This window comes from Sphaerodactylus townsendi, linkage group LG06 (assembly GCF_021028975.2).
Source record: "Sphaerodactylus townsendi isolate TG3544 linkage group LG06, MPM_Stown_v2.3, whole genome shotgun sequence".
NCBI lineage: Eukaryota > Metazoa > Chordata > Lepidosauria > Squamata > Sphaerodactylidae > Sphaerodactylus > Sphaerodactylus townsendi.
The window spans coordinates 49,630,382-49,702,470 of record NC_059430.1 but is presented as its reverse complement, the minus strand read 5'-3'; the positions used below and the strand labels follow the sequence as shown (position 1 = coordinate 49,702,470).

At 42.5% G+C, this 72,089-nt stretch overlaps 1 long non-coding RNA gene across 1 annotated transcript; it reads right to left on the bottom strand.

The window, feature by feature from the left end:
- Window positions 1-40,972: 40,972 nt before the first annotated feature.
- On the bottom strand, window positions 40,973-66,438 carry LOC125434197. Its single transcript, XR_007244747.1, has 3 exons — window positions 66,316-66,438; window positions 45,963-46,051; window positions 40,973-41,335 (listed from the first exon to the last, which is right to left on the bottom strand). It is a non-coding gene; the product is annotated as an uncharacterized LOC125434197 (long non-coding RNA).
- Between the last annotated feature and the right edge of the window lie 5,651 nt (window positions 66,439-72,089).

Sequence of the window (72,089 nt, the reverse complement as noted above, 5' to 3'; positions counted from 1 at the left end):
AAAGAAAGAAAGAAAGAAAGAAAGAAAGAAAGAAAGAAAGACACTGTGCCATAAAAAAAGAAAAGGTTGAAAAATCTGGAACATGTCACAGTGAATTTTCCCCAGATTCACATTTGGAATATATCTGCTGATGCCATATCAACAGGACTTACTGTACTAATAGCTAGGGTTAATAGCAGGGGGGTGGGGGGCAGTTGTGGCAAAACAGAGAAAAAAATTTTAAGCCCTTTTATATCTTCATACACCCCTTCCAATCATACAACCTCCCTGTGCAGCACTGATGCACAATTCATCCAATGAACTAAAAAAAAAAGGGCGGGGGGAAAATAATGTAAAGGTAGCCGTGAATTATTTTGAAGGGGTGAGTGTGCACATACACCATGGTTAAAGAAGGGGGAGGTTGAAAATGCTTTCCAATTTTTTGTGTGATTTGTGTAGAAAGGGCCAATGTTTTACAATAATATACAAGTATAGCAATATTCCATCAGTAATTTTTTTAAAGCCTAGTTTGGTGAAAAGTGGCCACCACGGAGACAAAGGCAGGGTAAGTGACTATAAGGGTAGGAAAATCTGTATTTTCACACCAACATGGCAGCCATCCTGTCTTTACCGCAATCTTTGCCAAAAAAAATCACACCAATAGAAGTTGGAGAAAAGTCAGGAAAACCTAGGAACTGCACAAATACACCATGACATTCTGGGGAAGCAGAACAAATCGCTGTTTCCCAACACAATTGAGCCTGGGAAAGATAACCCACATGGAAACAGTGTAATGCTAAAATTCTAGCAGCACTTTTCTAGGAGTAGGATTCCCTAACTAAAATAATATATGCTTTTATCTAGACTTGCTTAGGATTACTCACAGAATTACTCATCAGGGATTCAGTCAGGGATCCTATCGTTTAGACTGGAGAACTGTGAATTTGTTTTAGTCTGTAGTGCCATGATGATCACAAAACATAAGCAGAATTCTGTTTGACTTAGTCGCTAGGTAGGATCTGGATCTCGAACCAATACTTTTAAATGTGCTTAGCTTAGATTTGTAGCTTTGTTATTTTTATCCTCATTATCCACTGCTCTTTTATGGTATATTCCTGTGCAATGTTATGAGAAGAAATTTAATTTATATTTTGTGCTATTCTTGGTTTTTGGAGCTTTCTTTTGAATCCAGCACTTTAGCCCATATTGGTTACAGCTACCAGATTAATTGTTTTTCAGAACTCACCTTGTAAGCATCTCACCTTGCAGGATTGTCTTTTTTGTTCTTAGTTCCAGGAAGGCTAGATGTTTAGTTGTTTGGTCTGTGGCTAATTGGGCAGTGAGGGGACTGGTAGTAGTGGTACTCTGAGGTGTGAGGACTCATACTTTGATGTTTCAGTTTTGACTTGCCAATCGGCCCATTAAACAGGATCTTGGCTTTAAAGTTCTTTGACATCCTGTGGTGGCGAACCTATGGCACTCCAGATGTTCATGGACTAAAATTCCCATCAGCCCCTGCCAGCATGGCCAATTGGAGTGCCATAGGTTCATCACCACTGTGACCTAGACTATAGGCCTGTACCTTCAAGGATAGTGCAACCTCATCCAGAATAAACTCCACCTTAAATCCCAGGTCAGACATTCTACCAACCAGTAGCACTTCTTTTTTGTTGGAATTAAGTTTTGGTTTATTAGTCATACCCATTTCAAAACTGCCTCCCAGGCACCATTTCAGGGTTTCCACAGCCTCCCTGGGATCAGCTGGGAGTGTGATATTGAGTGTCATCTGCATATTTATTTAAAACATTTATTAGCTGCCTTTCTCCCTTGAAGAATTTAAGGCAATTTACAATATAAATAAAACATCACCAAAAATCACTATAATAACAACCATTATAAAACCTATAAAAGTCACAGTTCAAATAATCCTATTATCTTTGAAATAAGCATTGTTCCTTTCAAACCTAGTCAGCCAACCGCTCCCCCCTCCCCATCAGATCCCTAGATATTTCTACATATGTAGCAAGTTCCCTATGTGGCAACCCTACACTGTCTCTGTGTAACCCATTTTTCCATGATCCTAAAGGGGGACAGTCACTTTACTTTTAGATACAAAAAGCAACAACCCACAAGGAATATGTGAGGAGGGGGCATTTCATTCCTCAGCGTTGCTTACTTACCTCTTCCCCCTTTCAGCCAATATCCCTCCATCCCTTCTTTTACAAACTTACCCCCACTCATTCTCACTCCTCCCCTTCACTGGCAATCTTTCCATTTAAAAAATGAACAGATTTTTTTTACTAGAAATATTGCTACCAATGGCAAAGAGGATAAATTTAGAGAGTGATTATTCCTGAAGACAATGAACATCTGCACCTCTTACAACGGGTAACTGAATACAGATTCTCTGAATTTCAGTATTGCCATTATATATACACTCTTGAGATTATAATCAGTTATACATAGCTGCAGATATTTAAATAGCACTCTTTAAAAATGACGAATTCCTTACATAATACTATTTAATGTGCTTGGAAATCCAGAAACTTTGCAAAGGAACATCACAGATTCAGTTCCCCTTCTGCATTTTCCTGGATTACCCAGTGCCTTTTCAGAGCTATTTAAAACATAATTGTTTTTCCTAAAGTACCATCTTACCTTTGCACATCTTTGCACATGTTTGCACAACAGCAAATATCTGTACCAGTGTTTCCACACTTCTGATAACCATATTCGTACATAAACTGAGGGCTGTGGCTCAGTGACAAAGCTTCCATTTGGCATCAATGCCTTTATATAGAAAAACAGAAATCTTATCTTATTCTAAAACTTTTCTAACTTAAGCAAGGGATCACGATCCAGATAAATGACCACTTTTTACTACTGAAGAGAACCAAAATACATCCAATATGTGCTCAATATACTTTTTAAAGCAAGCCTTGAAAATTAACTCTTAAATCTTGATTTAAAAAGTACTAATCTAGTATTTCTGTAACTGGTTTAATTAGCTGTCAATTTTTTTAAAAAAAAGCCTTATGCAATCAGAAATGACAAACAGATATCTTGGTATGAACTCACAAATACAGGAAAACTTCCATGTTCAGCAAGAAATCTTGTGATATAATCACATTTTTGCTACAAGGGATCTTAAAGTGGGAGAAGGTGCTGGATGACACACTTGTTTCCAGAAGCCTACTATTGGTGCAGTGCAGTCCTAAACAAAGTTATCCCATTCAGTAACGTAAGTATACATTTTTTGGGAGGGTAGGGGGGCTCAGGGATGGGGTCACACCGCCACCTGCTACTGGGAGCATGGCCACACCTCCCCAAGGCCCACCCCCTCAGCTCTGCCCCTGCCTGGCTCTGCCTCCTATTTCGCCCCCGCCCCCCACCGGCTGGGCTCCCAATTTATTTATTTATTTATTTATTATATTTATAAGCCGCCCTCCCCCGGAGGGCTCAGGGCGGCGAGTCCCTGGCGAGTCCCTGGCAGTCCCTTCTGCCCTCCCCTCCAGGGAGGCCACAAGAGACTGCTGTCACCAGCCCCAGAGCAGAGGCATATCTAGGCAAACTGGACCCGGGGACAAAACCTGAGTTTGGCACACACACACACCTAATATGGGTGGCCACCCTCCCCCACCATGACCAAACAATGATTTTTTGCACCAGCTCACAAAACACCTCCCACCCTTAGCAAAACCTACATGGCTCTCTCCCCACCAACTCTCTTTCCTAATTTTGTCCTCACACCAACCTTATGAGGTAGGTTGTTAGCCTGAGAAACAGCTCCAAGCCAGTGCAAGTGGGTATTAACCATATAAATCTCTCACAAATCACCCCCAGCAAAACATTTACCAAACAAATGTCAGCATCATCTCTCACAAAACACCTCCAGTGGAATCCACCTCCAAACAGCATCACTTTCAATGGTGGTTAAACTAGGGAGCCCAGATTCTTCTTTTAAATACACCTTGAAGGGAGAATCTGGGGTCCCCAGTTAAAACAACATTGAAAATGATGGTTTTTGGGGTGGATTCTCCCCCACCCTGAAACAGCATAACTTTTAATGTTTAAACTGGGGACCGCAGATTCTCCCTTTAAATCCATGCCAGAGCGGGTGGCTTTAAAAGAAGAATCTGGGGAATTTTGGGGGATGCCTGCTTTCATGGGTGCAATTGTTAATCTAGCAGCCCAAAACTTTCAGGGTATCTTTAGGAGACTCTCCTGATGATACCACCCAGGTTTGGTGAAGTTTGGCTCAGGGGGTTTAAAGTTATGGACTCTCAAAAGTGTAGCCCCCATCTCCTATTAGCTCCCATTGGAAACAATGGGGATGGTGGCACCCCTTTTGGGAGTCCATAACTTTGGACTCCCTGAACTGAACTGAACCAAACCTGGGTGGTAATATTAGGAGAGTCTCCCGAAAAATCCCTGAAAGTTTGATGCTGCTAGCCTAAACAATGCGCCCCCTGCAGGCCAATAACTGAAAAAACACTTACAATACAAAAACACACGAACGAGCTTAGGAGCTTTGGACATGTAATGGGGGGGTTGAACCTGGGAAACCCCCCCCCCTTACCTACATCCTTGATCCCCTTCCAAATTCATTGACTGGACCATTAGTAGAGCCATCACATAAACTTCCAAACACCACCAGGGCACCTGGATTTCCAGTTAATCCAGCAGCTTCCTAGCGTATCAGTTTCCCCGTGCAGACAATAACTCACTTGATGTTTCAAGGATTTTATTGAAGATATGAGAAAGACAGCAGAAGACAGCAGAAGACAGTTCTGGGGAAAGGGCGCCAAAACTGTTGATAATATATTGCAGCGAATCCCCATCCCCACATGTGAACTAGGGCAATAGAAAGAGTCCAGTCTGAGAGCTCGTCCCAGCCGCAGAGCTCCAAGACCAGAGTAAGAGATAAGTGGAATCTGCAAAAAGCTAAAGCTCTCCCCAACAATTTCCCCCATCCCAGCAAATGGCATCCTGACACATGTCAACTATCCCTGTAGGGGGTCAGCCATTAACCATGCCTTCATTGCATAAGAAAATGCTCAATTCATTTTTTATAAATGTGAACTATTAAACAAGCAATATTTTCCTTCTAAATTGTTTATACGTGGTTGATTAAGCTTTTTGAATTCTGAGCAAGCTAAATAGTGTAGAATTGTTTGTACCATGACAGTCATTAAAATGATCCAAACATACCAATGCATGCTTGTATTCTCCACCTACATTTTCATAATGATTGTTTTAAAAGAATTCAGATTACCAAATCTGCTTTTCACAGTTTAATGTTCCCAGGATGAAATTTTCTCTCCATAAGCTACTGTAATTTCTTCGTTGATGGTTAAGAGAAAAGATTTTCTTCCAGAACCATCTTCCACCTAGATGATCCAGGTAGCTTTCCATCTCAAAGTATTCCACTTGTCGACTCTTAAAATTTAAAAATAGAAACAATATAAATAGTTAGTAGGGTTTCCGGCATCACACATGAATCACTGGAAGGGGATCCCTTGTTACATTCCAGATCTGGCATCTGCTGTGAATAACCATCTTTACAAGTGCCAGCTGAACTCCTGAAGGACAGGACCCTGATCCAATGCCAGCTAAAACAGAAGACATAAAAGTATCACCGGAAGGGAAGGGGAACCTTAGAAGTCCATGAAACCAGCAGAATGACAAATATGCTTCTATCTGTTAAAACAATCAGCTCTATTTTATTATAGATATCAATTGGTTTCCCAGGCTCACGTATTTAACAGTCAATACTTTTTTTAAAAAAAAGTTCTTTTGCTGTGATCACTGTGATCACTGAAGTAATTTTACAAAGCCAAGATGCTCCACTCCACCACCACCACCACCACCCCGCCCCAAAAAGTGAGGATTCCAGAAGCCAGTTTATTCTTATGGGGTTGAGCCCCTCACAGAGGCTTTTCATGGAAACTTTTTAATAGTTCAGGTGTTTCAAGCTGCACTGGGGAATAAAGTCAGATCTAACACCAGTTGTTTCGATATCAGCACAGCTCTCATTTCTAATGCTATTTAATCTATTCATTAATATGGAATGAGATTTAATCCTGGATAAGGGGATTCAGTGTACCGGTAGATGGACAATTTCTTGATATTGCAAAGCCTTAGGAGGAATACAACTTGTTTGGATGGATTGTTTTCAGGAAAACAAAACTGGAAAATCTGAAAAAAAATAATCAGATCAAAAATTATTTGCTATCTAGGTATTGAATTGAACTTTAGAGTAAAACTGATCTGTAAAGCAATATATTGTCATCACACATAGTGTCATAGGATCTGTGCACAAAATTAACAATGTGAAACTCACAAGCCATTTAAACAATAGATAATATATCCCTGAAATTTCTACCACAAAAAGTTTATTTCTCTAACCAGGTTTAGTTTTTTGAAAAACAGTTGCTTTCAATGTTCTTGACTTTTTTTCATATGACTGCTTATCTCTTCATATGGTGTTTCTATGTTCAAATCCAGACTGATTTCTTTCACATGCTGCAATAAATGTGGGAATCCAAAGCCAGACAGGAAGATCTGATGTGTTGACAGCATTAAAGCTGTAACTGGAATACTGTAAATGTTAGTACTGATAGTTCCTTAATGGTTTTAAATAGTGATGACATAGTTATCAGTAAGCTTTATGGGAGTAAGCTAAAAACATTTTTTTAAATTCACTAATTATAAAAGAAAAATATTTCAGGAATAGATTTTTTTCAATATTTTCCAATTATCCATTTTTTAAAAGAGAGAGGGATGAATTCAGAAACTTGTTTTTCCTCCTCCTTCAGTTCTGTTTGTTTGTTCCAGTTTTTCTGTCTCTACCCACAAAGGTTAGCATCACCCATTAGGACATGTACTGTAATGCTTAGAATATGCAGTCCCAAAACTTGTCTACTTGTGGGAAACAATGTAGAACTGCCATGCAATCATTTAAAGTTCATCATCATTATCAAAACCTTCTTCATTTGCTTTTTCGGCTTCTTCATTCATCTTGTAGTGTCATTGACACCTTTCTGTCTTTGTCACTGTGCCCAATGCATTGACCCCTGCAACCAGATGCTGGCCATTTAGTTCCAAACCCTGTTTCTTCTTCATGCTGCGATCAGGTTGTATTACCCACATATATATATCCCATACCTCTTTCTATTCCAAATCTATTTTCCAACCTATTTATATCTTAGGAACTCTCTCTGTGTGTTTATTGCATTGAATCAAGTGCTTGTGAACCTCTTAACCCTACAATAAAAACTGTAAAATTTGCATTATATTCCTCTGTGTGGATTTTCTTCCAAGAGCTGTATACATTGATATTAAAAATTCCCTACCAAGCCTCTTGCAGTATTAATAAGCAGTCTGCTCTGCGCTAATTTTCCCCACATTATTAAAAGACTGCATCTCCATCCTGGATAACAACACCAAGGAGACTCTTTAATGTTTTTAAGGCCCTGAAGTTTCATCCTTCACCCCAGACTGTCTTTTTAAATTCCCATATTACATAAATGTCATGATATATAAAATAAAGATTCACAGGGTCATCTTCTAGGCAGCAAAAGGTTTGCCCAGCAACAAGGGCCAGGAGCCAGGAAGTCTGGGGGCAACCAGCTACAGTTGACCTTTAATGTGATTGGTTCATTCAACTGTGACTCTGGTCCAATGGGAGACTGTTGCCGGGAAAAGTACGGTACCTAGCTTGAATGTATAAAGCTGTGCATTGTATATATGCAGTATTTTCTTCTATTCTATTCTACTCTTCCAGTCTGTTGTAGTTCTAGTGTTATAGTATTGCTGAAGTGTTCTGTATAGCATTGTAGTCTTATCTAGTATAGTCTTGTGTAACCTTGCAACTGCTAAGTAAAACCATCCTATTGGAAAGAACATCTTCTGTGGACAGTTTTCTTTTCCTAAGAGTCAGGAGGCTTCAGTGAGTGCAGGAAGACTACTAGGCCTTCTTTTCTAACTAGCTTCACTTTAAGTCTGCTGATAATAAAGCACACATATATGTATGTATGCTCACACTTGTTGTTATGTATACTTAATATGTACTGGCCATTATTATGAGAAGGCTGCTCGCATCCTAAATTTCAAGGCAAAGTAGAAAAAAAGGTGTCAGTTTTCTGAAGCGATCAATATATTGAACTAAATGCACCAAAGAGTAGTCTTCAAATTTTTGGGGAATATATATTTTTTATTTCTTCCTTGACACTTTAAGTGACCAAATATACATACTTTCATATACATCTTTATCTACAAGCTATGTAGTTCTAATTTAGTCAGTCTCCTCCAGATTCAGTGATTTCAGAATTCCATTGGTTCAGTTAACTAGGAATGAAGCAAAAGCCCCATTAAATGAAATTATCATGTGGCACAAATGGGTCATTGTGATCCTATTCATGGCAATGCCATTGTGCAAGAGAAGTTGCTGAAATCTGGGACCTGTATGTATAAAATGCATAGTTATGTGTTCTGCTATTCAGCCGGCACCATGTTCATGTTCTGCACACAGAGCTCAACCAAGTAAGCCAGTGGTGGCGAACCTTTGGCACTCCAGATGTTCATGGACTACAATTCCCATCAGCCCCTGCCAGCATGGCCAATTGGAGTGCCATAGGTTCACCACCACTGTGACCTAGACAATAGGCCTGTACCTTCAAGGATAGTGCATGCTGGCAGGGGCTGATGGGAATTGTAGTCCATAACATCTGGAGTGCCAAAGGTTCGCCACCACGGAAGTAAGCAATTCATAGTCCAAAAATTTTCTCAGTATGTACTCAATGCCTTGAGGTGTGCACATGGGATAAAATTGGCCTCACTGCTTCTACTGATCCATTTCCAACAGTTTTCACACATAGTAAATTGCTTCCTGTCAATTATTTTTGGCATTATTTTATTCAAGGCTGTTAGGTGTCACAGGGGATTTCTGTATTTTTTTTTCTTTAATTGGTGTCAGGCACAGTAATTTGAGTTTCTGAATGAGGATTTTGAATAATAGAGAAGCTGTAAAGGGGAGGCCGCTGCAGTATCCAGGGTATTATTGCTGTCAATAATAGCACTTCTATTGTTAAAATTAAACTTGAATTTCTCTCATATGACTGAACTTTGGCTGATTTGGAACAAGCAATGCCAGAACACATTCCTAAATCTTTTCACTGTAAAAGCACAATGGAATATTTTTCATCTCATTGCATATTCAACTTATTTCCGGTCACTTCACCTGAGGATCAGTATACAAACCAGTCACTCAGATTTCTTTTCCAGGGAAAATACTGGAGCCGATTTTAAAGGGGTCAGTTTGCAGGCTTCTGAAGGACAGTTTGATGATCTAGAGAAGCCAGTGTGAATTTCTTCCTAATAGGTCATAATAGACCAACCTCGTTTCCTTTTTTAATAGACTGATGAACTTACGGGATCATGAGAGCACTGTCAATACTGTCTATCTTGACTTCAGTAAGCTTTTTGACAGGGTCCCACACAGACTCCAAGTTTTCTGCCCCCATGAGCCCCATGAGCCCTACTTACCTTAGCTAGTGGTGGGACCTGGCAAGGCGGGACCGGGCAGGGGCATGCGCAGCGGCCTCTTCCAGTCCTGGCCAGGTGAGGCTGGCCCAGCAGCAGCCTCTGCTGGGCCTGGCAAGGCAGGGTGTGGCAAGGGGGAGGAGGGTATGGGGGAGTTTTCTGCCCCCACATGACCCCAACGGCATCAGCCTGGGGCACCTGTCCCCACCCTGTCCTGTGGTAGCTATGCCACTGGTCCCACATGATATTCTGATAGGTAAGCTCGAGTACTGCAGACTAGACTCTAGGACTGTAGGTGGATAGGGAAATGGTTGGAGACTGCACTAAAATGTAGGGGTCAATGGCATTTCATTTGATTGGAGGAAGGTGTCACAGGGCTTATTTTTGGGTCTGGTACTTTTAAATGTTTTTATAAATGATCTGGATGAGGGGGATGAAGGACTACTTATTAAATTTACAGATCACACTTCAGAAGATAAAGATAGAATTCAGCAAGATCTGAATGCACTGGAAAAGTGAGCAGGTGTGAGCAAGATGCAATTTTATAATATTATTTTTTAAAAATTAACTAATTATATAATTACTGACATGCTATACATTTTAATGATTTTATGACTGTAGTTTTCGATTAGATCCCTTGATGAAGCCAATTGTGAAATGCATAGGGATATGGAAGAGGTAAATAAATTCTCGACCTTGCACCTTGCTCTCCTTTGTTTTTTCCTGCTGTGGGGCCAGGACCGCATCTCTGGTCCTGCACAGTTGAGTTGTTTTAAGACTAAGTTAGAAAATACCCAAGAAGCAGGTTTGAAAGAAACAGATAGGTTTACTGGACAGCATAGGTATCTCTAACAAAGTTACGCCTTAACCAAATAAAGACTTCATTTTTATAGATACAAAGAATACATATGTCATATAATCGTACCTGTAAACGTATCCCATAAGATCATTCCCCTTTCACGTGCTTTCTGAATGAATCTTAAAATCTCATTGGCTTGTCTGCCCCTATTTCTTACGTGTCACATTAAGACAGCCTCTGAATCAAATTGCTTCTCTGACTAAAACATTGTCACAAATGCTGCATGTCATCTGCTCTTCAGCTCCTGTGTTTGTCCCTCCCCTGCCCATATGCAAAGGGCTGCAATAAAACTAACTTCTGCCTTTTCTGGTTTCCAAGGATAACCAGTTTTCCTACTTTTCTAAGTTTGCTCCTGAAGAGAAATACCTCTAGGGTATACAGGTTTTACATACATTCCTTAGAATCATAAAGTTCCCCTTTTCCCATTTTAAAATGTTAAAACATGCTTTTAACAATTATATTACAATACCACTAAATAGAAATCTCTCATTATCATTAAATATAAAAACACTATTCAATTAACTAATCAAAGTCCTTCTATTCTAACCTCTGATCCCTTGTTTATTCATGTAGCTATCCCCTATAGCTAGTTCAGACAAAACAAATAATAAGTGTATGTCTTCTGTCATATATCTGAAGTGACCCTTATTGACAAGATCTGAAAGATTTTAATCTTTCCTTGCCTGCATGATCACTATGTGTCTGCTGACATGCAGTTTGACCATGCTGGCCTCTATTCAGAGCAAATCTTTGATTTTATAAATTCATTTCTCTGGTTCTTACAAACTCAATATTCCTTGATATCAAATACAATTTTTAGGCATTCGGCCCAGTCCCACATTGCCCACTAATGCAGTCTCATTTTTTCCTGGTTACCTAATCCCTGCATAAAGCTGCAGACACATTTCTGTTCACATCTTCATGGTTTATAATATTTAAGCTGCCAGTATACAGATATGTACTTGTTTTCATGCACACATGACAGTCTCCAACCAGCCATTGGGTCATTTTTGCACAAAATGCTACTTAGTAAAAAACCACTGTTTTACTTGTCTTCATACAGAAAACAAGTTCAGTTTGTACCCCTTGAGATTAAATAAGGTGTGGCAGAATCCTCTCATGACTAAAGCATAAGTTTTAGATCACAGTTCACTACATAATTTTATAACACATGCTATTTTTCAAAATCACAGGGTATGATCCCAGGATGGTTAGCAGTGACAAAATACTGTAACCTTGCTCATGAAACCAACCAATGCCTCTACAGGAGACCTCTGAAGTATTGATCAGTACTGTTTATTGAATAGGCATCAAAGCACCACACTTTGCAAAGCCTGTTCTGACGAAGCTGGCATTCACAATCCCCTTTATCCCCCATAGAGAATCCCCCTCCTGTTTTCCCAAAAATTTGTGAAAAACAGTCTTTGGAGTTAAGGCACCCCAAGGTCAGTAGCAGATAGCAAGAGAAAGCCATCTGGCTTCCTGCCCTACAAGATAATGAATGTAGCACAGTTCCCATGGGACAGGAGTACCTGGGGGAGCCTAGTTGCCTACAAAGCATGTGAAGCCATAAAGTAAAGATCAAGGAAAGAATGCACAGATGGCAGTGGATACATATAGCAGGCTGGTTACATATATCTTTCTAGAAGCAGCAATTTGTTATTTTAAGCAGTTGCATGGTTCCAGGGAAGTATCTCAATCTAGCATCCCCTGACAATAATAGATTAACAAATAGACAGAAATCCATAGTAATTTAATAATTTATATGTTGTCTGGAAGAATACCATTTTCATTTATTTTTTCAAGAGACAACAGGAAGGCAGCATTTTGGGAGAGTGTGCCACAACCTTTGTGCCACCAGCTCCAGACCATCCTGCTTTGCAAGGCTACATGTTGCCTCAGAGACAGATGAGCAAAGCCTCTGAAGATGACCTAAGTACTTTCTAAAGGTATAGAGCATGCCCCATAGCTTCCTTAAAGAAGGTGAAAGTAAAGATGGGGAACTTCAAACTCAAGGAAGTGTTTATGCAATAAGGGTTGCATTTACTACTTCATAAGAACATAAGAAAAGCCAAGGTGGATCAGACCAAGCTCCATCAAATCCAGCAGTCAGTTCTCACAGTAGATAACCAGGAAGCCCACAAGACAACTGCAGCAACATTATCACGCCTGTGTTACACAGCACCTGATATGATAGGTATGCTCCTCTGATACTGCAGAGAATGGGTATCCATTTTGACTATTAGCCGTGATAGCCCTTTTCTCCATGAACATGTCCACTCCCACCTTAAAACCTTCCAAGTTGGCAGACATCATCATATCCTGGGGCAGGGAGTTCCACAATTTAACTATATGTTGTGTGAAGAAATACTTCCTTTGGGCTGTTTTGAATTTCTCACCTTCAGCTTCAGCAGATGACCCTGCATTCTAGTATTATGGTGAAGGCAGAAAAGCTTCTCCCTGTCCATGCTTTCCATTCCATGCAAAATTTTATAGACTATCATATTTCTCCTTATTGGCTTTTTTTCTAAGCTAAACAGCCCTGTGCATTTAATACTGGGAGCTGTGTTATACTTGGCTTTACCAAAAGCCACAAGTGGACCTGCCCCATATCTGATGCACTTGGCCTTCCCAAAGAGGCTGATTTTACACCTTGGAGGAAAAAAGAAGATTTTGGATTTATCCTTTCTCTACTGTAAGGGGTCTCACAGCAGTTTATAATCTCCTTCCCTTCCTTTCCTCACAACAGACACATTGTGAGGTAGGTGGGGTTAAGAAAGTTCACAGAGAACTGTGACTAGCCCAAGGTCACCCAGCAAGCTTCATGTGGAGGAGCAGGGAAAGAAATCTAGTTCAACAGATAAAGAGCACCATTCATGTGGAGGAGTGGGGAATCAAACCTGGTTCTCTAGATTAGAGTTCACCTTTTTAACCATGTCCAAATGCATTATGTGCTGTTAATTCACTTCTGACTTATGAATTAAGGACCTCAAAAACATCCTCAAAAACCCCAAAACCATCCTCTGGCTTATAGTCTTGCTCAGGTCATGCTTGAGGACTGTGGCTTCCTTTATTGAGTCAAGCTTCCAGCAGCATAATTACCAAATAAAGCTTTTATTGGGCTGTACTTTATCAAGAGCATGAGATGTGTTTGGTGTTTCCCCAAGTCAAAATTATGTGCACTGTATTTTTTAAAAAAAAGGTCTGGGAGAAGGCTTGGCAGGAAAAGTTACTCCTTGGGTTGGGTTTTTATGTGTGCAGTGGGGTTGAGGGAATATTCAAACATTCTTGTGGCACCTCCCCTGACCGCCCGTCCCCCTGGGGCGAGTATGCTGTCCCTCCTCCCTTTACCTGGGGGTTGTCCTCCCCAGCCGAGATCTTAAATAACCTCGCCCACAGGGTGCCTCAGCACTAGGCTACCCGACACCCTTCCCGTACCTTTCCCCCCGCTCCATTGCCTCACTGAGCGAGGGTGGGCCCGCCTACTGGGCTCCCCACTCTCCCTCCCCTGTGGCACCTTCACAGGGTCAGGACGCAACAGAAGTCCCACAGCTTGCTCCCCAGCATGGCTGGCCTCTAGGACTCTCCCACTCCCTGCCCTCCTGGGCTACACTTTCCTCCTTCCCTGCCTCCACACATCTCTCTCCTCCACCCTCTTCCCCCGACAACGCCCCTGAGCTTCCTTTCCCACCCCCTTATATACCCTTCCTCCCCTCATCTCCCTGCCTCATCCCAGCTTCTGCCTCCCCAGATCAGGCTCAGCTGAAACCGGGTGAGCCCGGCGGGGCTCAGAGCCCCGCCCTCGCAGTCCCTCGGCCGGGCACAATTGTGGCGACCGATTGGCTGTTCGCCCAGCTGAAGGATTGGTAGGTCGATGTATCGACATGGCATCCGGTCTGGGTGCCGGTGAATTGCCATGTCGGGGCAGCGGCGTACCATCGGGAAGGGGAGGCGATGGATCGGCCTGGCAGCGTGCCGTCCCTTCTCCGGCCACAGCCTCAAGTGGCCCTGGAACAAGTCCGGGCGCCGCGCTGGGGCTCGTGTCCAGACAATTATAGATAGATAAAATAATGTAAAAGTGTACTTATAACAGTTCGTAGAGGTCAACATAATTTATTCTATCATTGAAAAGATTTGTTGATTATATAAATTGATTATATAGGTATATATAAGAAAACATGTATTTAATATTTAATATATTCATTTTGTGTTTGCCTCCCTTCAAAAATGTAGATCCAACTTTGTCTGCAATATCCTTTTTTTAGGTGTGGTGACTAGAACTGTACATAGTTTTCCAAGTTTGGTCTCCCATAGATTTATATAGGGGCAGTATGATAGCACTAGTTTTCTTGTATATCATTTGCTTAATTATAACCAGCATAGAATTTGCCTTTTTCACAGCGGCCGTACTATGGGTTGACATTTTCATCGAGCTATCCACTTGCATCCCAAGATCCCTTTCTTGGTCTGTCGCTGCCAGCACAGATCCCATCAATGTATATGTGAAGCTGGAGTTTTCTGTTTCAAACTATCCATTATTTAATATTGGAGTCTACAGAATTTGATTTACCATCGCACAAGCACAGCAAAAAGGCAGTAATGGAGAAAAAGAATAACATTTGCATTTTCAAGTATATCAAAATACATTTCAATTAGTTCCCCTATACTGGGATAAAAGAGATATCAGAGAGATGTGAACCATGGGACAAAAACAGTGACATATGGAAACAATTTAAGATGCAAAATATGCCTGGAGCTACATAAGTGCAGTGATTCAACACAGAAGTACTTAGATTTCACTAGAGTTCTTCATGCTCATTATCAGCAATAGGCAATACAGCAACTACACTCAAGCAAAGTACAGCAGATTTCTCTTTAGAGGCCTAGATTATGTGTGTGCCTTCTGACAAACCACATTACACCATTGTTGTATCCAGATCCTTCAGAACAAGATCTGATGTCTGCAAGAGCTGAAATAAAGCTAGAGAGATCTCAAGTAAACCATATGTCTGTAGGCTATGAACTCTATGCTGTTCTCTTCTTGGTGTAGGGGGGCAGATGACCTAGGCACCATTCACATGGGTCACAAGGGAAGCACACTCAGCATTCCGCTAGAGCATTCCACCCCTTCTTCCCCCCTGTGCCCGATCTCGACCAAACTCCCCCTACCACAGATCTTCCCCCACCTCCACTGCCAAACTCCCCCTGCTGCTGCGTCACACATACCCACACACCCACACACAACCATCCCATCAAACTTTTTCCTCCTCTGAGCAATGCTGACCAGCAACAAACTAAAGGCCAGTGTGTTGCTGTTCGGTGCCACTCAGAAAAGGAAAAGGTTTGTTGAGGGGTTTTTTGAGGGGATGGTGGCAGGAGTTTGGCTGTGGGGGGTGGGCGGAGTTCGGCAGTGGGGTACAGGAAGAGTTCAGCAGGAGCTGGAAGGGAAGGGGGAGTTTGGTGGCAGCGAGGAGAGTGGGGGGAGTTTGGTGGTGGTGAAGGGAGTGGAAAGATTTTGGCTGGGGGATGGGTGCAGTGCCCAGGGCAAGCCCTGGGTGCTGTTTTGTGGCAGTGCACCATTGTGTTCTCTTCTTCTGGTGATCCAGTAGAGATTGGCTAAAATATATGTCTGAAATTTACAGCACAACTTATTTATTATGTGTAATGAGACTCGCCATTTTAGGTTTAGCCATGGATACAAATTTGAACCCTGTTCAAATTACAGCGAGGAAAGTGATACCATGGTTTTTGGACAGTAGAAAATTGGTATACTCTTTCTTGGATGGGAATTCACTAAGGTAATTTTTATTACAGAAAGTAGTTCAGTTTATTACAAAAAGTAGTTCTGTTGGATTTTTTAAGTAACAGTGAGTCCTGTCTTGCTTGCTCCATATGAAGTCTGGTGATTAAGTATCAAAAAAATGTGAGCTATCCCTGTTATTAAATTCTGTTCTTCATTACATCTGTCCAGCACTTCATATGGCCTTCAGAGGGGTTTCCTGGATTTACATGAGGGAATAATCTGGCTATGTAACTCTATGCTATGTATTACAGAGAATCCCCAACCATTCTCATCAGTGCTATTTATATTCCCATCCTTGTTTGAGGTATTCGCTCAGTAGAGGATAAGGTCAGTACACTTTGGTGCCAACATACTGGATAATTCATGGGAGGGGGAAATACATCTCCACATGAAGCAAATGTTCAGTACTGTCTTGATACCTATGGATTCATCTTATCTATTTAAAAGGAAGAAGCAGCCTGGCTGGGCCAGGCTGAGAGGCGGCCTGCCGGGGAGCACCACTGCCCTCCTCCACTGGCTGATCATATGAGGGGCCCGGCAGGCCTGTAGCAGGCTCCCAGCTCAGCTGCTCCTTCAGCTGGCAGCAGCGGGACCAGAGCAGCCTGGTGAGGCTGGGCAGAGGGGCAACACATGGCAGGCTTCCTGGGACCACCGCCGCCCTCCTCCACCAGCTGATCACGTGAGGGTGCCCAGTGGGCCCGCAGCAGTCTCCTGGCCTGGCTGCTCCTTCAACTGGCAGGGGAGGGTGGCAGCGGGACCAGGGCAGCCTGGCAAGGCTGGGCCGAGAGGCAGCCTGTGGCAGGCTCCCAGCCCAACCTTCACCGGCTGAAGGAGCAGGTGGGTCGGAAGCCTGCTGCAACCCTCCTTCGCCGGCTAAGGTAAGTGGGGCGGGGGGGTGCCAGGCATGCAAGGGCTCTGGGTGTCATTTTCCCCTAGCACGCCTCTGGCCCACAGTTGCTATAAGCTTTATGGCTGAAAGGGGACTTGGCCCCAGATCTTCCTTGTTTCATCCGCTGTACTAGTCTTTCTGATTATACAATTTACTTATCTACAGTTGGATCATAATACATCTTTTGTCTAATTTCAATTATATCGGAAACCTTTGTCTCACGGCCTGGTGGGGCTGGGCTTCCTGTCTTGCAACATAACTTGCATTTCATTGTTTTGTTGTCAATACTTTCAGTTGCTAAGCAGCATTGCTTTTGATGACTTTCAGAAAAACCAAACAACTGAATATGTGTACGGTTTCTTAAACTCAGGTCATAAACTGCTATGCAGGCTGATCACATATGTTTATTTTATGTGTTCCACTTCCTCTGTTACTGTCCTTTCACCATAATTATGATAAACCCAGGTGCCAATGACATACTGAATCACCTGTTGTCAATATATCATTTTTCAGTTGGCTCTCCAGAAAAAAGAGAAAGAATTAACTCGTTGGTGAATGATGTTAAACAAATCTAAACTCATGATCCAGGAAATAAGGAACAATTAACATGACTTTCTATTCCCTTCCAAAAAGGCTAAAGCAGGAGTGTCCAACCTATGGCCCTCCAGATGTTCATGAACTACAATTTCCATCAGCCCCTGCCAGCATGGCCAATTGCAAAGCTTATGTAATCATAGTCCATGGACATCTGGAGGGCCATAGTTTGGACATCCCTACACTAAAGCTTCATCCAGGGAAAGTTCTTCATAGCTGAAAACAAAACTGCAATAAGGAAATGAGGGAATGTGCAATAATCACTGACTGTTGTTTTGCACACTTGGTTGTCACTGTACCTGTGCTTCAGGTCATCTGAAGACGTCCTGATATCAATGAAATTCTCTCAAAGTGGAATAAAAAATCCTGCAGTTAGTGTTTAACCTTCATTTTGCTGGAGAGACAACTGAGTATGTACTTAGGGTCACTGCTTTGGTAGAATTCATTCTTTCCATTTCTTTCATGGCCTATTAGCAAGTACTGTTGTTCACTCCTAATTGACATTCAAGATTGCGTGCATGTTCCCAGCTCTTATCTGAGTACCTAGCTTTTGAAATGTATTTGGCATTTTGCTCCCGTATGGATGCTTTGTTGAGCTCTCCCTGCCTCAACTGCAATGGTTACTTTTGAGAGGCTTCCACACAACATCATCTTGCTGTTGACCACCTGTCAAATTTTTCCTAGCTCCACAGCAGTCTTTCCCAAACCTGCTTTGGTTCTATCTTTCCAAAAAGATAACATCCAAAGCAGATTTGGGGAAAGGGTTGAGTGGACTAAGCGCTCCTTCCCAAGTGTGACTTCTTTGTAATGAAAGGACTGAAGTATCCAACTTATCCATTCACCTAGGGCAGGGGTAGGGAACCTGCGGCTCTCCAGATGTTCAGGAACTACAATTCCCATCAGCCTCTGTCAGCATGGCCAATTGGCCATGCTGGTAGGGGCTGATGGGAATTGTAGTTCCTGAACATCTGGAGAGCCGCAGGTTCCCTACCCCTGACCTAGGGGCTTGCTGAGTCCCATATGCATGAAGCTGAGACCTTTCAATTCTCCAGCTCCTCTAATTTAACTCTGGCTTGCATGTGCTTTGAGACACCATTAATTATTACCTCCACACATATTCATGTCTTGCTACCTCCTGAATTGGAGTCCCTTGAACCCCCTGTAAAAAACCCTTTAAGGCTGTAAATACCCTGAAAATGGGTGATTTTTCTCTTTTTTAAAAAAATAGGACTAAAATATCGATATATTGCTGCAGCACTGTAACAATAGGCTTAGCAGTTCATCTGAATCCACAACTTTAATTTTCTTTGAAAAGCCTCTAGCCTCTTTCCTCATGGACATATAAAGAAAAAGTCACATCTCTGAGACAGAAAGGCATAGAGACTTATTTTTATAAAAATGAAATCTGGAAATCCAAAGGACCTGCTAAGCCTACTGTTACAACACTCTAGCAATATAGCAATATTTTAATGGCATTTTTAAAGGGGGGTGTACTGTGATGCCACTGATGACCGTCACCAATGATTTCAGTGCTTCCCTTGAAAATCCTCCTTACTGAAAGCACCTGTAGAAGAAAATAGACTAGCACCACAACTGTAAATATCAGAGGGAGGGCAGACATGCAGGGGAACTGTGTTGAAACCAATTCCAGCGCTTGTGGATTGACTTCCAAAATAAATAAGATTTAAGTTGAGCATGCAAAAAAAGCCCCAACAAAACTCTCTGGGATTTTTTGCACATTTTGGACTGCTGGCTCTGCCTTTATTCCCATATGAAGCAGCAGCTGCCCTATTACCGCCATTTGTTCTGAGTTGTTCTCCAAGGAGCCTTACCACCTGTGACCTACTTTGCTTTTCAAAACTCATATTTTCCTATGATAAAATTTAAAGAAAAATTCTTGCTCCCTTTAATTGCACATGAATCAGCAAATATTTTGGTGCTACAAACTAGAGAATGTCATGACCTAAACCACTGAATTGAATGCTGGGAGAACTTTCATACTGTTGCTCAAGGCAACACCCTTTAGGGCAGGGGTAGGGAACCTGCGGCTCTCCAGATGTTCAGGAACTACAATTCCCATCAGCCCCTGCCAGCATGGCCAATTAGGGTGTAAGCAACCATCTCCCTTTTTTAGTACCCAAGTACGGTTATGAATCTGAAGTATAATAAAATTGCAGGGCTTAAGAGATTAATGACAGGAAATTCTATGTATAAAATTCAGCCATGGGATACATGAATTGAACATCACAGAGAACAAAAAGTGATTTTGCATATTCTATAGTCAACATTAACGGGGACTAAATGATGTCAGGGAACATGCAGAACAACAACCAGCAACTCACAGGGGCTGTTTCACACCAAAGATTTCTTATGTTTCAGCCACCCAACGGGGAGCCAGTGTGGTGTAGTGGTTAAGAGCAGTGGACTCTAATCTGGAGAACCAAGTTTGATTCACCACTCCTACACATGAAGTCTGCTGGGTAATCTTGGGCCAGTCGTAGTTTTCCCAGAACTCTCTCAGTTTCACCTACTTCACAAGGTGTCTGTTATGTAAAGAGCAAGGAAAGGAGTTCATAAGCCACTTTGAGACTCCTTATGGTTGAGAAAAACAGGGTATAAAACTAAATTATTTTTCTTCTTCTTGGTTTTTTCATATTTGCACATGATGTCATCCTCCATTTGTGCACAGACCATTAACAGCCCATTCCTTCTCCCCAAAATCTTTTATATTTTAAACTTTCAAAAGGACTGATGTTTCCTTGGTAACATACTATGGGTACAAGTAGTCTCTTGATCCAAAGGAGAAACCATACATTGGGGGAAGTGCTAGTCAGTTTTTCAGGTATGGATAACTGCAAGGGGCTAGTCCCCCACATAAATCAACATATCAAAGGAGAATTGCTTGCTCTTAGATAGAGAGTAGTGGATCCTCAGAGGAGTTTTACTGTTATAAATGTGTTGCATTTTTTCTATCGAATATTACCCTGGCTTCTCAAAAAAAAATTAAAGCAGACAAGTGAAAAATTCTGAAGATTATACAAGAATGCACATCAGGTGTGAAAGGGAAAAGATGGCTAAAACTTGAGAGAAAACAATTACTCTGGGCTGCATGAAATCTCTGTTGTAAAGGCAATTTCACACAGAACTGCATGATCAAGCAGACAACCATGAGAAATCACCATAGTGTGGAAGCACCCAAGTGTGGAAGCACACGTTTTATGGTCAGTGTGCATTATCTGGTCAGTGCAGGTAGCCAAGCGGGACCTGAAAGTCATGCATGTTAACCCAGAAAGAAATAGTTTCCTCTTCATCCTCCTATCCATACATTATCCACAATATTCAGTAAACATACACAACTGCCATATTTTATGCACATTCTCTAGGTGACTTACATTAATCTTAGTGTGTACATATGGTAAGTATTATATGCCTGGTAAGTAAATGGTAAATATTCAAGCGTGACTCAGAATAAATTATATGAGACAGAAGGTGCTGTGAGAGCTTGCTTATTATGCAAGCAACAAAAGGATCTGTCGTATCAACTGGCCCTATTCATCTGCACTGTTCAAAATTCACACATGTTGCCTAATGGTGGAACTGAAACTGACTCAGACTAACCAGCATTGCTGTGAATGGCAAAACTGACACATGAGGAAGCACTTCATAAAGGCTCAATAATGTTTCTGTTCTCTGTCTGAGTACTGGGTCAGATTACCCCAGACTGCTCTATCTTTTCTGAGGAACATGCAAAAAACACTTGACAGCCTCAAGCAATGGTTGTTGGTGAACTTTTACACTTGAAAACAATGCCAGTGATTACAGCACACAGACACCACATAAGGCAAAGCAGAGCATTTGACAGCAAGAAGAGGGTAAGGCTAGAATAAAGATGTGAAGCTGAGGGCTTTTGCTCTCCCCCCACCCCATCCCCATCTATAAACCTAAGGACACAGCCTTCCTTTGCTGGATGATACAGCAGGTCCTGCCATCAAAATGAAACTTCTCTCCCCTCTCTCTACCAGCTGCAATTCCATACTCAAACTAGAGTTGCCAGCACTGCCTTGGCAAAGCTGGGAGACTGTAAGGGCAGTGCTTAAAGAAAGTGTGACATCAATTCTGGGTGATGCTGCAGGAATTTTCCTTAATCTCCCTTAATTCCCTTTGGGGAATTCCTAGAGTATCACTATGGAAGCCACTTTCTGGCCTTTTTTTCCCTTCTCTTCAATTTTTTGAGGGTGCAGATTTACCTACTATGGCTAGGCAAATGGCAAAACTAGTCCAAACACACTGTCTTTCCTCACATTTAATCTCATATGCATTAACCTCAGACATGCCTTGCAGACGTGGACAGACAGATATTGTTCAAAGGGGCTTCCTTCCAAGAAAGTATCCTTAAGAGTATTCTCTACATTGGCTAAATATTTTTGAAGGCTGACTTGAAGTCCAAAGTGATCTAACCATTTTGTGTTGGCTTTTTTTTTTACAAGCCAGTTTATCATAGTGGTTAAGCAAATGAGCCATAAGTGCATGTTCAAATCTTTTTCTTTGGGGTATTTAAGAACAGCAATTCCTGGTTCAAATTCCCATCCATAATGTAAACGTAATAATTAGGGATGCTTCAACAACTGTTTTTATTTATTCCGAAATGTATGAAGTGGTTTACAACATCATTTTCCCTATGTGCATTTTATTCTCACAACAGCCTTGTGAGGTAAATTAGGATGAGAGAGATTGACTAACCCAAGGTCAACCAGCAAGCTTTTTCGCTGAGTGGGAATCTGAACCTGGGTCATCCAGAACCTAATCAAACATACCAACCACTTCACCATGCTAGAAAGCTCTCTTTTAATGTAAGTGGCCTCACTGTTTGGCAAAGCAAAGCATTGTCCTCACCCTTCCTGTACAATTACTGGCACTCAGTGGAAGTTAAAAACCTGAATCTTTTTATGATATCCTTATTGCTTGCCTGTTTATTTTTAGAAACACCTGTAAACTAACAGCAAAGTTTATGGCTATATAGAATGATTCTATTAGTAAAATGTTTCCCTTAGCTGTTGCATATTTAATGTCTGGGCAAACAACGAATATTTGAGTTTTTTCAGCCATTTAAAATATTTATGTGGCTACGGAACTCTTCAGGTCAGAATCACCACTACTAAAAGTAAATGTACTACCGCAGTCAGTGTTTATGGTTCTTTCATTTTTGGCTGCTGCATTACTCACCCTGCTCAATTATTTAGCACCGGATTAAAAAGTTAGAAGTTCTCACTAAAAGCATTTTGTACTTAGGATATGAGGACAGATTATGCTCCCCTCCCTCCTCCCACCGAATTGCTATGCCCTTAGATAAATTTCATAGGTAGCTGCAGGAATCCAAAAGCTTACATTTAAACAGTGGGTTGATTATGGAAGTTAGTCTTAACCACATGAGGTATGAATGCAGACATCCTGGCTTAAATCTGGCTTGTTTCCTCAGGTAGTCTTTGTATATTGGCCACAGAGCTGATTACTTAGGTCAAAGGTGACGAGAGCAGTAATTGTCAAGATAAACCAGAATTTGACTGAATAAGCAGAATCCTGGTTTCATAAACTAAACACAAGCCAATTATTCACAGATGTACTCCCAGGGCAGAGATTTCTGTACGGTTTAAACCATGCCTCTGTTCATATATCTTGATCAAAAATAACCTGTGACACTGTGGCTGTTTTTGCACAGTCAAAATATCCTGGGGTGAGCAAGAAAAATATCCCAGTTCAGCTGTGAATTCCACACCGCTCCCAGGCACTAACACGGGCCTACCCCGGTGCTGCCCCCGTGATATTTCCCTTGCCCCATGATATTAAAAAATCACCAGTTTAGTGGTTTTTTTAAAAGATCCCAGGGTGACCCTGCTGCCATGCAAATACCACAGGAGCAGACCTGGTATATTTTTCCCACCTCTCCACTTTCCCACTGGGGGGAGCCCCCTCTGCCAGTGAGGGGTGGATCATGTAGGAAGGGGGAAGCTGGGGGGGAGAGCCATTCCCTCTGTCTTTGGACCTGGCGAGATGTGGATCGTGTAGGAAGGGGAAAGGGGGGGACCATTCCCTCTGTCTTTTGTCAATGGGGAATAAACTGGAGTATTATCTCCCGGTCCTGCCTTGGCTCCTGGGAAAAAGTGAGGAGCCATGTGGAGGCAGAAACTGGGATAAAATCGCCACAGTATGTATTATCCTGTGTCTACCCAGGCATAATTGTGCTGCTCGGAAATGGCCTGTGTATCAGGAGACATCTAAAATAAATAAATTATGGTATTGTATTACTATTACTTTTTTTTGTTTCTATAAGCAATCAGACACAGGAATAATTTAATATACCATGAAAGAGAACCAGAAAGTCCCACTGAGCTCCCTCTCCTCTTCCTCCCTAGGTATTACCCCTAAATATCTAGGAATTTCCAAGCCAGTCACCCTTTTTTATAATTGTATAGACCCAGTAGAGTGGAGTGTAGCCAAGGGCTTAGGTGAGGAAAGCCAGGGCTCTTGCCCTTGGCACCATTTGCCCAGGGGAGGGAGTTGGCTGCCTCCTTCCCACTCATGCGTAATAATCCCCAATCACTGGAAGTGACTGCAGCTGAAGCAAAGCCTATGCAGTTACTGTTCTTGAGGCCTGAGACTGGCTGGGGGTGAGGACAAATGAGGGACAGGGAGCCAACACCCATGTGGTCTTACTCCAACCAATGAAGAGCAGCTTTCTGTGGTCATGTGGGTAAGGCAAACAAGAACTGCACTAATTCAAACAGTCTACTCTCACATGGCTCCTGCTAACCATGCAACCTGTGTGGTCCTCTTTGGCAATTAGTGAGAGCCTGGGATTACAGATACTGAGAGTTTTGTGGATTCCACACGGCATATTTATAACTAGTTACCATCATTATAAACTTGTTCTCCCTTTTTATAAATGGAAAACGAGTTCATTTATAATGATGGCAACTTGTTATAAATATGCTGTGCAGAATTCACCTTTGAAACTTTTAAGAAGTAGCCGGGGGGGGGCACACATGGGCCTGTGTGTATAGGGGTGGAGCGGAGGATGGGTGACCAAGCCAAGGTTGGGCGGGTGAGTACTGAGCTGCTGGCTGGCTGCAGGCCTGGGAGGATGGGAAGGTTGAAAGCTGCCACAAGCTTGGGGTGGTGGTCTGAGGCCTGGAGTTGCTGTATTGAGCTTATGCCCACCTCTGCCTGAAAAGTTTTTTTTTAAGACCAGGCAGCCCAAAGATCATTCACTCACTGTAGCATTTTGGGGGTGGAGTGCATGTGAGCCCAGAGGAGGAAGAGCAGAGGGCACGCTTTGTTGCAGGACTTGCTTGTTTGCAAGCCAGGGAAATACCTGGGCTTCCTGCTTCATGGGAATATCTAAGACAGCTGAGGGTACAACACACAGATACAGCATGGTCTGGAAAGATCTGGTTGTCATTAGATCTTTGGGGGTGTCTAGCCCTAACAGGTGAGGAATACCTCCTTCTCCACACCGATGAGGCCCAGCCTGACTTTGACTTTTTCAGCCTGTTGTGTAGTAGTATTTTCAAAAGTCAATTTCTCTGCATGATGCTTCTCCCTCCTTGCTTGCCTGCTTTCCTAAAGGAACAGCTGGTGTTCCTGGTGTGGGGGAGATGGCCAGGTTAGGGTTGCTCAAAAGCATGTTGCCAAAGCCTCAACCAAAATGAAGAAAGCCATCATTGCTTTAAAGGGAATTAACAGGTTGGTGAGGCACTTTTCTACAGGAGTTACTCTCTCTGAGAAGGTCATTCTTTTAGGATAAAGAGAGATTCCGGGCATTGAATGCTAAAGAGGGTTTGAACAGCTCCTCCCCCTTTCATAGATGTTGGCTGGGATGTATAAATGTGGGAACTCTCCTGAATAGGTATCAGCTCGATAACTAATGGCAACCTGGAGGTGGTAATGTTTATCTTTGCAAACCAGGCAGACATAGGAAGGGACAAATTTTCCCTTCATGGGAAAAGTGTTCCTCCACCCCCATCCCCAGCCATACACACATTTTTTTATGTCATGACTGAGAACAGTAGGGTTTGAATATCAGCCTGTATAATGGCTCAAACGACTTTATCCACTTTATTTCAACTCTGTAAAACCTATTGTCTCAGATCTTCAGTCTTTTGCATAAGCTTCTTGATTCTAAGCTATTATTATTATTTTGACTGACAAGTGCCAGAAGGTTCTCAGTCTAAAATAGCATGTTGGCTAACAGGAACAGATCAGGCTTTTTTAAATGGTTGGGCTGGCTAAAAACAATCAGATGGCTACACCCTGTTTTCATGGCTTTTGTTAGGATTAGTGCATCTGAATGGGTTATAGAAGGTTAGTTTATTATATTTGATATAGCTAGAAGAGACTGAAATTGTGAATGCATTGCAACTATTCCAGCCTTCACAATTGTCACAACATAAGGGAAATCATAGAACAAATTTCTAATAACCAATACTAGGAAAGTGGTTTTTTTACTATTCATCAACTCTCCTGATCATATGCCCACCTGTGTTTAGAATTTTCTCTTTCAAATTAAATAAATAAACATGAAATGAAGCATTAGTCTATTCAGTCTTTGAATTAAGCAAAAGAAATCAGTATTATTTCAAAATAAATTCAGTTAATACTTTCAAAGTTTCAGTTACATGTCACCAAAAGTCTTAGGTGTTTTAGGCAAAGGTAGTTTAATCTGGAAACTTATTTTTCAGTGATTTATTTTTATGGTCTGTGTTTTTATGCTCTGCTGAGGGAGTTAATGCTGGATTTTAACATCTTTTAAAGTTTTGTTTTTATTGTTTTTATTATATGTAAGCTCAGACAGATTCCTGGAGAGGAGGCATACAAAATTTGAAATAAAGGTTGGGACCAAGCGCTTTGTTCATGTAAAGTATCTCGCAGTAATATCTCATTAATTCCAATTTTAAGACCATATGATGCAATCAACAGGATAAGACATCTAGTTAGCAATGTAATGGGTCTAGGATTACAGGAGTCATAAACAAAGCTTAGAGTATCAGACATGAAAGATGGGTGTCAGATGTTGGGGGGTGCAATTTCAGTGCTTGCCCCGAGTGCCATTTTCTGTAGGTACTCCTGTGAACGTAGCTTCATAAATAATGAAGGAAAGGTGTTCCAGGCACAGCAAAAAGAAACAGACGGGGAAATAGATGGAGACATAAAATGGGGACGATTAATAATTAACAATTAATGATGTCATTTCTATGCAGATTGCATTAAAAACTAATATTTATATTTTTCTGCTGTTGTGTGACCTTGTGTTTCTGCAATATGTCTTCCAAAAATGTCTTCTGAAATCTTATTACTTTAATTTGTTCACCACAGTATTCTTTTTAATTGGGTGATAGCTCCTCTGCTGCATTATAATGCAGCATAAGCCACTTTCTGCAAAATACAGCTGGTTTGTATTTAACCCAGCCTTTTCTTTAGAGCTTAAAATATATATTTAAATGCATTTGATGGCAAAGGCATGAGCACGTTACAGACAAATTCATTTATTTTGCCATGAGCTTTGGCATGCATCAGTGAGTTTCATCAGATCAGGATAATTTCCACAAATGTCTTGAGTAAATTACTTAAAAACAAAGTCATAGCAACACATTCTTGAAAAAATAGCCTCAGCAATTATTTTTTAAGCATTTTTCATTTGGAAAAGGCTGTGTGGTATTTGGGTCTTTTGAATAAATACTGCTAGTCAGTCACATTCATAAATTTGGAGCCATTAGCCTAAATTTATAGCTAAATCTACTACAGACATATTGGGGTATATGGCCAAATGACTGATTAATTGAAGATAAAAATAAAAGAAATTATATATCAAGTTAACTATTATGGCTTCTCCCAGAGTACCACAGATACTCAGAGATAAAAAGAATTCTCTGATAGCAGTCCCTAGACTAGGGAAAGGCAAGTTTCTTGTTCCAAGTTCTGATGTTGGTATGATGGCCAACATGATCCACATCTCGCCAGGTCCATTCTCTACTATTGCTTGACAGACAGGCAAGAAAAAGAGAGGCTCTTCCATATTGCACCAACATACTATGCCACTCTCATGTCAAAGCTGGGAGTCATATCATGTTGGCACTACACCAGTGGCGTAGCACCAACGGGACAGAAGGGTGATGCCCCAGGCGGAGCTACAGTTGAGGCGTGGCCAGGCCACGGAGGGGGCATGGTGGCGGGATTCTGGGGGCATTCTGGGACGTGGCGGGGGCGGGGGCCACCACCACAGGGGCACACACATGCCCGGGGAAGAGTTTCCCCATGCTTCACCTCTGCACTACACTCTAGGATTCACCCAAATTCTGTGGTTAAACCATGTAGCATTGCTTGCTTTAGTTCTGCTGTTTGAGTCTGAGCAACCATTACCAGAATCAATTAAACTTATCACTGTATTTGGGGCAACATCAGAATGCCCCATTAACTGGAATAAATCTCATTCTCTGTCTTTGGAAGGACCAGTGTCATCTGATATTTGCAACCTATGGCTATTTAATTTTGCTACTGAATTATTCGGGTATCATGGCCGTATTGCTCCAAGAGCTCCTGTTCTATAGTTCAATTAATATAAAGTGGATTCTAAAACAACTTTCCTAAGATCTCAATAGATGTGCCCATGAGTATTTGGGTAAGAGTTGCCAGCTCTGGGTTGGGAAATACCTGAAGATTTGGGGGTGGATCTGAAGGAAGGTGGAGTTTGCAGAGTGGAGGGACTTCAGTGGGATATAGTGTCAGAATCCACCTTCCATTTTCTCCAGGTGAACTAATCTCTATTGCCTGAAGATCAGTTGTAATAGATGAGATTGATAGAACCTGAGTGCAAAACCTGATAGAAGATTTGCTTAGCTGTTGAATGATACATGCAGCAGAGTTGTTCAGAAAGTTACTTCTTTTTACATAGAGTTTAAAAAGGTAAAGCAGTCTACAAAACATACCGTGTTTCCCTGAATATAAGACAGTGTCTTATATTAATTTTTGCTCCCAAAGATGCACTATGTCTTATTTTCAGGTGATGTCTTATATTTCTGTATTCTGTTCGTCAGGCATGCTTCCAAACAAAAACTTTGCTACGTCTTACTTTTGGGGGATGCCTTATATTTCACACTTCAGCAAAATGTCTACTACATCTTATTTTCCGGGGATGTCTTATATTCGGGGAAACAGGGTATATACAAAAGAAAGCAGTAAAAAAACTAGAGTGCACAAGCACTAGCATAAAACATACTCAGCAATATTAGGAAGAAGAGTCATACACAGTTAGGTGCATGAATGAAGAGAGAGGTAGCAATAGTAGCAGTAGGTAGAAGAATGTAGAAGCCAAGCCCCAATTAAGCAGCTGGCAAAGGTCACTTCAATTAGGCAGCTGCTCAGCATTATCCCAAGGATGCCAGTAGTATTGCTCCTACAAAACTCAAACAAGCATTGGATGCCAAATACTCTTAACAGAGATTTCAAGCCACAACCTGGAGGTTGGTAACCCAATCTGGGGTAGAATTAACATGCTTAAAATGAATGCTTTTCCACATATTATTTATGTATTGAAAGGGCTTCTAGCACACATTTCCCAGAGCCCTTTTTGCCCAGTTTGATTACATGTTTTGTAAACTTCTTATGGGTCCCTCATAAAGGGTTGCTCTTGAGTAGGAAACACCTGAATGGGCTCAGCTAGAAATTTCTCTATGCATTACATAGCTGAGCAGGATTTGAGAGTTAAAAGGAAACAGCAGGGTGAAATAGTATATTAAAATGATATAGAGTGTAACTGATATGATGTTTTATTTTAATAAGAGGCATGAACCTTGTATGGATTAGAAGTCAATAATGAGACAACGGGAAGTCATTATTTGGAATTTGTTTGCTTTCTTTAATCTTTTTTCTTGCTTTTCTTTTTTATGTTTTGTATGGTGTGGTAAGGTGTGAAAGTGTTTATGTTTATTGTTATTTCTTTTCATGGTCTTATATGTTGAGAAAATAAAAATATATATTTTAAAAATGCATCTTTTTCCCTAAGCCACCTGCAAGATGTCACCTGCGTGACTGTGCGGAGTGCAGAGTTCAGGAGGCGTCTTACATTTCCCAACCATTTTGCTCTCTGGTCAGTGTCATTCTCAGCTTGCACCCAACATTTTGTGTGCAGTCGAAGGGATTCTCTCTGTCACCATTTTGCTGAAGGTTGTCCCAGAATGTTTGATGTGCAGGCTCTGATCTACCTCGATGGGAGGTAGTCAGGTCTTCTGAGCAGCTAAGATTCTCATATTTGTGTCTGCAAAGCTATGAAGGTATCTTCTCAAAAAAAGGAAAGGAAAGAAAAACTACTTCATATATACTCGTGTATAAGTCGACCAGCATATAAATCTAGGCACCTAATTTTACCACAAAAAACTGGGAAAACTTATTGACTCACGTATACGTCAAGAGTGGGAAATGCAGCAGCTACTGGTAAATTTCAAAAATAAAAATAGATGCTCGCCCTCCATCTATTTTCCTACACCACGCGTGTCTCCCAGCCGGCCAGCCAGCAACTCACTCCCAAGCACCACCAGCCAGCCTCCTTCCCCGGGCAGCACCAGCCTGACTGTGTGCATGCACAGCCCCTGCCTGGTTTGTCCCACCACCAGCCAGCCTCCTTCCCCGGGCAGCACCAGCATGCGCACGCTTGCAGCCCCCGCCTGGTTTGTCACAGCGCATGCAGCCCCACCTGGTTTGTCCCACCACCAGCCAGCCTCCTTCCCTGGGCAGCACCAGTCCGACTGCGCATGCTTGCAGCCCCCGCCTGGTTTGTCCCAGCCTGCGGGGAGGAGACAGCGAGGCGCTTGGCAGCTGTGGCACCGAGCTGTGACACACCACCCCACAAGACCTTCTGCAAACTGACTCTGCACACGTGAAGGTGAGCAGGGAGCCCCCGCAGGCTGCCCTAGCAAGGGTTGTGGGTGGGAAAGGTGGAAGGGCTGGGGGCTGACTCGCATATAAGTCAAGGGGGGCTTTTTTCAGCACCCAAAAAGGGCTGAAAAACTCGACTTATACGCGAATATATACGGAATATTTTGTTGTAATTAGCAGGCCCAGTTGAGTACAACCAGTGGTGGAATTCAAATAATTTAACAACCGGTTCCGGTGGTGGGATTCAAATAATTTAACAACTGATTGTTTACAAGCACCATTTCAACAACCAGTTCTGCCGAAGTGATGTGAACCTGCTGAATCCCACCACTGAGTACAACTATGTAGTCTTTGGACTGAAAAGGCAGCCGGGATTGGCAGTGGCATGGGGGGGCAAACGGCACCCAGGACAAAATGGCACCAGGACCCAGACCTCCCCGCGGGCCCCCATGTCCACTTCTGTGGTACCTCACCCCCTCCCACTTACCTTAGTTCAGCTGGCTGCAAAGAGCTTTTGCCAGGCCTGGGGGGGACGTCAAGGGGGATGGGTGGAACTGTGGGAAGGAAAGGCTTGATGACTTTAAACCAGAGAAGACATGAGATACCCTAACATTCCACCAAAAAAAGTATTTGTGAAATGCTACAATCTCGTGGCATATGTATACCAGTGTATGCCAGACTCCCCACACAATTATTTCCAATTGTTGCAGGCTGTGGCCTGGCAATTCTAAGTAGGAGTCCTCTGCTTATCAAATTCCTAACCTTTCTGCAAAGGTGGGGTTGAGTCCCATTCTGGAAATGCACTGTCTGTTAACAGGAAAACACACAATAAAGGAATGATGGCTATTACAAGCAATTTACAGGTGACTTGGAAGAGGAAAACCCCAAATGAAGGTCATAGTATTTTCCAGATGGGGGTTTCAGCCCCACTAGAGTAGTGATGCTCTTGGGGAAAAAGTGGAGTTTTTTTCAAGGTAAAGGGAACAAATAGTTTCTCTGAAATGAGTGGGGAATGGGTGACTTGCCCCAAAACCGCTAAAAGTTAACTCTGCATCGTATATCTCCTTGTTCACTGTTCCACTGAAATGCCATTTCTCTCCACTCAGCAAGTCAGCATAAGAGACCTCATTACAGTGAATTAATTTACACCAGTATCCTGCACTAGTTTCCTTTTTACCTTCTTATCTCGGTAAGACACATGACACTGGCCCTTCCAAACTTTCTAGCTCTATATTTTGCACTCTTTCTGTACTTCATGACACAGCAAAATGAGGTAATGTTACAAGTTGTTAGCTGAAGCTGCAGTCACCTTATATGAGGGAAGAAACATACCATGAGGGTGAAATGCAAAGCACCTATTAACTTCCTTCCTCTCTGTGAACCTGATCTTAGGAAAATACACAGAGATTTTGTCACTAACCTTGATGTGAAGCAGATAAAGTTCAGAGGCAGGTTTCTTCTCACAAAGTAAAGCATGTTGAAATTCCAGACATTCCTGTAATTTGAGAAGGAGCCTAACATTTCTCAGGTATGTTCTATGGTCTCCTCTGACAAAAGAGCTTTGTACACAACTTGGTCCTTTCAATTCTAGCCTCTATCTGCATTACTACTCATTACTGTGTTAAAAGGAAGCTCAAAACTTGGCTCGGCACAAGCTGTAGCCTGCACTTGCATCATCAACTGGCTTTCCTGTCCCAACTCTTGGTTGAAAGTTTGTCACTTAGCGCCATATGGGCTATTTGTCTACTTAGCAAAGGTAGTAATAGTGATGGACTCTGAAGAAATAATCTGTTGCCTCTCTCTGCTTCTGCTGGTCCATCCATGTTTTTTTAAGCAAGTAGGAAATGTATGGATACAGTTGAACACAGACTGTAATGGGTTCCAGAATACTTATTTTAATTGTTTGTTTTTGGGGAAAGTTGGCATGGGATCTGTCTGGCTCTGAGACTTTGTACATAATTTTCCCTGATTCATGAAAATAATCTGTGTCTTTTAGTAACTATCTAATAAGATACTTTAAAAAAGCTGTTCTGTTTTATTTCCCAGTCATATGTCTGTGATGTCAACTTTCAAAGGCCCAAGAATCTTGCTAGAAGGAAGAATTGGCAACACCATTCAACCAATGCATTTAGAACTCCATTCCTAGTGCTGTCCAATAAGTATCCAGGTTGTTTCACAGCTGTATCCCTTTGGCATGGGATTCAGCAGATATCAGTTGATCCCCACCCCCTTCTCAAAACTCATCTCAGCTGTCTTTATGGAGCTCAAGGCAGCTTACAATATACATAAAATATACAAAACCAAAATTTAAAAAGCACAGTTTAGGACCCCTTTAATTAAATGCAGCCCTAAATAAATCTGTCTTCTGTTACGTCCTAAGAATTGTAAGGATACCCCTCTCTGGGGAGGTTATTTTATAATTGTGGGAATGCCGCTGAAAAGGCATTCATGTTCTCTCCCAACAAGTTCCTGGCCACACTAGGGACATGACAATTTCACCATGTAGATTGTGTGATGGGTAGGGAAGATGGAGAAGCATTGGCAGTAGTGATTAGTAGTACAAATAGTAGTAATTAACCAGTGGAGTATATGGACAAATGCTAAAGGAATTAAATCTAGGGCAGCTAAATGAACTGTCCCCTCAGTGGTGCCTGGATCTGATGGCACAGAATTGCAGCTATATCTGGGATTTCTGGGATTTCTTTCAGAGGTATCTGGTAGCTAGCCATATGCAGTCCTTGAACTGGAAACATCAAGTACCCTAAGCCTGTGTTAACTGCCTTTTTTTCCTTTCTGGACCTGGTATATACGGCTGGCTTTGACACCAGATTTGGCAGAGGGTTCCACTTGTCCTAATCTTTTATTGTGTGCCTTTAGAAAGATGTACAGGGCAATCCTATAGAGAGTTATACCCTTCTGGGTCCATAGAAATCAATAGGATTAGGTGTAATTGCACTAAGGATTGCATTGTTAATACAAGTGAATATTTCACTTCGCTGCTCCCCAATGTAAACTGATATATTTGAAGGAAAGGATGCTCAAGAAGAATAAATTGATGGCCCCCAGTCAGTGGGAAAATGTACTCTTTGCAAGCACTGCTTCAGAGTCTTCCAGTAAATAAAGTAACCTACATTTGTGAAGCAAATTCTTTTGGTGAGAACATGCATCATTTCAAGAGCACACAGGACTGGATTTGTTCAGTCTAATTTGCCCAAGACCCATATCGGAACCCATTTTCCAAGGATAGATTTCAGCCCCATGGCATCATTTAAGGTAGCGAAAATGGCAATGGATAAATTTTAACTCCCCTTAGCCCCCAACTGTAAGCTTGAGCTGAATCAATGGCCCATGCATTAGCAATTAAAATAAAACACCAGAAATCCACAGAACTCCTAGCATCTTATCTGGGCTGGCCCTCAGACTCTCAACCAAAGTAAACACTTAGTTGGATTCCTGAGACTGGAATTCAAAGTATTTTGTTTGGCTGTTAGACTGGGGCTATGCCACTAGATAAGGAAAGAATTAATTCTCTCCTCTCCCAACCGTTACTTTTAACAACAATTACCCCTCCCAAAACTGGCACTCCGACTGTCCCAGCCAGAAGCTGCTCAGCACTACCGACAGGAAACAGGGTTCAAGCCTATGACCTGTGGGCTCAAACGGTAAGCAGAACCCGCAAAGGGGAGCTGGAAGGAGGAGGAAAGGAAGAGGAAAGCTGGCAGGATGGCATGCGGCCGTGCAGGATTCAACACAACAGGAAGAAAGAGCAACACCCAGGAGGGCTCACTTGGGCTGCCCATCTCATTTATCTAGGGGTGTGAGGAGGAAAGTCATGTCTGTGAAGTAAAGCCCTGGCAGTGTTGGTGGATTATGGGGCATACAGAGAACATGCAACTAAGAAACAAACACTAACAACTAGGAAACAAAAGAGTTCTAACAATTAACATAATGAAAACAATGAGTTCTATGTATAAAATATTACTGGAACAAAAGGTGGAAGAAGAACTAATACAAACCTGTATGATTGAATGGGCGAGGGTTAGGGGGGAAATGCGGAGGCTTGGGGGGAAATAATAATGCTGGATGAGTGGAACATATGTTGGAAAAACATTTATAAATATACATCAAATACGGACAACTGGAAGTACAACTTAAAGATGTTTTATAGGAATTATACTACACCAGTGATCCTGTCAAAGATAAATAAAACAGCCTCACCTCTTTGCTGGAAATGCTGGATAGAGAATGGAACTTTTGAACATGTTTGGTGGTTTTGCTCCAAGATAAGTGAATATTGGAAAGAGATTAGAAATTGAGCGGGTAATAAAACATGATTTCCCATTAAATCCTGTAAATTATTTTTAGGATCTTCATTTTGTAAAGATCATGAGCTAAAACCGCACATGCACATTCTGCAACATATGATCATGGAAGCGAAAATCGTATTGGCCCAAGTTTGGAAATCTGGAAGCATACCTACGATTGAAAGCAAAAAGTACAACATCTACATATGATTGACAGAATAAGCCACCAATTACGCAATTTGCCATTCAAAACATATGAGATGAATTGGCATTTATGGATAGAATATGTGAGGAAAGATAAAGATACACAAGTTCTATCTATAGAATACTGATATACTAACCACAAATTGTTGTGTATGGATGAGCTTTGCAACAGGAGATTGGAGCACAGTGAAAGTATCTCCCAAACATGTGTGTGAGCTTTGGCACAAAGAAAAGTCAGAGTCGTTTGTAGTTTCTAATCTAATAAAAAGAGTATTTATTAGCGAACTCCATTCTGGATAGAAAGGTAGATAGATAGGTTCACTAATCTAATCTAATCTAGCTGGATGGGGATAGATGCACTCAGCATCCCTCCTCGCTACACACATGATGCTGTAGAAGGTTAGAGAGCAAGAAGGAGAGCGAGCGAGAGAGAGTGAGCCGGAAGGAAGTCCCTGAGAGTATCAGTCTCACATCAAAGGGATAGTGCCAGCATGATAGAGTTAAGGTGTCAATCCCTAGGCCCCTATCTAGCATCTGGCTTACTAGTAAAAACCCATCTGTGGTTGAGGCAGGAAACAGTATAAATTCCTTCTCTTCCAACATCACTCACTATTTATCTACCCCATCTTCAGCTAGATTTCTTACTCATTTCTTTATATCCCACCTATCTCCACAATACAAACCCAAAGCAGTTTATATCATTCTTCTTACTTACGTTTTATCCTCACAACAACCATGTGAAGTAGGTTAGGCTGAAAGTGTAGGACTGTCCTAAAATCACCCATAACAGAGTGATCATCCATAACAGATTCAGGATTCAAATCTAGGTCTGTAAGTGCTATACCCCACTGGCTTTTGTTCAGTGGCAACTTATGAACAGTAACAAGCAGCTGGGCATGGGTGAGATATGCTAGTCATGTGGCAGCAAGTAGCCCAGTAGTTGCTGTTGGCCTGATCCCAATGAGTTCTCCTTGAAAGGCTGAAACAGCCCTATAAATAGCCCTGCCTCTGTCTTTTATTAAAAGAAACCAAAGCCCACTCCGCATGAGTCAAAAACAGCACCCCAAGAATGGTAAAAACACCGTTCTGGGGGAGCATTTTACACAGCTGCCGTGCCCCGGCAACTGATGGGGAAACGCTGTTTTTGAATGGCACTGGGTTGGAGGCACCACTTTTAGGCGCATCGTTTTTCCCCAAAACTTACCTTCTCTTCCCTGTGCAGTTCTGCGGGGACGAGGGGACACACCTCCTGCCCTCCACCCCCCAAGGATAGAGCCAAGGATAGAGCCTGAGCCTTTGGGGAGGGCGATATATAAATATAATAAATAAACAAATAAATAAGGTGTTGCCACGACTAGGGGCATGTCCCCTTGTCCCTATAGAGTTGTGCAGGGAAGAGAAAGTAAGTTTGAGGGGGAACGGATCCACCTCCACATGGAGGTGCCTCCGTGAGCCACAGAAATTCTGGGGCCGCTCTCACAGGGAGCGTGCAAATGGCCCCGGGGCTGCACCAGTATCATTTATACCGGTGTGGAGCCGCTTCCCTGGCCCATGTGGAAAGGGCCAAAGACTCAATGGCTAGTATACTGTTGTGGTTGCCTAGCAACAGGCACTGAAGGCATTCATTCCTTAAATCTATAAGTCCTGCTTCTATCATTTTGAAGGGTTTTAACCACCCTAATGGGTTTTTTTGCTTGTTTTTAGTTCTCAGATTTTGCCGCAAACATGGGGCTTTTTTTCAGGTTCATAGAAAGTCATGTCTGTTCAAGGCTCCAATCCCTGAGTTTAAATATTCACATATATGGTCATGTTGGGGATTAGATATATGGATACTTGACATTATAGAATATTTCAGTGTTCAAAACACTTTCCATACATTATTTTTTTTTTATTTTACAGAGTGTATACCTCATTTTTCTGCTCTCATGAAGGCAAAAATTTATCCAGTTTGCAGGCCCTTCAGTGATCCTGTAGGGTAGTCCAGTGTCGTTTTCTCTGTATTGCAGATGTCAAGGTTGGTTTGTATAAGGCCAGTTAATTAATTTGTGGACTCATTTGAACCAGGGACCTCTCAGATCATATCTCATCCTTTTAGCCACTCTGTTTGCCAAAACCAAAAACTGCATACAAAAAAATTCCACACACATTTCTCCTATGTGTATGTGTGTATATGTATATATATGTATATGTATATACGTATATAGTGCATATATAGATATGTACTAAAGCTGCTTCCCCACCCCGCTCCCTGATATCACTAAAAAGAAAGAGGAAGCCTGTGTAAATAGGAAGCTCTTGTGATGACTGTCTCATGATTCCATCTCAGCTATGCCAAAATGATAAATCAGAGAACAGGGGAAGTAAGCAAGGGAATGCCTGTTCTGGGAGGTGTCTGGTATCACTCACAGCAAGCAACCGTAAAGCATTTCTTGATGGCTCTCAAACATTTCACACCTCTGTCTGAGCCCAGCACATTTGAAGTATTAAAGAGAGACACAATATCTTAGACAGGAAATTTTTTAATTGCTTTTTTCTTGGCACGAACCTTAAAGCTCCAAGCTTGCAGTGGCATAAAGGAAAGACACCTGTCATTTCTCAGAGAACATGAAACCAGGACTTGCAAAATTAAATACAGCTATGACAAATTATCTCCGTTTCAAATATAAACTTTTATTTCTACTGAAGAATCCTTTCATGTAAAGGTACTTTAGGGGTGGGGGGAGAGATTAACTTTTTTGTGAAAACAAAATAGGCATCAAGATAAGGATTATGACAGGCAAAGAAAGGAACAGAGCACAGGTGTCTTTCCCACACTCCTCAGAAATTAATCAATTTTTTATTAATGTATTGCCTTCTTGCTGTCCTTCAAGAGTGGTTGTAGAAGTCTGTTTGACAGTAAATGTTGAGCTATGTCTGCACATATCCAAACTATTCAGAAGTAGCAGGAACATCTTTCCAGTCTACTTCTCTATCCTTCTTTACATTTCCTTTCTCCCAAACTGCTGATGGCCCATTAGAAAACCTACCTTTTTCTCCAGCTGGGGAAGTATAGCTAGGGAGTTACTTAGATCAGAAATGTGATCCAGGGGAAGAGGATCAGACCCCACCTTAGTCAGTGTCATTGATAGAATTCAGGGATTCCAAAACTGCACTTAAGTGAACATGCACACTGGGGAAGGTCATGAGTCTCTCATATAAGGAGTAGTTTTGACCTTAGTTGTAAACATGATTGATTGAATAAATGTACACAGCTCTGTAAAAGGACAGATTTCTAGAAGCATGTGAACCTGTCTGAAAACCTTTGTGCATTTCACAGGCAGCAGCCCTGCAAGAAGGCATGTACATCTAGAAGTCATGTACATGATTGTTCTGAAATCAGCACTGTGACCCTCAAAACCAAACTGTTTCTCTCTATAGGTAATTTCATGCCCCCCCCCCCCCCCCCAATTACACATAGCATTACACTCTTGGGACATTCAAGTGCATAACATTCACTCAGATTCAGAATCTTACAACTTGGCAGCAACATAATTTACCAAGACAGAACAATTACAGCAAAGCCAGAAGACTGCTAGCTGTGAGATTAAATGTACATATTCTCCAAAGTCCAATGGCACAGCCTCAGGAATGCTCCTTTCATTGGCTAGTAGACGAAGAAGGTTGGAGGGAGATAAAACCGATCTTGGATTAATTTAAAATTGATTATTGGTATTCTTGCAAGAAGCAAAGGAAATTAGTTATTCTATTTACCAAACCTAGCAATCAGTCTTTCCCATCTGATATGTTTAGCAAAATTACTCTACCTTTCCTGGCCTCTTCCTCTTCTGCTATCTCTCCAATAATCTTTCATTCTTTGGAGGATGCTGAGGCAGCTACATCCAGAACAAGAAGGATCTAGATAATTTCCTTACTAGAATGAGACCTGGCAAAAAAAGGGGTTATGAAGGATGTAGACTCTGGTTAGGGTTGCATTGAATGGCACAAACAGTTGTATTCCAATGCAAACTGGCACTTGTAATATTCTGGCACAGAAAGAGAATGGAATGTATTTTGAATATAAATGTTCTTACTCAAGGAAATCTACTCAAAATATTTGAAACCATAATCTACTTGCATTCAGTCTCCTAATTTGATGCATTCAGACTTCCTGTGTACATAAACCTATTCTACAAGGACCCTAAGAGGAAGCAGGAGCAGGCTCAAGATGGCAAGTTGCATCAGGAAAATATGGACATTTTTGGTCTAAAATCAGCAATATGTCCTCCCCGCAAAAAGTGTTCTTCTGTATTTGATTTCCTGCTCCCTCTGCTTGCAAGGCAGAACAGAAGTCTTCAGGAGCACTAAAAAAAATCCTGCATGGGATAAATGAAGTTGGGTGATCAGATGGGCCAAAAACTGAGTTGTTTGTTTTTGCACCACCTTGCAGTAGTCTTGTGGTCTATCCAGAACCCATATATTTTTCTCCCCACCGTATTTGACTGAGAAGAGTCCAGCTGGTTATCCACAATGTTTTAGATTGATCTCCAATGATCCTTAGTAATGCTCTATTTAACCCCCATGCTGTTTCTTCAGTGCATGAGAGTTATCAGGTCATGCTGTACAAACTGACTGCTGACACTCTTTCCTAATATAAGGCAGCTTTGCATATAACCCAGAATGTAATCATGCCACTCCTCCACTATTCACATTTCTAGAGCCATGTCCAGTGGTGGGATTCAAATAATTTAACAACCGGTTCCAGTGGTGGGATTCAAATAACTTAACAACTGGTTGTTTACAAGCACCATTTTAACAATCGGTTCTGCCGAAGTGGTGCGAACCTGCTGAATCCCACCACTTGATTAAGACTCAGCGTGTTGAGGTCCCTTTAACAGAACATTTTATAACACATAATCATTCTCCCAGAGATTTCAAATTCATAGTATTATATGTTCTGAATCTGAGACAAAATGAAACAGTGAACGTTAAAAGAATTCTTTTGCAGCAGGAATCACGCTGGATATTTCGGTTGGACAGTTGGAGAAAAGGTCTAAATAGGGATATAGACTTTAGTTGCTATCTTTAGTGGTTCTCAGGTGAGGTGTTTATCCCCCAGGTGTGATCTATCTACATTAAAGACTATTACTCTGATTCACACTTTATGCACGCTAAGGCTACTAAAAAAAAGAAGGGATACTCTGTGAACCATATTCATATATGTTGGGTAAGAACAGTTTCTTTTTAGATTAATCAGCATATGAGATAAATTTCTTGATGTTTTAACGTTAATTTATGTATATTATAATGTTTTTATTATAATTTATAATAATTGTATTTATAATTATTATAATAGATGTGTTATGATCATATGTACTTACAGTATTTTATATTCATCACAGGCAATATTGTACAATAGTCCTAGAACTATAGAATGAGATCAATTGGAAACATGAATTTGTATAAGCACTGAAGAAGGTTTGCAGCTCGAAAACGCATCCTCAGTGTGCAGGCGTTCTGCTGCTGATATAGCTACGTGCTACTTGCTTGCTGCTGATATAGCTACGTATTACTTGTTACTATTATAGCTACGTACTATTGTTATGGTATCGGTGTACAGATTGCTTCATTGTTCCATCTATCTTGCATCTTTCTTGCTTGTGTGTTGCACATTACGTGGGGTAGTCCTGAAGATTTACTTACCTGTATGATATGGAAGCAATAGCGGAACCATCACGTCTTCGGACTATACTTACCCGCACAGAATTATCTCTGATGTAGAACTTTATACTTTTATGAATGGACTATTTCCATTGATGTATGCTTAATGCACTTTAGTCTATGAATGAATCGTTCCATTGATGTACGTTGAATGCACTTTATTTCATGTTGTTTACATAGATTTCACTCTAATAATAATAAGATTATTCACCTTCCCTTGTTGTTGGGCGAGTAATTGGGTCTTGACCTATCTTCTTGTTTTCCATTGTTCTTACTCCTCCACTATTCACATTTCTAGAGCAATTTCCAGTGGTGGGATTCAAATAATTTAACAACCGGTTCCAGTGGTGGGATTAAAATAATTTAACAACTGGTTGTTTACAAGCACCATTTTAACAACCGATTCTGCCGAAGTGGTGCGAACCTGCTGAATCCCACCACTGGCAATGTCTGTGAAGGAAACTCATGACTCTGTCTCCCCAAGCTTGCATTGAAGGGTCTTCTTGGATCTGGCTTTCCTGGTTCATCTGCAGCATCACCTGAGGGATGTGATAAATTGTAAGTTCAAAGTTGTACAGTCTTACAGGATATGACAAACTGTATGTTCAATGCTTAATCAAAGAGTGAACAAAAATGCCATTTGAGAATCCATTCAACTATTCTGAGGTCAAGAAGACAGGGAGCTAATCTGCAGAGTTGCCATTGCTGTGTTCCTTCCAAGATTTCATTAAAAATAATGCTGAGAGAAGTGCAGTGCAACAACATAGTTCAGCTGCTAGGTAATTCTTTGAACTTTCATTTGTTTCTCAGAAATGTCAGTGTGTTGGCTCAATTTCTTAAGGAGTAGGTAATGTGTTCTCAGAAATACTAGCAGGCTCTTTACAGCCCCTTGAACAGGAGCAAATCAGAATCATATTGACACTGCACAACATCACTGAGGTTTGCATCATGGGGTTTCCATGGTCACAAACAGACAGGTATCATAGAATGTGTTTTTTTTTTAAAGTAGATTTCCATTCTAGCTTTACTTTCTCTTCTTTTGTTACCTACAAAGACTGGTATCTTAACATGGTTTGTTTCATTATGAATCACCTTGCATTCTACAAGGAGTAGTCTGAAAATAATGCAGAGAGCCTCAGAAGAATTTTAAAGATCTACTTTCCGAAGACCCAGGTTCCAGACAAGGTGACACATATACCATCCAACTAATTGAGAATAAAAATACATGTGAAAGATGATGTCTACATGTGTATCCTTCATTAACTGAGCACTTTATGGATGACTTATGTGTTTATGTCCCCACCCCCAATCCAGCTGCTCAGTGGTGGGATTCAAAAAATTTAGTAACAGGTTCCGCTGGTGGTGGGATTCAAACAGTGGCGTGGCGCCAATGGGGCTGGGCGGGGCACAATGGGGGCATGGCCAGGCATTCCGGGGGTGGGGCATTCCTGGGTGGGGCTGCGACAAGGACACAGGGCGCGCATGCCCCAGGTGCAGTTCCCCTTCGCCCCGCCTCTAGATTCAAATAATGACTGGTTAAAGTATTGAAAAAGCAATATACCGAAAGGTAGTGCATTATTTCTTTTTTATATAATTATATTGATTGATTTTAAATAATAACATAAGTAAGGAAAGAAACCAAAAACTGTTTACAATTGTTAACATATTACAAACATATCTAATTGTCTATCTCTCTCAACCCCTTCCCAACTAAAACATCCTATATTGCCTCCCTCCTTCCCATATTTCCCTCCCTCCCTACTTTCTACTTCCCCTTCAGATTCCTATAACTACTTTATCTATTCCACTTGAAAGAAAACTAACAGAGGGAGAGATCCAAAATCCTTAATCTAAAAGAGTAATTTAAACTCTACTCTTTCCAATATAAATTTCAAGGGGGAAAAAGAAAATGAAAAATCTTTACCTATCATACTTTCCCAACCTTTATACCAATGAACAAAAAAAGTAGAATTACTATATATTGTATTATTTCATACAGTTCATACACACGTAGGGGAGGGTGCCATGGGGAGCAGGGGGGCTGCAGGGGGCCTGGGTGGCGATTTTGCATTCCCCACGACAAGATTTGTTGTACCCAGTGACAGAGACAACTCCCGTGTCCCTAGTGGAGTTAATCATTAATAACCAGTTCTCCATACTGAGAACATTTTAGTAACCGGTTCTACCGAATAGGTGTGAATAGGCTGCATCCCACCTTTGCAGCTGTTTGGTCTGTGGCTAAATAGTCTTGACAGAAAATTGGTTATAATAGCTACCAACTACTGGAGGAGTAGCAGGAGGCTGTTGTTTCTCCTACACTCATAAATAGCCAGTTGGCTTGAAGAGGTTCTTGTTGGTGCATGCATACACAATTAAATTGGGGGGATTTGGAGTGGGGACTTGAAACTGGGTCTTCTAGATCTTAGTCTGACACTCTAACCATTACACCACACTGGCTCACAGCTTTCCCTCCTTTGCTCCCTCAGGAGTCTGCCCTGGAAAAAGTCATGCAGTAGCAAGTTGCTCAGATGAATTGAATGGTGGTTACTGCTAGACCCAGCCATGTTGTGCAAGTTGTGTGGAGGCTGCTGCTGGGCCCAGGTGAGTTGTATGCATCAAGTCATCCAGTTGCCACTGCTGCACCTGAGTGAATCATACAAATTGCATGGTAGCTAGTTGCCCAGTGTCTGCTGCAGCACATGGCCCTTATGAGTCCACCTTCCAGAACAAAATGGAGGGGAGTAGGGTTGTACTAGGAGATCAGAATAGCCCTGGAATGAGCCCCTTCCCCAATCTGTACTGTCCAAAAACCAAGGTTTAAAAACTGATGACATTGAGGTTGCCTAGAAACCCCACTAATGACTACAAATTACCCTAAGTATAGGCACTGCTTCTATTATTTTACTTTTTTGTAAAATAAATGTTTTAATAATAAATAAACTTAATATTGCCACATGTTGGGAACAGAGGTGTACAGCCTATAGGGACATGGGGTCACCTAGCTGTCTGCAGCCAAGCCTTGCCCCCCACACCTCCCTGCAGGCTGTCTCCTCTCATCCCCAGGGCCTGGGGATGGCAGGAGCCAGCCTATAGAGAGCCGGGTGTGGGACTTTGTGGCGGGTGGCCACGGCGCCCACTTGAGCCACCCACTGCCGTCAAGCCCCGCCGCACCCCCAGACTCTGTGCAGACTGGCTTTTGCCCTCCCCAGGGCCTGGGGATGGCAGGAGCTGGCCTTCAGAGAGGTGGGGGTGGGGCTCGATGCCCCCAAGCCATGTCCCTGAGTCACGCCTCCAAGTGAGGGGCAGGGGGTGCCCAGATAAGGTGTCGTTCCCGGGTGCCATCTCCCCCCGACAGCAACTGTTGCTTCTGATGCAAATATTTTCAGCTGCACACCTCAGTGTTGGGCAAAGCTACAATGGACTTATGTTTTAACTTGTGTTTTGACAATTGGATGAATTTTTGGTGATAACTTGTGTTTATGAGAAGAGGAACAAGTATCCAGCCATTGGCTAAACAGGAGCCTATGCCTGGTCTACGAATGTAGTAGTAGAACCCAAAAGTGATAGAATGGACTGAATGACCTCTTGAGGCTGGCTGTTGCTTCCCCCACACTGCCCGAAAAAAATTTTTCTCCAATGTAAGAAGTTTTCTGCAAATAAAGCAGCACATCAGGGAGAAAAATACACTGTGCATATTAACTTCTTGCAGGGAGATATATTTATAGTCCATTTAAAATGTCGATCCCTCACTTGCTGAATGTATTGCTAACAGCCAGTTTGCCAACTTGATTCTAACTCACTCTGCTGCCTGCGTAAACGTAGCCTAATTGATTTGAAATTCAAAAGTTGCAAAGGGGTGAAGAGAGTCCTATTGTTATTACTCACTCGCCTTTGCAGCTCTCTCATAAACTCAGAAAGAGATCGAGTACATGTATTAGGTTTAAGACCATTAGGTTCTTTGTTTCTTTCGCAAACACTCCTAAACACAACAAATCAGATCCCAGTCATAAGGTCAAGCTGAAGCGGTTGTGATTTGGTGCAAAGGTTTAACTTTTGGTTTTGTTTTTCTAAGGGGTGGAAGTATGGCATTAAGAACCAGCATGTATTGAACAAACTAGTTGGGATTGCTTTATAGACTGCCATTCCAAATTTAACCAGATGCTTAAGACCAAAAGAGGACTGGTAAGTAAACAAAGTCATGTACATGTGTTTTCAATTATCTCGACATGAAAGCAGAACTTCGGCTTTGAGTTGCTCATTAGCTCCGAACAATTTTGTAAATTAAAGTTCAGAGCACCATTACACTCCAACTATCCCCTCATAGAAGACAAGGCCTAAGGGCTTGTTTTTATGTTTCAGTAGCTGAGTCTCTCAAGGCTTTATGTGAATGTGCCTGTAGAGCTTTTAAGACACCAGTAATTGGCGGATCCTTTCTTCTCTCTTTAGCTTGTGCAATCAAAGGTAATTTGTGGTGGTTTCAGGCCGCAAGGCATAGTTATAACTGTTTAGAGCTATGAATCCTGCATACTGTTTCTTGCTTATGTCTTGCACATACCTGGTGGGGAATCTACAGGGAATCAGAATTTTGTGATGCCAAGCACAGGATATCTTTCAACCATATGCAAAGGTTATGAAAAATTAATTTCGTTGTTGTTGTTATGATAGATTGAAATGCACTGACTATCAAATTATTTGAAACTTGGCGTTCTGTAACCCAAACCCCACCTTTTGTGCACAACTGTATAGCTGTTAATTTTTTAAAAAACTGGCGCTTTTCAAAAGTAACGTACTTTGGTCTATGGCCATAGCACACACAGCATAAAAAGCTTTAATTCCCTTGTCAGAGCAATTTCCTACAACAAGGCCTGAAGAGTTTCCTACTTAAGAAATGTCACTTATAGACCTACAGATACTCAAAATGCTGCCCAAACTCAGAGGTTTAGGAGGTTTATTTGATGATATCTGTGCATACGTAGACATCACTTTTAAACTTCAGGAAGTATCCCAAAAATGTGTAATTTTGTGAAAATAATTTCTGCAAATCTTGGTGTTTTATGGTAGCCGTGGTGCATCCTTTTGCATGGATTTGGCTATCTGCACAGGGGTAGCTCTTGGTTACTGGGTGAATAGTGTCAATAGTTATTTTTTCCCCAAGTGTTCACCTACTATGCCCGAAGGTCTACATGGATTCTTTGGTAGGAAAGGAGTCAACAAGGATCAAGCTTGACCAGTTTAGAGTCTTCTATCATAGATTTCTGCAATAAGGGAAATGAGAAAAAAGAATTATGTTTACTTCAACTTGTCTTTGAGTTTGCATATATGTGCAAAGGGTTTTGCATTGACATTGTTTCCAAATAGGCTTCAGAAAACTATTTAAGGACTAGGATTTGAAAAAAAATATCAATAATATCTATGCATGCCCAGAAGGGTAAAACATTTAAAACCTCATTAATCCCTGAGCCAGTTTCTTAGTCTTGTAATCTGCTTGCTGACCACAGCCAATTCCCCACCCCTTCCATGAATCCCCTAGCAATTATTTGAACTGTAGAAAAATGGTGGGGTGGGGGTAGCATAGGCATGGGAGAGTTTCCTAGGCTGTGGTGTAGTGCCTAGGGGACCGGGTGGGGTGCAACACCCCAGGTGCACACCTTGTGGGGGCATGGCTACGAAGTGGTGGGGGCAGGCAGGGGCGTTCCGGGTGTGCAAGGCAAATGCGCACCCCAGGCACAGCTACCCCTCACTCTGCCTCTGTACTTAGGGTATCACCAAGAAGTGATGTCACATCCTCAAACCTCTGTCTGGAAGTGATATCACATCTTCCATTATGTTTTAGCAATTTTTGCAGTTTATATTACCTTTACCATAGAGATCGAAGAAATTCCAAGAGTGTCATGGAAAATAGAATACTGCATTCTCTGAGACCTGCCTTCTCCAGTCCCTGTCCCAAAAATCTTTTGGTGCTGGGCTTGCAGCCCTACAGTTTCCCTTTGAAGCTGCAGTCCTAGCAGCTACATTAAGAGGGGCTGTTTAAAGGTCACTGTAATAAACACAGCTTACAGCACAATCCTGAGAAGCTTATCTAGGAGAGAGAGATTCAAAGTGGGCCACTTTTAATGAGGAATTTAGGTAAGTACATGGTCAAGTTCATTCTTTTAAAATATTTTGCAGCGCTGTCCTAAGTAGTGTTATACTCTTCTAATCTCATTGACTTCAGTGGATTCAGAACTCTTGGCACTAATAGCTAAGTGATTGTTCATTTGAATGCTCAGACACATCACAGGCAGAAATAAAAGACCAGAGCAACTGGTCTTTGGAAAATATATGAACAGAATATATGAACAATGAAATATGTTGACTTAGTCTGAATCCTGCCATATATCTCAAGACACATAAAGACTTATGCCAATAAATGAAATGACACATAAAGACATTCCCATGAACTATGATTTTGTGATTAAAAATGACTGCCTGGTGGCTTTGCCAAATCAGTAACCAGCTCAAAGACCTCCCTTCTATGGCCAGCTCATAACCCTGTTGTGTGGGGTTCATCCATTGGCAGGACTGTGTTCTTGTTGTACAGCCTGATAGTTCCATAATGCTGACATATTAAGCAAAGGTATAGAAAGGTGATTTGCTTGCACAAGAGGTATCTTGAATATCTCTATGGTAGAACACTATAAGTGGGAGCTCTGTAGATTGTGGCACAAATTTAACTATTTATTTACTTCATCCATACTGCACTTTTCTTCCCAATGCAGACCCAAAATAGTTTACAAAATTTCCCTTTCTTGATTTTATCCTCTAGTAACCCTGTGAAGTAGGTTGGGCTGAAAGTATGAGTGGCCAAAGGTCATCGAACAACCTTTCATGGAGATTCAAACACTGGTCTTCCATATCATAATCTAACAGTCTAACCACTATACCACATTAGTTCCAACAGGGATTTTAAAAAATGGCTCATGCTGCCTTCCTGGACTTACAGAAACAATCTGGTTGACAGGCACCATGGTATTCGGTTTGTGAGCTGTTTGGGTTGATGAATGCCAAATTATGCATATTTAAGTTCAAATGTTTTTCTTCATGATATTAAGCAAATTCAGTGAGGGTAAAGGCAACTCTGTATGAAGTTAACAAAAACTGAAGAAGTAAACAATAAAATTAAGTCCCAACAAACAGTATAAGGGTTTATATAGCACCTGTTCATTATTTCAGTATCTAAACACTGCACAAAAGCACAGATGAAAAGCAGTGGGGACTGGGAAGGTATTTCATGACATGGCATTCATATTCTTGTCTTGCTGTGACCTTTTCCAGAAAGCTTGTCAGCCAGTATTAAAAGCAAGAAGCTCTTGTACGTGCGAAAGCATGACACAGGAAATAGCCACGGGGGGAGGGGGGAAGGACTGAAAGAAGATGATGGAATTACAGCTGCAAGGTATTATATACTTCTATTTTTTTAAAAAAAATGTAGAAAATAAGACTCCTGTTTCTTCAAGGGGGAAAAAAGTCTCCTTATTCATTAAAACGTATGATGCAAAGCATATATCAGATTCTGGATGAATGAGAAAGCATACAAGAGTGCAGAAAAAGACCAATGCAAGTAGCATAATAGTACATCTTCACCAGCTTTTCAAGAGTGGCTTCAAAAGTGGCTTGCAAAAGTGAGATTTATGATTATGAATTATTCAAATAACTTAGTTTATCATAAAAGTAGTTCATTGGGGTGGCCTATTCCCTCCAAGAAGGTCAAGAAAGCACATGAAGAGATCCCTCCACTACTGCTGTGAGGTGTGAATTTCCAGGGTGTCTAGCGAGTTTCGGGGTCATCCCAAATGTGACATTATGTAAAATTTGACATGTACTATGAAAGATGTGTGTTTAATTGAAATCAATAGCAGACCAGTTTCCACATCAGTCAGTCTAGGTTCCAGGAGTCAGGGAGCTTTAAAATTTTCACCATTGATTTGTACATCATCTTTTCCCTGTGTATTCCTGCAAAAGTGCCTGATCATCATAAAATGACATTCTGCATCTGTCACATTTTCTAAGAGGAAAACATTATGCATAAAGTCATTACTGCACTTAAAAGGGGGGGAAAAGAAATAAACTAGTTAGAGGTGGAAGCAGCTGCCAGTATGTTCCTACCACTAGATGCAGTTAGGTAATTTTAGACTCTGGTCTTAATTGTTCTATTTCCCTCCTTTAGATGATAAAACATATTTCAAATGCAAATTTACAGCCTTTTTGGAGGGACCTTTTCTGTCAGCTGAGGCTTTAAATGTCTGCCTCAGAGTCCAACATTGATAGTACTGATGGTACCTGTGGCTATAGGATTAGATTTCTTCACAACTGACACCCACTGAAAGCCACAGCTGACAAGCACAAGTTTTCCATGTATTTTCTGTCCTCTATACATTCTTCCATGAACTTATTCAGAGAAACCCACCTAAATGAGTAAGAATGACCTTACTATGGGCATCCACCAGTATGAAGAGATTCAGTATAGAGTTCTGCTGTCTGCCGATGTAGGTGATAATATGGCTTTTTTGAGAGGTAGCACCCTTGCCTTCAGGAAGCATTTCCTTGGAGGCTTGCCTGGCACTTCCTTTACTGTTTTTTTTAGGTACCAGGCCAAAGTGTTTATTTTTTCTAAACTTATTACAATCCTATGGCCTGCTTCCATCCTGAAGACTGATTTATAGATTTTTTTTGGCTACTCAATTATTGTTTTGTATTATTTATATGTTCCTTGCTTATTTTTAATAGCTTGATTTTGATAGTGATCATTTATGTAGTTTTTATGATTTGTGGTATTTTGTTAATTATTTGTTTGCCAGCTAAAGCAGATCTCTGAAGAAGCAACATATACATTGTGTAGATGATTAAATATATATGTCCTATTAAAAAAATTATCTAAATAAAGTTCTCTAACTTGGGGTGGGCGGGTTAAACTGTTTGAACTTTATTATTTTTGCTCTCCTGAAGGGTAGGTGGTAGAAGGGACATGTGCCACTGACTCATTTGAGTGAGTAAAAAAAAAGGCTTAAAACAGCCCTCTGGATTTATGCATGCTGATTCATAACTTCCTACTTGCATTAAAAAGTCAATCTTGCCATTTCAAAAAGATACCATCTAAAGGAGGCAAAAGGGGGGGGCGGGGAGAGAAGGCAGATTCCGAGCCAAGGGAGTGCTCAGCTCTTTACCTCACCATTAAATGTTCTAGGTAGGACATATTTTTACATGAAGGAAATGTTGTTATTTAGATCTTTAAAGAACAATCTGAATAATAGCTAACGTTTGGACTGGCTTCAGGTGAACCAGAGTGTAAAATCATGAGCAATTTAGTACGGTAGCAGGATGCTCATGAAAATTCTGTATGTGATGCTTTGGCAAAATATTTTTTCCACATGAATATAACCAAGAGAAATCCCTCCAGTTTGATTGTGTTAGTTTTGTCAACCACATTTGTTCCAAAGTCAAAGTACACTGTAAACACTGTAATAAAGGCAAATACAGTGCAAATATACAAGCTGATTCAGGCTGCTACATTTTGCAATAGGAAGTGTTCACATGTTACACAATCACTTGCCGGTTCCTCGCTCACTCAGATTCCACTGACAGAGCCAAGCTATCCTCCCACCAGAGCACACTGCAAGCCAGGAGACAGGAAAACCCACCCTTCTACAACTGTCTGGTTGCAGTCCGATTCAAAATTCAGTTTCTTCAATCTGGAGCTACAGAGTGGATTGGGGTGGCCATATTATTCCACTGGATTCACTGCCATATACCAAGCGCAGTGAGAGGCATGATAGCCTAGGAACTGAAGTGACTCTTTAAAATATAAGATTACGGTCACACACCTCTTGGTCTGTCAATAAAATGAAATTGCAGGTTCATGTGACCTTAATTTACTTCTAAGCTGTGCGGGAAAGGGAGGAGGAATTTCATCTTTCAGCTTTCACTCTTCAAAACAGATCCTTGCCTTGTCTATTTTAGCCTCAGGGATAGTGTATGCATTGAGAAAGATGCCACTGCATCTAGTGACCCTGCTGCTGATCTCCACACATTCAGCAGGTCTTCTGCAAAGAGCCTCCATACATATTGCCTTACCCCATATGTCCCTACACAATTTACTGGTGGTCCCCTTACCCCATATGTCCCCATATGTCCCAACACAATTTACTGGTGGTCTCCGGCCCCTCAATGATACGGCTGGCCTCCACCCGGGCCTGGTGGAACACTCTTCTGCCAACTGTCTGGGCCCTGCGGGACCTTGGAGAGTTCCGCAGGGCCTGTAAGACCAAGTTGTTTCACCGGGTCTTTGGGGAGGCCAGCCGCTGATGGTGTGCGCCCCTCCTGTCCCTCCCTCTAACATCTTGGGAATTTGTGACATCTATACCGCCCCCTTCTCTGGGAGGGGTTTTACTGATAGTTTTAATGTTGGACGCCAAATGATTCACACAGAACGCTGTAATTTTATATATTTTAATGATGCTGATATCTTAATTTTATTGTCATTGTTATATTGTTTTGTAATATTTGTTGTTCACAGCCCAGAGCCCTTAGGGGATGGGGCAGTTTATAAATGCATTAATTAATTAATTAATTGATTAATTAATTGATTAATTAATTGATTAATTAATTGCCTGTGCTCATCTATGTTGTATCCACAGGATCAGTTCTCTACTCTGTGCAGAATGTCTATTCAATGAAAACAGCATGTCAGCAAAAGCAGTAGGTTTGATGCCACCTTCTGACTCCATAGATTGAACATGAAAACTGATCGCCTGTGTGGTGCTCTTATAACCCACCTTCCAAACTTTTGACTGAAGCAACCCCTTCTACATGCTGCTGAATCTACACAGTTCTGCTCACTTAGCTCTCCCTAGCAAGGCTAAGAGTGTGGGGTGAATGGGTGAGTGAACCCCCTTTTCCCAGCACCACTGTCCTGAACCAGATGGATTCTTCCCTTCCCAGCACTTGAATTTTTTAAAAATGTCATGATGTTTGGATCCACATTTTGGAGGGGACATGAGCTAGGAGCCCTTCTGCTTTCATTTGGAACCAATGAACATTTATAAGAAACAATTTACAGGGTATCTAAAGCAAACATACATTTGTAATTAACGGGCATTTTCATCTATATATATATAAAAAGCTAACAGTGTTTTTGTTGATGATAGTATACCTCAGTAACTGCTGGGCCAATTCCTCTGAAAATTCCCAGCCACTATAGTCAGCCAGGTGAGAGTGTTTTTAGATGTTCACATACCTGAAATTTCACACCTGGCCCAGGTAAAACGCCTTTTTCCTGGCGCTCCATGGTGAAGGACATGCAGCTGCCTGTGTGTAACTGTCACCCTTAGAATGTTCATGCTGCTTAGAATGTTCACTCAGATGGCCAGATATGAGCAGTGGAAACAGTACATAGGCAGTAACTCGAGTGGAAGTGAAACACATACACACACATACACATGAGGGAGAGGGAAGGGAGGGAGAGGGAGGGAGGGAGGGGTGGCATGCAAGGGAAGAGAGGGAGGGAGAGGAAAGGGACGGAGGGGGAGGCATGCAAGGGAAGAGAAGTGAGAGAGAGGAGACAGTGAGGGGTGGCATGCAAGGGAGGGGAGGCAGGGGGCCCAGCATCTTGATATGACCCACCCACCCTAGCGGAGGGAAAGGGAAGGGAGGGAGGGGAGGGGTGGCATGCAAGGGAAGAGAAGTGAGGGAGGGAAGAGAGTGAGGGGCGACATGCAAGGGATGGGAGGGAGGGGCCAGGCATGCATCCCCTGAATACTGCGGTTACAGTTAAGAAAACCAGGCACACATTACTCAGGAGTAAGCTCGGTACAGCAACCGTGACATGACATACTTTGAATGGCTGCGTCACGCCCCTCAGAAGATTTCCTCAGAAGTGACACCCATTGCCACCAACCAAACTTACTCCCAGGTAAAGGATCATGACCATTTAGCCTAGATGTGTGGGAGGGGTGCCTTTCCATCCCCCCCCCCCAGGAATGCGGGCACACACATCAATGACATCGCACAGTATCAGGCTGCGGGTTTGCATGAGCACGTTCTGCTGGCCTCTGCAATTGATTTGCTGCTACTATTCCTTTTCCACAGGGGTCCCCAAACTACGGCCCGGGGGCCAAATCAGGCCCCCGGAAGACATTTATCCGGCCCGCTGGGCAGAAGCGGATCTCCCCCTTCTCTATCTCCTTTTCCCCAGGTTTACAAACAGCATTAAGCGCAGGCGACTCGCTGCTCATTCCAAGCGGCTGGAGGGGACCGTACCAATGCAGCAAGGGGGGGAGAGAGAAAGGCGGCAGAGCTGCCTTTCTCCTCCTCCCCCCCTTGCTGCATTGGTATGGTCCCATCCGGCCGCTTGGAATGAGCAGTGAGTCGCCCGCGCTTGAGGCTGTTTGCAAACCTGGGGGTCAGGGTGCCAAACTCAAGGCGCCCCCTGGAGCTTGGCACCCCGACCCCCAGGTTTACAAACAGCCTCAAGCGCGGGCGACTCGCTGCTCATTCCAAGTGGCCGGATGGGACCGTACCAATGTGGCAAAGGGGGGAGAGAGAAAGGCGGCGGAGCTTCAGGGCCGGATTGGAAGGGGACCACGGGGGTGGGGGGCTTGGCCAGGGGCGGGTCGAGGGCGGATGGATGGCGCCCCCCCCCCGCGGGTGGCACTTGGTCCGGCCCCCGGCTGGGCTCTGGCCATGCGTGAACTGGCCCCGTTTAAAAAGTTTGGGGACCCCTGCTTTTCCATTTCACCACAATAAACCACAGCAACGCGTGGCCGGGCCCCGCTAGTAGCTAAATATAAAGATCACAAACAAATGCTAAATGACAGGACTTGCAAGTCTTATTACAGTCGACAGAGGAGTTACCTTAAACTATCCAATTATATCTCTAAAGAATATGCTTATCTCTTTTCTGAAAGTTGGCATGTCTGTTACTTCTCCACACTATGAAACTGAAAAAGAAATATCTCAATATTTTTAGTGGAGCAATTCAATTTTTATAATGGCTTCAGAGCCTCACCAAAAATCCATTAAGTTAATGGGAATTTACAGACTCATAGCAATCATTATTTTTCTTGCAGCAAAAAGAAAACATAATAGAAAAAATATATTTGTTCAGGGTTTTTTTTTTAATTGTCTTCTTCAAGTGCTGGCATCAGATCTTAAGATGCTGCCCTATTTCAAGTTATGAGAACATCAGTCCCCAGAAACCAATTCTTATGTAATGCAATCCGACCGTCACACTATTGCATTGACATGGGAAACATGGGCACAACAGAGAGATGAAAAACTTGCTGGGGCTTTTTATATGTTTCCTGATATTAGGAGAGTCTCAAATGAACAGAGTAAGAGGGGGAGGGGGGGAAGGAAAGCTTTTGTTTTCAGGCTGGGAACCTGACTTTGACTTTTGGTAGCACTTGTCAGTCAAGATGAACAATTATGCCTGCTTTCTGTTAACTAGCGGGGAAAGCCATCATGGTGTTGTGATTCAGATGGCAGACTAACAGCCCCATCCAAAGGGGGGAGCTGAAAGGGCTCCTGGAGGTAGCGCAATGCCACACCAGCGCATTCGCCCTCCCTGGGCCACTTAACCTGGTGGAGGGAGCAGACACACCAGCAACCATGCTTCCCGCAGCCCTGCCATTCCAAAACCCAGAAGTCTGGGCTGTGTCAGGGTTGTGCTGGCATCCTGCTTGGATGTTAACATGAGGGGGAGAGCAGACTGGGGGTGGACCCAACATTTGTCATCTCCTTCCTGGAGTTTAGCGCCAGTTGTGTGGCACACTGGCCCTATTGTCAGAGTGTATGTCCTTTAAACCCTTTGGGACTTTCTGGAGGTGGGGGACTTTCAGGGCTTTCCCCAGCTCCCTGCACCACCAGCAAGCCCTATTGGAGGTGATGAGGCAGCCCCACACTAGGGCCAGTCCCACCACCTCTTGATTTGGATGGGGCTGTAAGATCTGCAGAACCCAAGTTAAAAGCCAGTGTGGTGTAGTGGTTAAGAGCAGGTGAACTCTAACCTGGGGAACTGGGCTTGATTCCCCGCTCTGCTACTTGAGTTGTGGAGGCTTATCTGGTGAATCAGATTAGCTTGTGCACTCCAACACATGCCAGATGGGTGACCTTGGGCTAGTCACAGCTCTTCTGAGCTCTCTCAGCCCCACCTGTGGTGTTTGCTGTGAGGAGGGAAGGGAAAGGAGATTGTAAGCCCCTTTGAGTCTCCTACAGGAAAGAAAGGGGGGATATAAATCCAAACTCTTCTTCAAACTCTCTAAAATACCCACTTTGCAATGGAAATTTGCTGGGTGACTTTGGGTCCGTCACCCTATCACAGTCAAACCTAACTCACAGGATTGTGAAGATAGAATGGAGGTGATGATGATGTCCAAAAATAATGTGAATGAAAAAATAGGCCTAGTGCATGTAGCATATATTGTGCCTGAGGATTTACAAATGACCCTTTTAAGGTATTATTGGCTCACATTATTGTGGAATTTATCCCTACACAACTTCTCCCATGGTATGCTATGTCAGAGGCAAAAAGGAGAGTTTCAACATTTCCCTTCCCTTCTGTTTCCATGGACACAGGTTTCTAATTCTGGATGGATTTTGTAAAATCTACCAGCCTTGTTAATTCTGATCTAGAAGCTTCTTCATTTAATAGCTTGTAGAAAACATACTGGAATAATCAACAAATAGAGAGACAAAAATAGAAGATAAATAATGCACTTCCAAAGATTTAACAAAAGAGAAAGGTGATGATGAATGCAAGACACAAAAAGTCTTAATAATCCTTGTGATTCCTCTTTTAGAAGCAGACCAAACTGAATTAGAGCATCAGAATCCTGTAAAAAATATTTTATCTTTAGATTGGCATGTGTACAGCCCCTGCCCCCTGAGTATGGCAGTTGGATACAGACCGTATATCCAAAGTTTCTACGTTAGGAAAAAAGGTGTGGTGTGCTCCAAAGCATAGTAACATGTTTGAATGACATGCCAGATTGTGTCTCATTTCATAGAAACGTAAGTTAACACTACTGAGGTTCAGTTCATGCATCTGATGAAGTGGGCCATGAAGGTTCATGCTACAATAAATCTGTTAGAGCTGAATGTCTCACAAGTCTCTGATTGGGCTTTGCTACCACAGATTAATCTAAGTAGCTTTCTGGGGTGGTTTTGATATGTGTACGCTTGGGATACTTATGCTGGAAGTAGAAATGTCTAGTGTGCAAAGAAAATGAGAAGACCAAGTAGAGGGCTGGCAAGTGGTCAGCTAGATAGGGCTGTAAGTTAAAGACCCTTTTGTCCTTTTGTGTCACCTCTTGTCGGTTCTCTCAGACTGATACTCTCAGGTCTAATTTCCACCCTGTTCTCAGGAGTTGTTCTTTCTCTCCTTCCCTAGTTAGCAAGATAGCTTGCAAGCTATCTTTGACTGTCAGCCTTCCTATCTGAAATATAGTTCACTAACAAAAATTTACCTTTATCTTTTAGTGTGGCTGCCACTTCTTTGAACACTTAGAATCCTGCTTTTGTGAAAAAGGAATACTTCTGGGATATATGTGTGAGGCTGATCTTTATCACTGCATAGATGCACCCACACAGTGTTTGGTAGTAGGAACTCTGTATAATTGCCATCCTCTTTTTGCTGCTTAACTTCTTCATACTATATTATTTGTTGAAGCAACCAGATTTATGGGATTTTCTTCTCCAATATGTTCAGTAGTAAACCTTCAGAGAAATACATACAAGGCACTTTCCATATGAGCTGCTCATTATTTCAGTTTCACAAAGAACTAATTTCTGCTATCCCCAGACAATGCAGATGACTAAACCAAGTCATGAAAAGTCACTGAAGAGCAGGAGAACCCTATGGTAGACCAGCCAAATTGCGTGTAAGGCTGCTCTTTGTTTTACAAGGGGCAAAACAGTTCCAATAAAGCCACTATTTTCAAAAAAGAAAAGTGCTATCCCTGTAGTTTAACATGCCATTTAGAAATATATCTTTGTCCCTTTATTTTTCTCTTTAGTAGGGACCCAAAATGACTTACTTTCTCTTCAGTAGGAACCCAAAACTTACTTTGTTTTCCTGTCCTCCATTTTGTCTTCATTACATACATCCCTATGACAGTGGTGGCAAACATATGGCATGCATGCCAGAGGTGGCACTCAGAGCCCTCTCTGTGGGCACGCGTGCACAGAATTCATCAGGGGGAAAGAAATCCTACACACACACAGACATCTAGGCTGGCCTGGGCCACTGGGCACGATGTGCATGCACTGCAGCGAGCAAGGAGGACTCGGCTGGCGGGCCTGGTGCCTATGCTCCACGTAGCTGCTGCCCAAGGGGAGGGGCAGAGGCAGAGGAGATGGAGATGCTAGAGAGGTACAGAGCCACACGCGTGGGACTTGCTGGAGGCTAGAGCAGGCTGACCTATTTCTGATGTGTCAGAAAGACCACAGCTAACACTCTCAGTGATCGAATCTTTTTTTAATGAGCCAATTCTTTCCAGATCATAATTTTGTCATTAACAAAAGACAAAACAAAAACTACAAAAGAATGGCCCAAATCATACATAGCTACCGGGGGCGGGGGAAGGGGAGTCAGTTTATTGTTTTATATGGGGAATGGCCAATCAGCCCAGAATTTTACGTGCAGGCAACACAAACATTCCAAACAGAGACCTCCTGCAAAAGCCAAAAATACCATTCACAAACAACAGTTTCCCACAGGGATGTAGGTATAGATTTTTTATGGGGGGAGGTTCGAGGGGCCACACCCCCACCCGCCCCTAGGGCATGGCCATGCCTTCCCAAGCCCCACCCCCAGCCTAGCGCTTATAAAAGCAGCTCTCCAAGGTCAGGGACGGCAGACTCCCCCACCCTGCCCTCCTCTGCCCCCCACCAGCTGGGCTCCCAGCCGGCAACTGGAAGTTCCTTCTGCCCTCCCCTCTGGGCAGAGGCATAGATGGAGGGGAGCCTGGTGCAAAATCTGAGTTTTGCCCCCCCCCCCCCCCCCCCGCAGCCACTGTGATGCTGGAATCCACCCCCAAACAGCATCACTTTCAATGATGTTTAAACTAGAGAGCCCAAATTCTCCTTTTAAATCCACCTTAAAGGGAGAATCTGGGGTCCCTAGTTAAACAACATTGAAAGTGATGCTGTTTGGGGGTGGATTATCCCCCACCCTGAAAAAGCCTCACTTTCAATGTGGCGTAGTGGTTAAGAGCAGGTGCATTCTAATCTGGAGGAACCGGGTTAGATTCCCTGCTTTGCCGCTTGAGCTGTGGAGGCTTATCTGGGGAATTCAGATTAGCCTGTGCACTCCCACACAGGCCAGCTGGGTGACCTTGAGCTAGTCACAGCTTTTCGGAGCTCTCTCAGCCCCACCCACCTCACAGGGTGTTTGTTGTGAGGGGGGAAGGTCAAGGAGATTGTAAGCTCCTTTGAGTCTCCTACAGGAGAGAAAGGGAGGATATAAATCCCAACTCTTCTTCTTCTTGTAAACTGAGGACCTCAAATCCATGCCGAAGGGGGTGGATTTAAAAGGAGAATCTGGGGAAATTTATGGGGTGCCTGCTGTCAGGGTGCAATTGTTAAGCTAGCAGCACCAAACTTTTAGTGTATCTTTAGGATACTCTCCTAATGATACCACCCAGGTTTGGTGAAGTTTGGTTCAGGGGGTCCAAAGTTATGGACCCTCAAAGGTGTAGCCCCCATCTCCTTTTACCTCCCATTGGAAACAATGGGGGATGGGGGCACCCCTTTTGGAAGTCCATAGCTTTGGACCCTTTGGACCAAACTTCACATAATCTGGATGGTATCAGTAAGAGACTTTCTTGATGATACCTCCCAGGTTTGGTGAAGTTTGGTTCAGGGGGTCCAAAGTTATGGACCCTCAAAGGTGTAGCCCCCATCTTCTATTAGCACCCATTGGAAACTGTGGAGGATGGGGTCACCCCCTTTGGGAGTCCATAACTTTGGACCCCCTGAGCCAAACCTCACCAAACCGGGGTAATATCATCAGGAAAGTGCCCCAAACAATCCTTGAAAGTTTGGTGCTGCTAACCTAAACAATGCGCCCCCTGCAGGCCAAAAACCAAAAAAACACTAAAAATGTTTTTAAAATCCACAAACGGGTGAGCGGAGCTTCGGACATGAATGGGGGGGTTTGAACCCAAGAACCCCCCCCCCCTTACCTACGTCCTTGGTTTCCCATGACTAGCAGAAGTCATTCTGTTTACTTAGATAATCTTCAGCTCCTGTTGCTAAAACGTATGGAAAGCAAATTGTGAAAAAGTTGACAGTTAGGTCTTCTCTGCCCCACCCAGGTTCAAGAAGTTTGCTTTGGGGAACTTAAAACAAAGGGTCTATTGCCACAACAATCAATTCTCTGCCTTACAGTTGAAGGGAAAACCTTAGTCATACCTGTCATTGAAATTGCAGATGCAAACACATTTATCTCTTGTCATGAACAGGGTGTGGCTACTAATTATCCTTAACCATTAAAAAAAAAACCTTCTCAGTTTGTGTTGCTGAGTAGGAACCTCCCCAAGCATACAAAGCTATCTGAAACAGTTGTAAAATACCTAAGCAGTTCATGTATTGCATGTTGCCAGAGTTAAGTGCCATCAAGTCACTTCCCACTCATGGTGACCTTATCAATCAATGTGCTCCTCATGATCAGCCTTGCTTGTCTTGCAAACTGAGGGTCATGACTTCCTTTATAGTTTAGAGTCAGTCCATTTTATTGTTGTGTCTTTGCCTTTTCCTGCTACCTTCAACCTTTCCTAACATTATTGTCTTTTCCAGTGACTCTTGTCCTCCTACTATGTCACTGAAGTTTGACAGCCTCAGTTTAGTCATTTAAGTTTCGAGGGACAGTTCAGGATTGAATTCATCTGGAACTCACTTATTTGTTTTTTGGGTGGTTCTTCTGGTCAGCTTTTTTCATTGTCCAACTTCACACCCATACATAGTAATAGGGAATAATATGGCATGAATTAACTTGTTCTTAAGTGCTGTGTGGTTTCCGGGCTGTATGCCGTGTTCTAGCAGCATTCTCTCCTGATGTTTCGCCTGCATCTGTGGCTGGCATCTTCAGAGGATCATAATCATAATCAGAGGATCCTCTGAAGATGCCAGCCACAGATAAAGGCGAAACGTCAGGAAAGAATGCTGCTAGAACACGGCATACAGCCCGGAAACCACACAGCACCCAAGTGATTCCGGCCATGAAAGCCTTCGACAATACATTAACTTCTTCTTGGTTGCCAATGACACATCCTTACAGTTAAGAATCTTTTCTAGCTCCTTCACGGCCACCCTTCCTAGACTTAATCATCTTTTGATTTCTTGGTTGCAGTTTCCCTTTTGGTTGATGATGGAGTCTAGGAATAGAAAGTCTTAAATCATTTCCTTCGTTGCCCATCCCAAAGCTGAGTAATTACCTAGTAGTGATTACTTTTGTCTTTTTGAAGTTCAGTTGTAGTCCTGTTTTGGCACTTTCACTTTTAACTTTCAGCAGTAGTCATTTCACGTCTTCATTGTTTTCTATCAGTAATGTAGTATCATTGGCATATCTTGCCCTGAGCCAGCATCAGCTTGGGACTGTTTCCACCCACTATGTCTCCCTTTCAGCCTGCCAGCCACACTCACCCTGGTTGGCAAGGAGTCTAGACCACATCTGGGTGATGGTGGTGGGCAGTGACAGGAGGCTCAGGGTCCCAGAGGAGGAGGTCTGTGATGGCAGTTTTCTGCAGCAGAAGGCCACAGATGGGGCAAGCTGGACCCCCAGTGGGCATGGATGGACCCAGCAGTAACCTAGGAGAGCTGGGCAAGGGGACGACTCTTCCAGTGATGGCCTCAGCCAACCAGCATGAGCACAACCTGCAATGTGCATGCACAGGGAGTGGAGTCTAAAAGCCTGCTTTCTTTCTGGCCTATGCATACTCATCAGAATGCATGCATACAGCCAGTCACATTCAATTGTGAGTAGGACACACACCATACACCACTGGAGATTTTGAAAGCACAGCTCCAGACCAGAGGCGTTCCTCCCATTGGGCAAAGTGGGCAGTTGCCCTGGGCGCAGCCCTGTGGGGGGCGCAGGTTTGTTTGGGGGATTTTTTGTATTTTCAGTGTTTTTCCATTTTTGGCCTGCAGAGGGCGCAGTTTTTTTTTTTTTGCTAGCAGCACCAAAATTTCAGAGATGTTTTGGGAGACTCTCCTGATGCTATCACCCAGGTTTGGTGAGGTTTGGTTCAGGGAGTCCAAAGTTATGGACTCCCAAAGGGAGCTAATAGAAGATGAGCCTACACCTTTGAGGGTCGATAACTTTGGACCCCCTGAACCAAACTTCACCAAACCTGGGAGGTATCATCAGGAGAACCTGTTACTGATACCACCCAGGTTTTGTGAAGTTTGGTCCAGGGGGTCCAAAGCTATGGACTCCCAAAGTGGTGCCCCATCATCCATTGTTACCAATGGGAGCTAACAGAAGATGGGGGCTACACCTTTGAGGGTCCATAACTTTGGACCCCCTGAACCAAACTTTACCAAACCTGGGTGGTATCATTAGGGGAGTCTCCTAAAGATACCCTGAAAGTTTGGTGCTGATAGCTTAACAATTGCACCCCTGCCAGCAGGCACCTCCCAAATTTCCCCAGATTTTCCTTTTAAATCCCCCCGCCTTTGACATGGATTTAAAGGGAGAATCTGAGGTCCCCAGTTTAAACATTGCAAGTAATGCTGTTTCAGGGTGGGGGAGAATCAACCCCAAAATAGCATCACTTCCAATGTTGTTTAAACTAGGGAGCCCAGATTCTCCCTTTAAGGTAGATTTAAAAGGAGAATCTGGGCTCCCTAGTTTAAACACCATTGAAAATGATGCTGTTTGGGGGTGGATTCCAGCATCACTTGTTTAAACTAGGGAGCCCAGATTCTCCTTTGAAACATTGAAAGTGATGCTGTTTCCCCCAATTGGGGATACTGGATACAACACCATAAAATGTTTTCATAGCAGTAATAAAACATTTTGAAAGCATTTTGAAAATGTTTTCAAAAATTATTTCTGCTGTGTGGCATGGCCTATTGTTGTGTTCAGATTTGTGAGTTTGGGCATGTTCTATAATGTGATTGTGACTTTGAAACGGCTTGGTGTAAAAAATCATTGCTTGGTCACAGTGAGGGAGGGTGGCTGCCCATGGGGGGCGCCAAACTCCAGTTTGCCTAGATACACCACTGGGCGTAGCTACAAGGGAGGGGTGCGCGTTGCATTGGGCACGCGCCTGGGGGGGCATCAAACTCAGGTTTTGCCCAGGGCTCCAGTTTGCCTAGTTACGCCACTGCTCCAGACAGTACAGAGAGCTGGATAGTGTACATAGTTTTCATGTGCACATTAATGAATCTGCATGCCTTTTGCTTGTTTGTTTTCTTCATTTATATTCTCTCTTTCTGCAAAAGAGGACCCAAAGTTACTTGCATTGTTCTCCTCTGCTCTATTTTAGCCTCAAAACCCTGTGACATAAGCTAGACTGAGTGTGTGTGGAGCTTTTCACCAGTCTCCCCCCCACAACGTGCCCATTCTCCCAGTTAGGACATCTAAAAAGGTTTTTATCTTGAAGTCACCAGTAACTATATTGTTCTTAAAATTGTATGTAAGCTGCACCTTTGCATCTGAACAATGGAGTTTCTTTCTGTATTACAAATATTGTCATCACATTGCCATTTTTGTCTCTATTTTGCCCTTCCCCTTGGGACACCTACCATTTTCTCTGTGCTTGCACTGGACCATAAACAAGTTTGGCATATCACAACAGCAATGGCAGAAAAGTCAACAGAGCAAGCAAGATTTCACACTTGCTAAGAAAAACAGCAGTTCCACAGAGAAGCTCAGTGTCAGGGGTGGCAACTGTGTCCTCCCAATAGGCAGTTGTCCCTCACAAGGATTAGAAGTGGCAACAACTTCAGAGGCTGTGGGTGTTTGTATGTGTAGAACTGAGCCCTTTAATGCCCTGTTGGTGAATCTGATGGGCCCTGGGATTGTCATGAAAGGGCTGGGAGTTTCTTGCAGCATTTCAGTTGTCTGGCAGTGGACAAACCATAATGTGATTCTGTGCCACATGATTCATACTCTTTTAACTGCTTATATGTCTTACAGATGAATGGCTGTGTGGAAGCAGGCCAGGATTATGCACAGGAAGCAGAAGCATGTGTGGAATGGAGGAGGTTACACTAGCAAAAGCAGCTCCACTGGGGAGCTTAGAAGTAGATGCCAGGATCAACCATAACTGACTATCAGATTGGTAAACAAATACCCCAGTGACCCATTTGCCTGTGGCCTCAAACAAGGACTTGCCATTTATTAAGAAGAAATAATGTATTGTACATGCCATCACAATAGATCAAATTAAATAAATAAAATTTAAGAAGGTTATAAAAAGTTAAATATATAAAGTAAAATTCATATACATAGTATAACAAATATACAATAAAACACACTGACACATGGTAAATGGTGTTCAATTCATAGAAGTGTTATACTCTAATTGGCATTTTAGTGGCATATTTGGATCACAATTCCCTAGCAACCAAGGCAAAAAGTAAAGCTCTGTTTGAAATAAATGAGTTTAAATTAGACAAGAAAAGCTTCAATTTTTCAAGTTCAGAGCAAAAATTTAGGCCTGCTAATATTCCAGCAAGAAATTTAGCTCTGGGTTCTTTATAGATAAAATACTATAAAGCATTGATCCAAAGCGAGAACTGACCCCACATCTGCATTCTCCAAAAATTGGCCTATTGAATAATGTAATTAACAGTGCAGTCCAAAACAATGGATTTAGAAGAGCATAACTCTGGCACTCAAACTATTTGGCAATCAAACTGCCTGTCACATATCAGACTAAGATTTCCTCAAAACACCATATCCCTGCCTAATTTTCTCTTTGGTTCCTTATCTCAATATATTCCCAGGTTCCTCAATCAGGCCTTCATCATCAACAGCCAGTCAGGCGGCTCACCCTTTCTTATCCCTTCTTTCTAAACTGGGAGAGAAAATGATATTTTATTTTTAGACATGGCTACCAGCTCTGTAAATGTTACTCCATGGAGCAACTTTGGCAGGCTACCTGACTCCTGGCGAGAGGATGGGGGGGATGCCAGGAGACAAGAGTTAATTAATTAACTAATTAATTAATTAATTTTATTCAAACCAGCAGCAAAAGGGAAGAACTGCACAGACAAAGAAAGTTAGCCTTTTTATAAGGAAAAGGCTAGAAAAAATAAAATGCATCTCTATTCATAACAGAACCATAAATCTTACACATGTCATGATGAAACTCTACACTTCAATATTACTCTTCTAATTAACCATCTAAATTTTTTTCTTCCATTCTGACCATCTCAACTCTATGTAATATATCAATTTATGGAATGTTGCTAGATCTCAGTGGCATTTTTCACATGGCATAATTACACTGGGATAGACCCAGGATCATACATACCAGGTCAATGTTATCCTGGTTTCTCCCTTCGCATGGCTGTCAAGGATTCAAGTTAAACCGGGATGAAGAACTCCAGTTTCTTTTGCATGAGCCCAGTTTATTTGTATTTACAACTGTTGGTAGGGTCCCCACTGGCTGCTCCCTTTGCTGCTGCGGCCTCCTGGCCATCCGCCTCGCCTTCTTCCCTTGTGGTTTGGCTTCCCCACCCTGCCTCCACCACTGATCCAAGTGCAGCAGGTAGAGGAGGAGGAAGGCGCTATACTGCCCCTCCAGCAGGATGATGCCCAGCTCACTGTTCGCTGAGATGGAGAGGAACAGTGGCAGTGACAGAGGAGGAGGAGGGGGTGGCGGCAGCAAGTCACTGGATGACCAGCAAGCCCTGCAGCTCGCCAAGATCATGGGCAGGCAATGTTGTAAAAGCAAAGAAACAGTCTGCGTATTTTAAAGAATATACATGAAGACACCGGTGTGCAGGGAAAGGACTTTGACATCAGAAGGGGAGACCAAGGAGGTGGGAGCAGTGGTGGGGAAAGCAGGCAATGAAGCAGGAAAAATAAACCAGCCCAGCTCCTGTGGTGTTTGCATGGCAGCAGGATCAGCACAGGTTATTTGAAAAGAACCACCAATTTGGCAATTTTTGAAAATCCCGGGATAAGGGAAATGCTGCAGGGCAGCCCCGAATTAGGACTGGGAACCGTGTGAAAATCTTGCACAAACCGGGATAAGTCACTGCCCAATCCCAGGATATTTGGACCACGCGGAAAACACCAGTGGTTCTTTGAAGTTCCAGGACTAATACAAGAAGTCTTCAGGCAGGTACCTCTGGGGGTTGGAGGGCAGCATGGGCGTGTTCCTCCAGCCATCCAGAGCTGCACAGGGAGGAGAGGTAAGTAAATGGAACACTGGAGGGGCCAAAAGCGGCATCCTCACACCGGTGCACTTCGCACCATGCTGGCACGAAGACGCTGCTTTTGAAAAAACTCGCTCAGGGAGCAAGTTTAACAAAAGTGGCGATTTCCCGCCATTTGGGGAGAGTTGTGCAAACAGTGCCCCAGGGACGGTGCTTTTATTGTCTCTTAGGGCATTGTTTTCTGCTAGTGCAGAAACAGCCTTAGTCTAGTTTCAGATGACAGGGGCACCAAAGACAAGTCTCCAAAAATGACTGGAGTGGACAAGTGGGTTCATAAGGGAGAGGAAGCAACTAAAACATGTCATGTGAGATTAACAGGAGCAGCATATAAAAGCAAAAGCACATTTAACTATTTTTGTTGTCTGTACCAATAACAAAAAGTAGGTTTAGTTCAGTAAGAGTAAAGATAAACTATGTAGCCTTCCAGATAAATTTGTTCAAAAACTAAATTCTTTGCAGTTAACCAAATCTGTGTGAAGGCACCAAGCCCAAGCTGGGTTTTCTTAAAAATGTTGATTTAAGACCTAACTTATTAAAGACTTGACTTGAAAGAACTCTGCAGTGTGCCGCTTAATTAACAAGAGCTCTCAACTTAGCATTCTTTACAAAACCCTTTGACCTATTCTTGACATTTAACAACCAGAGGCAAGAGATGACTGACTACTTAACACTGGGTCAAAAGATCTACTAATCCTGTGCGGCTGCCACAATGAATTCTCATGTTGCTTTGTATTAATCAAAACCCCTCACAACAAATGACATAGTAACAAGAAAGATGGGAGAGCCAGGCACCTTTTTTGTTCCATTTGGCATTCCTTCATTGATCCCTCTTTCCTAAATGTTGTATGTTTTGCATGTATCCTAACCATTTTGTATGTATTTTAACTGTTTTTTAACTCTTTAAAAATGGTTTTAATGACATTTAAATTAGTATTTATAGAGTATGTTCATAAGACAGGATATAAATTTTGTCAATAAATAAATACATAATACACCAACTGTAGTGGAGTTGTGCTGTGCAATAGACAATTGTTACATAACTGCACTGTTCTAGAGGCAAACAATTTTTTAAAAAAAGTTTCCTTACATAAAAGATGTTCACCAGTCCTCTCTCCAGCAGAAGAGGAATATCTCCATTTCAGATATATGGACAAGACGGTTAGGTGATATCTTTCCAAGTGCCCAGATAAAAAAGGAAGTTCATCTGTAGTTAAAGTGTAGGAAAAGAAAGGGCATTGAAAAGCCTGACATTCACACAAAAGGGGAAACCCAGTAGGTCTATCCATTAGCAGGCCAGTGAGAAGTCATTAAAAGAACCCTTTACTGTGCCCCACTCACCACTCAAGACTGCTGTCATTTCCTTGGTCTGGGTTTTTCAGAGAGAAGGCTGTTTGCATTCAGTCAACACTTCAGTTTTATTGGCCCATGGAGCCAAGACTGCTAGACTTTTGAACCCTTGACTGCCTTCTGTCTGGCTACACCTTCATCTTCTGGAGCCAAAATCTTTCTAACAACTACACAATAACAGGTAATTAGGGTGAAGGCTGTTAATCCTCTCCTTTAGTCCTTTGGGCTATGGATTTAGCAAAATCAGCTTGGGTGAAGGTTGACTTGCTATTATCAAAGCTTGGAGTTACTATGTAAAAGGTTGAACTACAGGGTCAAGGAAATGTTAACTGAATAAAGGAAGGCCTAGCCAGAAAAAAATCATATTGAAATTGCTCCACTGAGCCATTGGTTGGGGTTTGCTTTGAAAATGTGTTAAATACATTTGATGTATCCATATTGAGAAGATGAAAGTTGAACTATTCTTTCAAAATAAAAGGACTTAATACCAGATTTGAGATTTCAGAGCTTTTGACCCATTTAGGTAACTTTTGTTTAGACTACTCAAAATATTGTTATTTCAAGTTGTGGCAGTACCTCTTGCTGTTGAGCTCTATCAACTTTAATATCAATAATTTTATCCCAGCTAATTTTCAGGAAATATTGCCGCTGATTTGTAATTGTTAGATTTTTTAATATTTCAGGAACTCAGTCACAGTAGCCAGTATTGTGGACACAATTCCATAACTTCATTTTTATCTTTCTATTTCAAAAGTACATTCGAAGAGGGCAAGTCTATGCAATGAGAAATTGCAAGAGGGTATGCATAAGGACCAAGCACTCATGGAAGAGATGGAATCCCACTTTACCTCCTCACTGCTGGCTCCAGCTTCCCTCAGTTCTGCTGTTCTCTCTCTCCTCTGCCACAGCTTGCTTGATCTGGCTCCTCTGGCTCCTACCTGTTCACTTACCTTCCTTCCTTCCTTTGCTATCTCTGCCAGTTGGCTAACTTTCACACCATTTTGGTTTGCTATAGAAACCACTAATTCTGCTCATGTTCTGATCAGTGTGTTCATGTGATATCTGTATATGAGCAGAAGTTGCTTTGTATGTATGTGCCTTTATTTGTATATGCCTTTGGCCTTTGGTATGTATGTGCCTTTATTTGTATATGCCTTTGGCACGAAGGCGGAAACGGCCGGGTCGGCGTTGCTGGGACCGTCCGCACGGACAGTCCTGGAAACAGCCAGGCAGCCGGCGCTGCAGAGCGCCGGCGCCCGGCCGACCCGGCATGTCCCCGGGCCTCCGGCGCGTCGCCGAGGCGCGCCGGAGGCCCGGGGACAAGGTAAGTGCCAGGTGGGGGAGGCGTCGCGAAGCCGCTGCCATTCGCTCGGCAGCGGCTTCGAGGCGGCATTTCCCCAAAAAGAGCGCTTCCAAGCGCTCTGAGGAAACGCCGGCCTCGCGACGGGCGGGCGGCACGAGGGCGGCGCGGCTGCAATGCAGCTGCGCCCCCTGTGCGAATGGCGGCCTGGAGATGGCGTTTTTACCGTCTTCAGGCCGCCATTACTTGCCCGTGCGGAAACGGCCTTTGTTACTTCCAAAATTAGATTTTTTTTCCTAAGTAAGCTTTTCCTGCAACTCAGGTTTTCCTGCAACTCTGGCTTTGTAGAACACAGCGTGAGATAGTCAGTGGTGAAGTGATTAAGGGCAGCGGACACTGGCCCTTTCTGCACAGCACACAAAAAACATCTTGAGGACATTAAAAGAAAGATTTTCAGGAAGAACTCTGCACAGTTTTTTTCCCAAGACATCTTCAGGACTTTTTATTTCTGCTCAACCTGGTTTTTTGTGAAAATGCTAAACTAGTGATCTTTTCTTCCTAAGATGGGTTGAAGACATTTCCTGCTTGCTGTGCAGAAAGCAGGAAATGTCTTGTGTTTTTTTTTCTAACAGCTCTTCCTTTCATTTTCATTGTAGCCTGCCATTCTCTCCCGCTTGTGATTCTCCCTGCTGCCCATTTGTATTGAGACCAGTACTTAGTTATCAGATATGGTAATGTCAAATACCATTTTGAAAATGTTGCCTATGATTATGCTGAAGTCAAAGATATGATGTGCTATAATTTAATCTCAGTGGTGGGGAGAGTGGTTGAATGCTTTCCCCATTCTTCATTGCAGGATCATAGCTATAATCTGTATCAAATTCCTAAATTTGCTTGAAATTTCAGGATTCTACCAAATTTCTGGCCTATTTGTTCACATTTGAAAGGAGATAATGGGTACATGAGGTTGGTGATGTGGACTTTTATGAGAACAAGCTTTGTTCAGTTTCCGGCACCAGAGTTATTTGCTGCATTTATCTCAATGAAAATTAGAAAAGTAAAGAGTGTATGAAAGGCTGTCCATTATTAATATTATAGTCTAATGTATTTATTAATGCAAAGCATTTAATATTTACTCCATACTCTATTAGGCTGAATTTTTTTTTACTTGGAAGATGTCAGACCTTGATGCCATGGACCATGGAGGAATCAATAATATGCATGTTTACATATTAATCCTGTAGTCTTCACCAGGGTGGAAACCAGTTCTGCTAGAGAGTTCCTCTCCCTGCAGGTTCTTGCTGCCATCAGTGGAGCCATAAGGAATAGAAGCTGCAGCCTTGTCTGTATCCAGCTCTAGCCAAGAGATATATTCCTACTCACTCCAAAAGGCCATGCAGAGAGCCAACAAAGGGAGGGCAGGAAGCAGCCAGGCACTTGTTCATTGTTTTCAGCAGACAGTTCCTCTTCCTGTCATTAATCAGTCCTTTAGAAGGAGGGTGGAAAACAGACAGGCAGGCATCCATCTAGTATGCAGTAATCTCTCAGTAGAAAATACCAACTCTAAGAAAAATTCTGTATGGGTCCACCACTGAAGGAGGAGTTCTGTTAAATGTTGGTTCCTTTAAGCTGTTGTGTCTGGGCTGAAAAGCAAGTCATACATAATAGACAATTAACTAAGTAAGGGAGCTTGCACAGGATTAGATCATTAGTGAAGAATGAGAAAAAAAACCTTAGCAATTCCAGAATCTGTGAGAAGAGGAGTTAATTTTATACCTTGATTGCCTTTAAGGAGTCTCAGAGTGGCTTACAATCACCTTCTCTTCCTCTTCCCCCAACAGGCACCTTGTGAGGTGAGTGGAGCTGAGATTGTTCTGAGAGAACTGTGACTAGCCCATGGTCACCCAGCAGGTTTCATGTGGAGGAACAGAAAAACAAACCCAGGTCTCCAGATTAACATCCACTGCTCTTAACCATGCTGGCTCTCAACATCAATGTTCCCTGGAAAGAAGCATATTGATTTGCAGATTTACACTCCATCATGTAGCTCAAAAGAGCCTGCAAGATGATTCACTATAAAATTAGATCACAGTATTACAACGTTATTTTTAATTGGCTATTGCAATAGGAATAACTGGAATTGTCCTGGAATATCAATTATTCCAAGAGGGCATTGATAAATAAATGATATGGCATCATTGTCTAAAGGAGAGGAGGAGAAGTATTTAGGATATATTTTCTTTTATTTGAACAAAATTGTTTACAGTGACCAATAGTAACAGGCATTATAATGTTATTCCCATGAAGGACAACTACTCTGCCAATATGAGTTAATATTTGCAGCCTTTTGGCAGATCTGTTGAAATCTAAGCCAATGTTTCATATGGCAAGGCTGTTACAGCCATAAAACAGTGTGTTTTTCCAGGCCCAAACTGGCAGTTTTACTAAGGGCCCAAACAGATGATATTCTGGGACATCCAAGACTGGATTTTCCCAACATTTGTTAAGCAGACATAGAAGCTGTGTGGACTCCCAACTTGGATCAAGGCCATGGCACTGGAACAGGGGAACTCTTGAACAGTTTTGCTACAGGAAGCCAATTCCCCACACTTCAGATCTGATCAAAGATCTGTCTATTTAGGCCCTAAATCATATTATGAAGAAGAAGAAGAAGAAGAAGAAGAAGAAGAAGAAGAAGAAGAAGAAGAAGAAGAAGAAGAAGAAGAAGAAGAAGAAGAAGAAGAAGAAGAAGAAGAAGAAGAAGAAGAAGAAGAGGAGGAGGAGTTTTGGATTTATATCCCCCCGTTTCTCTCCTGCAGGAGACTTTGGCCCTTTCCCCACTTACCGATTGTTGCCCACTACTCGCGCTGAATGACACGAGGTCTAGCGGGACTCCCCACAACAGGGGCGGCGACAACACAGCCACCTGGACTCTGCCGCTCTCATGCCCCCTCAGCGCGGGTCATTTCTGGTGCTGTTTGGAACAGCGCCTTTTGAATGACTCCGCACAGAGCGCACAGCAGTGGGGAAGCCCAGGTGGTTACCCCAGGTTTCCATTTTCCCGCTGCCTGATGACGTGGACCCTCCTGTCCAATCAGGGCATCGTTCGCAATGCAGTGGGGAATTTTTTTAAATTTTCAACCGGAATTTTTTTTAATTTTCAACACAAGATGTGTCCACAAATAGTCATGGATTCGTCCAGTTGAAAATTTAAAAAAATTCCCACCACATCGCGAATGCCTCGCCATGCACTGATTGGACGGGAGGGTCCACATCATCAGGCAGCAGGAAAATCATGAATGCAGCAGCCAATCAGGACACCCCCTGAATGGATCGTGGGGAGTCCTGCCTGGCTGCTGCGTGGCTGCCAGCGCTCATTTCAGGAAGGGGTGGAAGCTGCGGTGGGGAACATGACCCCGCGCTGAAAAGGTCCCGCAGCAGACAAAACTGGTAAGTCTCCATGTTATTTTTAGAGTGGGGAAACGCCCAGGGGCTTACAATCTCCTTGCCCTTCCCCCCTCACAACAAACACCCTGTGAGGTAGGTGGGGCTGAGAGAGCTCCAAGAAGCTGTGACTAGCCCAAGGTCACCCAGCTTGCGTGTGTGGGAGTGTACAGGCTAATCTGAATTCCCAAGTTAAGCCTCCACAGCTCAGGCGGCAGAGCTGGGAATCAAACCCAGTTCCTCCAGATTAGATACACGAGCTCTTAACCTCCTACGCCATGAGAGAACGGAACATCTTTCTTTCAGCTCAAAGGTGTCCCCGCTTCCTGCCCCCTTTTCATGACATCTGTGCTTTCAGTCTGTAACTGATATTGCTGAAACCTGACCCCATCAAAATGCAAACAAGGTTCTAATGATCAAAATGTACTGTAATATCTGTTTGGAGATACATCACATTAGTAAGATGTATAAAAGTCTCCTATCTTTTTCAACTATTCAGAATACCTTTATTTATTTATTTGCTTGCTTGCTTGCTTGCTTGCTACCCCACCCTATCCTCGCAGGGCTCAGGGTGGGTCACAATATAAGAGCAATTATACACTCATTATAATCATGACAATAAAAACAACAATCCAATTTTAAACAATTAAAACAATAGAAATAAAACAATAAAACAACATCCAATACAAAACAGTTGATGGGAGTAAGAAAGCGATGGCAGTAGCTAATAAATAATAATTAATAATCCCCACTGTCACCTATTTCCCCCC